Source organism: Tamandua tetradactyla, chromosome 7 (genome assembly GCF_023851605.1).
Source record: "Tamandua tetradactyla isolate mTamTet1 chromosome 7, mTamTet1.pri, whole genome shotgun sequence".
NCBI lineage: Eukaryota > Metazoa > Chordata > Mammalia > Pilosa > Myrmecophagidae > Tamandua > Tamandua tetradactyla.
In genome coordinates this window covers 116,728,560-116,800,648 of record NC_135333.1, presented here as the reverse complement: position 1 = coordinate 116,800,648, position 72,089 = coordinate 116,728,560, and the positions used below count along the sequence as shown (strand labels likewise).

At 38.9% G+C, this 72,089-nt stretch overlaps 1 protein-coding gene and 1 long non-coding RNA gene across 2 annotated transcripts; one reads left to right on the top strand and one right to left on the bottom strand.

The window, feature by feature from the left end:
- Positions 1-15,784: 15,784 nt before the first annotated feature.
- On the top strand, positions 15,785-25,109 carry LOC143689999 (uncharacterized). Its single transcript, XR_013178988.1, has 3 exons — positions 15,785-15,914; positions 16,823-17,007; positions 24,364-25,109. It is a non-coding gene; the product is annotated as an uncharacterized LOC143689999 (long non-coding RNA).
- A 34,049-nt stretch (positions 25,110-59,158) lies between these two features.
- NEUROD4 (neuronal differentiation 4) lies at positions 59,159-60,163 on the bottom strand. Its single transcript, XM_077168015.1, has one exon. The coding sequence runs from the start codon at positions 60,152-60,154 to the stop codon at positions 59,159-59,161; it is 996 nt and encodes a 331-aa protein (XP_077024130.1). The 5' UTR covers positions 60,155-60,163.
- Between the last annotated feature and the right edge of the window lie 11,926 nt (positions 60,164-72,089).

The window sequence follows — 72,089 nt, the reverse complement described above, 5'->3', positions numbered from 1 at the left end:
AATTGCTGCTTTTTAAAGCTCTGATGATAAATACACTCAGACTTTGAAATCTAATGGAGTTTGCCCCACAGGTTTTCAGAACTGTTTTGGTCTAGGGACCCGTTTACCTTTCGATTACAATGGAAACATGTATCCTATGACTGTCCCTCCTTTGTATATTGGAAGCAGATAATGTGTTCTGAGTTTCACACGTCCCCAGCCAGAGTATAATTTTTTGCCTTATAATTTTTTGACCATGTCTGTAACTGACTTTGATAAGATTTTATACTGTCTTTAACTTTGTATTTTATTTTTAGTGTTACTGAAATGGTTTAAGGATTTGTGATATTGTGATGGAATGAATGTATTTTGTATATGGAAAGAACATGTTTTTTGGGGGTCCAGAGGGTAGAATGTGCTAGCTTGAAGGTTTTGCATATCCCAGAAAAGCCATTTCCTTTCATCTTGATTCAATATGGTAGGGTGGAAATCCTTTTGATTAGAGTATCTCCACGGATGTGTGTTGCTCCTAATTGTGGGTGTGGCCTTTTGAATAAGTTATCTCCATGGAGATGTGGCATGCCCTATGCCCTACTGTGGGTGTAGACTTTTGATTAGATGGAGATGTGACTCCGCCCATTCAAGGAGTGTCCTGATTAGTTTCCTGGAGTCCTTTCAACGGGAAATATTTCGGATGTTTGGTGTGCCAACAGAGAAAGCAAATGCACATGAGATCTAGACAGATGGGGATGCAGAAAGAAAACACCCCATGGGAACTGTTTAAACCCAGAAGCCAAAGACCTCAGCAGATGCCAACCACATGCCTTCTCAGCTGTAAAGGGGTGCTCTGGATTTATTGGCCTTTCCTGAGTTAAGGTATCTTTATCTGATTGCCCTAGTTTATACATTTTTATAGCCTTAGGACTGTTAAGCTTGCAACTTAATAAATTCTCTTTTTAAAAGCCGTTCCACTTCTGGTATATAGTATTCTGGCAGCTTTAGCAAACCAATATGAATAATTAAAAAAAACATAATATAAATTTACCCATTTCCAATGCTTTTTCATTCTTTTATGTAGATCCATCAGGTATCATTTTTCTTTTGTTCAAAGGACATCCTTTGACATTTCTTTAGTGTGGTTCTACTGCTGATGAATCATTCAGCTATTCATTGTATGAAAAAGTCTTTATTTCACCTTTGTTTAGAAAATATATATTCTCTGGATATAGAATTTGGAGTTGACAGTTGCTTTCCTTTAGACACTTTAAGGACTTTGACCCATTATCTTTTCATTTGCATTGTTCTTATGAGACGTATGCTGTCATCTTTATCTTTGTTACTCTATACGTAATATGTCTTTTTTCTCTGTCTGCTCTAAAGAGTTTATCTTTGTCACTACTGTTGATCAATTTGACTATGATGTATCTCAGTATAAACTTCATGTTCCTTGTGCTTGGGGTTTTTTGGGAATCATAGATGTGTGAGAGTCTAGTTTTTATCAAATTTGTAAAATTTTTAGTCCTTAATTCTGACCTTTTTTTTTTTTTCTGCCACCTTCCTCCAATTACACATATATAAGGCGACTTAAAGTTGTCCTACAGTTCACTGGTGCTCTTTTACTCTGTGTTTTTCATTTTGTATTGTTTCTTTTGCCATGTCTTTTAAGCACACTATTCTTTTGTTCTAGTGTGTTTTATGTTGTTAATTTCACCCAGAATATTTTTATCACAGATAATGTAGTATTCATCTATGGAAGTTTGACGTAGGTTTTTTAAAAATCTTCCATGTTTTTTCATAGGTTTTTGGACATATGAAATTCAATTATGGTAGATGATTTAATGTGCTTGTCTAAAATTTGTGTTGGTTCTGGATAGGTTTTGATTGATTGTTTATTCTTATTATGAATCATGTTTTCCTGCTTCTTTACAATTTCTTATCAGATGCAAGTTAGTTTTGTACTCCTATAATTCTTGAGCTTTTATCTAAGAAACAGTTAGGCTGGGACCTACTTTAATGATTTGATAGATGCATCCAGAGTAATACTTAGTCTAGGGCTAATTGTTCTCCACTAATAAAACAAGACCTTCCTGAGTACACCATGCAATGTCCCATTAATTGTGAGTTTTTCCAGTTTAATGAGAACAGGCACTATTTCAGACACTGTGTAAAATGAGTATTGTTTCCAATATTCTTTTTTTTTTTTTGATGTTTTCTTCTTTGCATGCAGACATTAATCAATTCTTTGCTGAATATTTAAGGGATGCCCTCTGCAGATATATGGGAATCTCTCTTTATTGCACTCTCTTCTCTCCATTAATCTCCCTCCAAACTCCTGGTGCCTTGATCTGCCTAAACTCTCAGAGAAAAGCTCTGCTCTTTCTCTTCAACTCAGTGAACCCACTAGGCTCTGCCTGCATTCACTCTCCCTGCACCTTGGGCTAGAAACTCTCTCAAGGCAGTAACCTGGGACAATCTTGTAAAGCTCTCCTTGTTTGTTTCCCCTCCCTCGGGGATCACTTTTCTTTGTTGCCTGATGCCTTGAGAAATATTATTTTAAATATTTTGTCTTTTTTCCATTTTTTATTCAGGTGGAAGGGTAGATCCAGTCTTGTTACTCTGTCTTGGTTTTAAACAGAAGTTAACTAATAGGTTTTCAGAGGAAGGGAGGGAGAGAAAGAGAGAGAGAGAAAGAGAGAGAGACTATTTCATGTTCATTAATTAGATATTAATCATGTTCATTAATTGAAGGTATGGAAGATAGCTGAAGATATCATTACTGAGAAAAACATTTATTGAAGATTTTGGGCCACAAATCAGAGCATTGCCTATGTAGTTTAACAGAAGTAATCCATGCTATCAAATGGACCTTCCCAACGCAGGTAGTCCCAACCAACAAGACAAAGGTCTTCCCATTGGGACTTATTATACTCGAGTTATTTGGGGTTAGTAGTTATTTTGGAATGAAATTTTAATTTGGGGGGATATTTTTAAAATTATTTTGTCCTGCTGCTTTGCAAACATATCCAAGTTCAGTGACTTTTTGATATCATGGTTGTCATTTTATCTTAAATTTCATTATGAAACCAGTAACCAAATGGAGAGAAGCACGGTTATTCAACCATGAGCTATACAAGAGTCTTTTGGCTGTCAATATATGGCTAGGAGCCCCAAAAAAGTTTGTTTCTAGAGTTAACCCCTTTACCATTTCAGCATTTTAAAGACATTTCATATATGAATACAAACCATTTCTAGAATAGCAGGAGTGTAGATAAGAATTAGGGGGTAGGGGAACATTAAATCCTTTCTCTACTCCCCAGGCCTAAGAGTAGTGAGCAAGATTAAATGTCTAATAGAATGTCATTCAGCAACTACCAAACCAAAATTGACTTCTTTGACCTTTACAGAAAAGTATCCATTGTTAAACAATCCTCACAGGCCAAATTACAACCACAACAAGGATTTTATTTTACCTCTACCAATCCTATCATTGAGACCTCAAAAATATATTCACTAGTTAGATGCAGAGTATAAGCAAAATTTAGAAAGAGGATGTAAATATTTAGGAATATGTAATCATCTTAATAGAAAGTCCTCTCAAAACGAGAAGAAATGAATTTTTACTTCTTGAACACATAAGTTCGTAAATGATTAGCTTGGAAATGTAAACAAATTAAAATGATTGTCCCATCCCTGGCTCTGCAACAACTATTCGGCACACTACTGTTGCTTGCCTACTTGCCAGCTATTTTTCTCTTTCTTCCTTTCTATTATAAGCTATTGAATAGCCATGTGCCTCAAGGACCCTTCCATGGTACCCTCAACTTCCCAGAGGTAGTGGAGTTGAGATTTTATTATTTTAGGCAAATTGTGATCATTTATTTTCACTTGCTAGTGACTAGTTTATGTAAGAGCATCTGATGCAACTCTGTCCAACAAGACATAGGAAAAAAAATTTATACTTCACTGTTGCATAGAAAACTTTGAACTAGTATTTAAGGAAATAAACCTTTAGCATTCGTCCTATCTTTCCAGTAGGAACTCTATTTCAGAACAACAAATCTGCCCTTAGAAAGATGTCACTAAAAATCATAGAATACACTAGAGAAATAATTTTCTTAAAAAGACTCATCAATGAAAGCTAAAGCCTCAGAATGATGGGAAGTTAGGTATTCCTTTAGTATCAAAGAGCCACACATATATTATTTGCTGTTGCAAAAGAAAAAAAATATTTCACAATAGCAAGATCAGCTGACATCATCTTTATCCAATAATAAAATTATGAATCACTAGTGGGGTGCAGCGAATATCATAGATCTCTAATGTGATATAACATGAACATAACTCTGAAATAGTCATGCAGAAAAGTTTAAATTGAATTAAATATTTAAATATAACTTCCAGTTTGCAAGAAATAAAAATAGATAAAGTAAAAGGTATTCTACCACCACAATGAAACAATTAGATAAATCCAAAATATGTCATTTAACACAACAATCGGCCTGGCTTCCTCAACAAATTAATATCATGAAAGCAAAACAGAACTGGAAAACTAGTCTAAATTAAGAGACAGAAAGAGGACTGAAAGCAGTAATTTCCTCAATTGAATTGTTATCTGAACAAACCAGTCAAAGTGGGAATGAGACGGGAAGAATTTTATTCTGAAAGGCACATGTGCCGGTTTGAACCTGTTGTGGACCCCAGAAAAGCCATGTCCTTTAATCCTCATTCAGTATTGCTGGATGGGATCTTTTTTATTGTTTCCATGAAGAATTGTGGGTGGATGAGACTCAGGTTCGATTCCCGGCCCATGCACTTCGCAAAAAAAAAAAAAAAAAAAAAAAAAACCAAACAAATAAACAAAAAAAAATCAAACAAAAATTCAACAAATGGTGCTGTAATAATAGGACACTCACATGGAAAAAGAATGAAATGTGACCCCACCATACAGCATACAAAAAGAGAAAGCTGTTCTGTTACTGGTATATTGCATTCCGGCAGCTAGCAAATAGTACAAGTGTTTACCACCTGTAAGGAATTATGCTAGAGAAACTCTCTATATAATGGATAAGTCTTAGTGATATTGAACAAAGTATTTCCTGAAAACCACTTACGACAAAATTCATTTTTTGTGTGCTAGAAATACTCTGTATCTACTATGTAAGAATTAATAAGCTTTAAATCTCATAAGTTCATAAAATGGATTAAACTTTCTTATTAAATAAAATATTTTCATATATGTAGGTGTAGTATGTGATCACATATAGGGTCAAACTGTAAAAACAAACACAAGGATAGGGTATTGCTGAGCAAACATCTGTATTCCTCTGGAAGAAAATAGCAACATGAAGTATTAAAAGTATGAGAAATTTCCCAGATAAACTAGTGCGTGAAGATAATGAAAACTTCCACCAGGTGGCAGCACACCCCCATAATAGCACTGTGAGTCCTTGGATGAGATGTTCCTGTCATATCCTAAGATTAGATTTAGAAAGAACTTCAGGATCAATTTGGCCTAAGTTTGCTTTCATATTCAAAGAGCTTCTAGATGATTGTTACTTCTAGGACAAATGATCATATGGAATAAAACATGTACACTGAGCAGTGAGACAAGTTTTTCCTTAGTCCCTCTACTCTTTTTCTAGCCTAGCTCCCCATTTTCTAATGTCCTCCTGCAACAAATAGGATTGATTCAGATATGAATAGCTTTTTCATATTTTGTCTAAAGCTCATTTGTTTCCTTTAACTATAAAGTTATTGCTTATGTTAAAGTAATATTAGGCTATAGAAGTAGATAAGCCTTTTACTTCACTTTAAAATCCTATCTCCATTAGACAGAACCCGGCAAAGTGACCAGTCATCTTGGTTTTCAGGAAACTGGAGTGTTTTGTGGAACACGGGACCTTTATTGCTGAAACAGGAAAGGCATTCCTTTATTGTTAAAACAGGGCATTCAGTGGTCTAATGAAAAGGCGATGGATTAGAAGGAACAGGACACATCTGACCTTTTCTCTCTTCTGCCATCTCTCACTTTAATGAGCCAGCATAACATATGTAGGAAGCTATATGTGAGGTACTGTACTATGTACGTCACAGGAATTCAAGAATGAAACATATTCTTTCTATTCTGGATGTGGTAATAAATGTGCACTATTAAGACTCCTGGATAAGATTTTTACTGTGCCTGCTTCAAGTAAATTCCCATATCAATCCAGTTTATTTTATCACTACAGTAACTCAAGTATGCAGCATTTTCATGCTTATTCCTAATAAAACCTAACCATTTTCTTCAATTTGTACACAACCTGAAATAGCCATCTTTTGCCAAGTGTTTACCAATTTTTTGGAATATTATTTTATTCTGAAAATAACCCTTTAAGGGAAAAATTGTTGTAATCCTCATGCTTTACACCAGCAACTTGAGTTTTAAAGAAGATAAGTAACTTACCCAAGATCACCTATTTCATAGTGAAAAAGACAGATTTCAAGCCCAAAACTGTTGGCTCTAGAGCCCCTGCCTTCACCCACTTCATTGTACTATTTCTCCTCTTATTCCAGCTGGAACCTTCTACAATAATGGAAATATCCAGCTTAGACAACCACTAACCATATATGACTATTGAGTACTTAAAATAAGGCTTGTGTGACTAAGAAGCTGAATTTTAAAGTTTTACTTCATTTCAGTTGCATGTGGGTAATGATTTCCATACTGTACAGTACAGGTTTAGGCCAAATCTACCCTAGAAAAAGAATGGAGGTGGAAAAGTCATACTACTATATCCTGTGACAGTAGCATAATATAAAGAAAAGAGAATGGACATTGGAGTCCAGCTGGTCTGTCTTAAAATACCTACATTTGCCACTGAATCAGTTGTGTGAACCAGACTAACATTTTTTCTTTGAGATTCAATTGCCTCGTCTATAAAATGAAGATAATTACAATTATGCCAAGTAGTTCCTGTGTGTTTTACTTAGATACATTTGTCACTGCTGAGTCAATAAACATTTTTTTATTTGCCCCTTGAAAATCTAAACAGGTCAGGAAGAAAATTGCATATGGACCTCTTTCAATATTTGACAACCCATGTCAGAAAATACTTCTGACTCTCACACATTGTAATATAATTCTGATTCTTTCATTACATCCTCTTTTCAAATTGTTGTTGGGATTAAAATCAGAATAACTAAATGGAAAAGCACCCCACAGTTAACTCAGTGCACAAAACATGGTACTGTTCATTAAATATTTCTTTCCCCCCTCACCTCCCTCGACTAGAAATTAGAATGGTTTATCTTTAAAAACAAAGAAAGAAAACCACAGAACACTCTTAAAGGGTGTGAATAAAATCTACCTTTATTTCTATGAGCTCCAAAATTAATTGAATTCTCACTTTTGGATCAAGTATGTCCAAGAAACAAGTAGTATGCTTTAATTTGATGTAAGTACGTGTTAGACCAGTTGAAAAGCAGTATGATCTGGTAAGAAGTGTCTGGAGAGTAAAGGGGAGGAACCAGGCTTTAATTTTATTTTGATGCTGACTTGATCTGTAGTAAGTCACTTTCTTATTTTGTGCCTCAAATTGCCCAACAGGAAATGAGTAGAATCACCTCAAATCTCCTTCAGAATGATGTTAGGATCCTTAATTATATGCATTCTCCCTACTACTATAATTTATATTTCCATAAGAAGGACCCATCTTAATCACCCACCAATATATAAATACATCCACGTGAAATAAATTGTATTTAATTAACGGTAAGGCACTAAGCTTTGATCATAATTATTATGTAAGGCAGAAAATGTTCTCTTCATTTTGCTAGCCTGGAAATGGATTTTCAACAAATTAAGTGGCTAACCAAAACCACACTCAAGTTCAATATCCTCTGCCACACGATCACACGAAGACTTTATCACTGTCTTTCAGAGAAAGATGCTAAAACCAAACCACAGCATGTGGAAGGAAATTAATAGGTCACAAGAGTGAAATGATTGGCACGCCAAAAGAACTTCCCTGAACCAAAAACGTCATAAGATGTTGGACTCTCAGTTAACTGGGTGCCGATCTGGGAACGAGGAGGTGGACCACCGGCCTCTTTGGTGCCCCCCTTGCCTGTTCTCTCCCCCATATACTACCAAAGAGGTTGCGCAAGGAGCCAGGCCTTTGCTGGCTGCTGTTCTCCTCTGCGCCACTAGGGGGCACTCGGCCTAATCCTGACGCGCGGATTTAAACTGTTTAGCGGTCTGAGGATTTCCAGAGTTCAGAGCACCACCCGGAAGCGCCAGTTCACCCACCCTCCGAGACTCCTGCTGCTGCAGCACGTGAGTGAGCAGACTATCTGCAGCCTGACGCTTAAGCTCAGCGATTTAGCCGCGTGGCCAGGAGTAGACTTGGAAACAAAATCGTAGCAGTACCTTGTCCTGCCCACACCATGGCCATGCCTCCCACTCCCTCAGTTGCCACGGTTTTGACTCTCACACACATTCTCAGAGACCCCCCACCTCCCACCCCATCCCCGCCCCCGGCATCCTTCCCTCCCTGGACATCCAACATTTAAATATTTAAATCTCAGAGCTCAGGTATCAGATCAGCCCGGAGCCTGAGAAAGATGTTGATGCCTTCCCCGAATTTATGGGATCAGAAAAGAACCCATCCGTCACAAGTTACAAAAGGGAGCGAACCAGGAGCAGACCGCGCCGAGAAAGTACCTGTGCAGAGGCTTCCGAGGATGATGGGGAAAGTGAAAATTCAGTTTTTGCTCTAGGAAATGGCTTTTTATTTTGTGTTTGTTTCCTTAGTTCAAACTTACAAATGCATATAGTAAAACAACCCCAGGTATTTATCAGTCCCCACCCCACCGCCACTTTGGGTCTTTTCTTCTACCTCTTAGGAAGGCCTGACACAAGCCCCTCTCGGATTCCCCTCAGTAACTCCTTCCTCAAACTGTTGCTGCTGCTGCTGAACCATCTGTCACCCTCCCAGCCCGCAGCCCTCACTGGAAAACTGAGCTCCCAGCAAGCTGTGGCCGAGGCCCAGGTACAAGAGGCTGCAGTTAGAGCAGGAACACTGTTCCCTGGCCGGGCAGCAGAGGAAAAGAGAAGCACATTTCGAGCATCACAGAAGAAAGGAAGACTCTAGAAGTTTGTTTTCAATTCAAATAAACAACTATTTATGGAACAGATTCCATGAGTAAGACACTATTTTTGAAAGCTTGTCCTTGCCCTGAGCAAGCATAAATTATGCCTGGAATGAGGGAACTAGAAAGGACTGTAGAATCTGTACTCTTTACCGATCAATCAATACATGTTAAAGATTATTCAATAAAACCTCTTTAACTTTACATAGGAATAAATGGAGATCCAAATTGGAAGGTGCAAAGGTTAAGGTCACAAAAAATGCCTCTAAGTGGGGGAGATACAATACCTTTCAGGTCAAAGATAGGGATAGTGGGGGGAGGCCACCCGATGCTCTAATGGGGGTGTAGGCTGCAGTAGGGAACTTGATGTAGTTTAAAAAAAAAAAAGTTACAATAAAAAGCAACAAATAACAGACGAGGTAAGAATTGCCATGAAGACACCAAATTTCATCTGGCTGATTTCAAGAAATAAGGCCCAAGTGAGATGGATTTGTGGAGGGAAGAACGGGAGAGGAAAGATTTCAAGGAATTCCAAGCAAAGGGATATATATAGAAGCAAAAACATTGAGCTCAGAAAGTCCTAAAGTGTGGTCTGAATTAGTGGTGAAAACAATGTGATCTAGTCTGGCAGGCATATAAAATACAGTATCAGGAAATCTTTAGGTAAATGATTAGAGAAGAAGACTCTTTTGCGGATGCTTTGAATGTCAGTCTATTTTCAACATCACTAATTAATTCAATAAGAAATGGGGAGGCCCTCAAAAATAAAAAGTGAAATGTTCTATAAGACACAGTCAAAGAATAAGCACTATGCAAATTAAAGGAAAGGAAAGGGTTTTTCTGTGTCTGGGACTCCAGTCCCTCAAATGAAATAAAATCATCAAATCAAAGACTCAAAACCTCACAAGTCCATTCACTCACCGTCACATCCAGCCCCCAAACCCTATCATCTACCCATATCACCTGGTGGTGAGAACACCTGGAGCCTATGGGCCCTGGGTTTGTCTCAGCCTCACATTTGCACAAATGTCTCAGATTAACAGGGATAACCCTGATTTGATATTATCAGATTTTTCCTCAAAAATTCATCAAATTTGCATTTAAACCTCATGTTTGCTTTCTTTGCAAGAACCTAGGGTGGGGAGGTGAAATGTAAAGGCTACGGATCAGGCACATCTAGTAAATTTTGAAAGTATAGCAAGATGTCCAAGAAGCAAATAAATTAGAGCTAATTGCAAGGTAATTGTAGTGAAGTTTGAAGGCAATATGAGGGTATTGGAGGCAAATGACCAGATGAAGCCCAAAAAAATTGTTCACACCGCAGATATTTTAACTATCCAACACCCAACATTATGCCTCTTTGAACTTTACTGGGTAGCTAACTGATTTTTAAAAATTTCATCCAGCTGTGTCAGGGTCTAACCGAACAAAGATAAACAAATGACCTGGAAGCTTCGCATCATCAAAACCTCATATTCCACTAGGCTGTCAAATTCTTGGTGTAAAATGGGTGAAGGGTCTCTTAATCCCAGTTTTATGCAGGCATCCTCGGCTAGCTAGATAGGAGGTCGCCTTTCTGTTTTCAGAGCCCTAGAAATCTCAAGTTCTCTCCAAACAGAATTGTGTGAGAGCTAGACAAGCAATTCTGTTACTACCCCCATACCCCTTTTCACCCTAAACCAGTCATGTCCCTCTTGATCTCCCCAGTTTTCTTGTCCTGTTCTCGCTCAGGCATATGTGAAGGACTAGAAACTGCCCTCCCCAATCCCTTTCCACAGTGGAAGAAAATGAATACAGGAGGGCAGAGCTATTCCCCCTGGGGCTCCACATGGCTGATTTCCATAGGAAACAATCAACGTGACTGTGGGCCAATTGTTCGAGTGGAGAGGCTGGGCGAGAGGGCGGTGGAGGTAGCCCTGGAAGGGGCGGCCCTGTCCATCCCTCTAATGAGAGTGGGATCTTGACAGATGGGGTATGAATGCCAGACTGGCACCTTGAAAAAAGTTTCTCATAGGCCTGCGGAGGGATAGGACAGAGTCCTGGCCTGGGGACCAAACACTGATGAGCCATTCCTGGCCCCCACCCGTTTATCAAAGAGGCCCTGAGACACTCCCTAGATCCTGAGCAGACTGAACAAGTATTCCTTCAGTACACATTGGTTTGTTTATAGCATCTTTGCCAAAATGGAGCAGTCCTAGAGCCAGCATCCTAACGACTGGCACTGAATCCCATTGCTTCTCTGTGTAAAAACTCCACTGTTTCCCTATCCCCACCAAGATAAAGGTCAAACGCCTTAGGGTGGCACTGCTTAGTCACAGTTTCTTGACCTCATCTTAAACCAAACTTCCACCCAACAATCCTATATGCTGACTCCACAGAGCATTCCTTATTCCTGGGATACCTCAATTATTTTCAAGCTTGTCTTTTGCCTTGCATTCCCACTGTCTGGAAAGCTTCTCTCTACCTTTACCCTTTCAGGTACAGCTTACATGTCTTTATAGCACTCTCTGTCTTCTCTCTGTACAAACTTTCTTTCTCTCTGTCCTACAGTACTGGATTGGCCCTTTAATATTAGCAAAACCACATTTTTCTGATAATGTAATCATCTGTAATGCATCTTGATAAATACAAATCACCTTAGAAGACTGAACAGGGTCTTATGCTTTTTATTCTTTTTATAGATACTGGTAATACTTGAAAGATAATGCTTGTTGAATTGAATTTTGGGATTCTTGCCATTTCTCAAGATTATAGATGTCTTTGGAGCATAGGCTGTACTATGTTCTTCTTTTATATTCCCTCTGCCTCCATGCAGGTCCACAAAATAAAAGGCAGCTTATACAGAGGATGAATCATAAATATGTTTACTTACAGACTACCATTTGGTAGGTGCCTTCTGAGTGCCAAGCATTTAACGTATATAACTTTCTTCATTCTCAAAACAATCCTATGAGGGTCAGGCTTTCTCACAATTTACCAATGAGGAAAACTGAAGCTTAGATATGAATCTTGCCCACTGCCACACAAGTAATGAATATCAGAAGTGGTTTTGACTCCCTGGTCTGATACTAAAGCTTATTCTATAAACCTCCATGAATCTCACTAAGCTTGAAGATTTACTATGAAATTTGCTGGACATTTTCTACTATTGTGTTTTTCCTATTCTTCAGAGAAACAGGCAGGATATGTGAGTCTTTCACATAAATTTCTGACTGCCTTGAATAATGTGTAATGCAAATTTGGGGGAAAAATAAACAAGGACAAAATGTTCCACTGGCAGATCAAACTGCAGAAGACACAGATAAGCTGTTAGTATTGCAACTTCATGAGGCATTTAAAAGAAAATAGTAGTGGGGGAAACAGAAAAATGAAATAATTATAGTCAAGGAAGTTTAGTGCAAAAAACTGTGTTCTGGGAATCATCAGTCCTGGGTTATAACTCTGTCAGCCAATCACTAGACCTTGGATCATGAATACTTTGCTAAATATTCCATAAATTCACCTCTCATTGGTAAAATTGAAGGAATTGAATAAGATGGTTTCATAGAGTCAGTCAATGTGACTGCATTAAATTCTAGTCTATTTTATTCCAGTCTTATGCATTATGTTTGTACTGATTTAGACATAGGATCTCAGAAGTGACTAACCATATTGTTTAAACAACCAGAGTGAAGGTAGCAGCTGTAACAACTGCACCAAGTAAATCGAGGGTGCTAGAATGTAGGATTTGTTTTGCTGTTTCCTTTCAGAATTTAACAAGAGTGAAGGTCCCGGTTACAATAAAAGAAAAAATATTTGGTGTCAGGCATCTAGGAGAAGTGGGAAATGGGGAAATTCAGCAGAAAGAACAAAAGCCCAAAAGGAAGAGAAGTGTGGATAGAAGGAAAATAATTTCTCTTTCAGAGCTACCGAATCACCTGTAGATCCAACATCCCTTACCCCACCCTGGCTTCTCAGGATGGAAAGGACTTCACTCTACAAAAAGAAAAAAAAAAAATCTCCTCACTCTTAGAGCTATTGAAAAACAAAGATGAATAGAGGTTAGATCCTCATCTGCAAAGCTGGCTGCATTAGATGCTAATCCCTTAGGCCTTAGGGGGCTGCTGCACTCAGTCTATGACCCCTAATCCCCTCTTACAGGTCCCCTAGAGTAAGTGATACTGTGCTAACTGCCCGGATGGGACGCTGGCCACATCTGGTCCCAGAGCCCTCTGCTCAGCTTTGAAACAGAAGGATGGATAAACAATTTGGACTTTCTCTCATTTTCCCTTTGAAGGGTGCAACCCTATTACCCAAAGTGCTGAGCTCCTGACTCAATTAGTCTGCTAATGTGATTATATGCTAATCTGGGTTTTATTTTGCATCTGATTTTCATGTTATTTACTTGATTTTAAAATAAGCAGAAGCTTATTGTCCCCATTACCTAAAAGAGTGCACCGATTAAACTCCTTACCTGATCCCTTGCTCTTCACTTCACATTAAATCAGTCCCTTGTGGGAAACTAAGGATACAGACCTGGTTCTCTTTTTCATTATTTTATAAATCTTCAAAACATTTTTAGCTCAGTCCCTGACACAGATGAAACAACTAAAATTTGAATGAAAACTTTTAGTCATTTAAAGAAAACGTTTCTCCAAAAAAGACCTAGGCACATGATAATGGATTATGAGTGACTTTCCTAGTTTTGGGGGTTTTTTCTTGCTTCTGCTTTTAATCATTTTTGACAGTAATAGTAACAACAACAGCAAATACCTATATAGCACTTGCTGTGAAGCACATGTTTTTATAACAAAGATGAGGTAGATAAAATTGCTATCCCTATTATAACATAAGAAAACAAGATCATATTGGTAGTAAGAAGTAAAAATAGGAGGAAAGGGGCCTTTTATTACTTGTTTAATGAAAGTTAAATATAAAAACCATGCAAAGAATGTTACCACATTTTCACATAGATGGGTGAATATTAAGACCATCTAGGCTAACTAAGATCATACAGAACTTCAGTTAAGCCAATTATTGCCCTGGGACTCTCCAAACTTATTAGGGGAAAGGGTAGGGGAAGGGAAAATGGCATGGGAAAAAACTGGAAATTCTCATTTATTTTGAATTCACCTCCTTTTTATCAGTTTGCTAAATGTCCCCTCAGAAAGAGAAATTAGGCAAAGAAGCAAGAAATAAGAGTAGCAACGAGATAAAAGAGAACAAAAAGGAGAATCTATCTCAACTATGTATTTACCCTTCTCAGTAAACCTGTATTTAGTGATTGCTATATACTAATTAAAAATGGACCTGGAATAGAGGATATAGAGATTAGTGAAAAATAATCCTTGAAATCAAAGAGTTTATAGGAATAACAAAAAAGGTAAGAAAAATGAGTAAATATAAGTATTTAAATACCTCTAATGTGAGACAGAGTATGATTGATTTAATCAGTAGAGTTCCAATGTATAATGGAGGCTTAGGAGAGAAAAGATCACAAACTTATTCTGAGAGACCAAGGGTGGTAATCTGGTTTGAAGCTGTTTTATACCCCAGAACAGCCATGTTCTTTATCCTAATCCAATCTTGTGGGGGCACACTTGTTGTTTGGGTGGAATCTTCTTTATTAAGTTGTTTCCTTGGAGATGTTGCCCACCCAATTGTAGGTAGAACCTTTTGATTAGGTGGCTTCCATGGAGATGTCTTTGCCCCCTTTTAATCTGTTTACTGAAGTCCTTTAAGAGAGAACCATTTCAGAGAAAGCTCAGAGCCAATACAGACAGAGATGTTTGAAGATGCAAAAAGAAAATGCCCCTGGGGAAGTTATTTGAAACCAGAAGCCAAAGGACATGTAGATGCCAACTATGAGCCTTCCCAGCTGACAGAGGTGTTCCAGATGCCATTGGCTTTTCTTAATTCAGGGTATCTTTCCCTGGATGCCCTAACGTGGACATTTTTATGGCCTTGGAACTATAAGCTTGTAAGTTAATAAATCTTTATAGAAGCCAACCATTTCTGGTATATAGCAAACTAAAACAGAGTTTGGTACCAGAGAAGTGTGATGCTGTGGTTTGCAAATACCAAACATGTTGGAATGGCTTCCAGATCCTGGAAGAATTGTGGGGAGTTTAATAAGAAAGACCTAGAATGTTTTACATATACTGTCATTAGAAATGTGGACTCTAAAGATATTTCTAATAAGGCTTAGACAGAAATGAGGAATGTGCCATTGCACACTGGAAGGAAGGTGATCCTTATTTTAAAGTGGTAGAGAATTTGGCAAAATTAAGTACTGATGTTAGATGGAAGGGAGTATTTAAAAGCCAGGAGCTGGGATATTTAGCTGAAGAGATTTCCAAATTAACATGGAAAGTACAGCATGGTTTCTCCTTGCAGCTTATAGTGAAATGCAACAGGAAAGGGGGAAGCTGAGAGCTGAGCAGTTGGGTACAAAGAAACCAGAAATTGATGTTCTGGAAAATTCTGGGCTTCCAGGAAGGGAGACTGCAGAGAATAGTGCCCCATGTGTGTATTTAACCAAACATAGAGCCAGTCAGCCATTTCAGAAAAATACAGATTGGAAGTGGAGTTATCCAAAAAGGAATTATGGATGGTTCTATTATCTGAAGGGTATGAAACATGTATACTGCACGGAAACCTCACAAGTTTCTTGTGGGACCCGTGTTAGCAGAACCACTGCCAGTCTGGATGAAAAAGGGACAAATGGAAGGAAAATTACCTCAAAGGCAGAACCATGGAAGCTAAAGTCTGAAGCCAAGAAATCTCAGTCCTGGAAAGCAGACCCACCCATCCATGTGGAAAGAGTAAGTTTGCCTTGGAGGCAGAGGGGGGCCTCCTACTTCAATGTTCAGGTAGACTTTTCATGCCCCAGGCCTCAGACAGGGTGGAGCACAGCCCCTGGGGATTGAGGGAGCCTTGCTGCCACCCTACAGTCCTGAGGGGTTGAGCATGTGCCCTGGAGATGACAGTGAGCCCAGGTGCTGCCCTGATGCTTAGAGAGGATGGAGCTGAGAAAAAGGTGGTCTCCCCAAAGTTGCCCAAGGTTGCAACCCTCATTCCAGAGTTTGGGGATAACAGGGCCACTGTATAAACCCTTAGAGAGGGTGGAATTGGTGCTCTCCCAAGCCCCAAGGATGATAAATGACTCTCAGATTTTGAAATCTAATAGAGTTTGCCCTGAAGATTTTTGGAGCTGTTTGTGTCCAGTGAGCCCTGTTGTCCTTCTATGACTTTTCCTCCTTTATATATTGCAGCAGATAACTTGTTCTGAGTTTTCACAGGGCCTTGGCCAGAGGAGACTTCTGCATTAAACAGACCATGCCTATACCTGAATTTAATGACATTTTATACTGGTTTTGACTTTATATTTTATTTTATTGTATTATACTACTGAAATGGTTTAAGGCTTTGTGATATTGTAATGGAATGAATGTATTTTGTATCCGGAAAGAACATGGCTTTCTGGGGTCCAGAGGGTAGAATGTGCTGGTTTGATGCTGTTGTTTACCCCAGAAAAACCATGCTCTTTATCTTAATCCAATCTTGAAGGGGCAGACTTACTGTTTGGGTGGAATCCTTTTGATTAAGTTGTTTCTATGGAGATGTGACCCATCCAATTGTGGGTGGAATCTTTTGATTAAGTGGTTTCCATGGAGATGTATATCTTACCCATTCAAGGTGGGTCTTAATCTGCTTACTGTACTCTTTTAAGAAGGAACTATTTTGGAAAATGCTCAGAGCCAACACAGACAGAGATGTTTGGAGATGCAGAAAGAAAATGTTCCTAGGGAGGCTGTTTGAAACCAGAAGCCAAAGGACCAGCAGATGCCAGCCATGTGCCCTCCCAGCTGACAGAGGTGTTTCAGACGCCACTGGCCTTTCTTGAATCTTCTTGAGGTATCATTATCTGTATATCTTAGTATGGACACTTTTACGGTCTTAGAACTGTAAACTTGTAACTTAATAAATCCCCTCTGTCAAAATCAACCCATTTCTGATATTAGCAAACTAAAACAAGAGAAATGTCAATTAGCCAGACCATACAAGATGGTACAATTTAGACTGCAGTATTACAGTAGGGGCAAATGCACACAAAGCTCTTTGGCAGAATTTTTGTGGTTCCAACAGAGAGAGATTTTTCTCAAAATCCAGAGGACAGGCCACTCCATTGCCTAAATCAGTACCACTTAAGAAGGAAAAGAAGTTGGGTGAGAGACTGAGGGGCCAGGAACTTTACAGAGAGAAGGAAAAAGTCAGATTCATGAAAGCTCTGGGTATATTTAGGTTCTACCAGGGGAATCCAAGTAAGAAATTGAAAGAAAATGTCCTTTCCTCTGGCTCTATGCTGAGAAAAGACAAAACCCAAAGGAATCTTTAGGATTTTTCCCCTAAAAAAAAAAATCATTGATATGGGTGCTCTTCTTTCCTTTTATTGTGCTCAGTAAGGTTTTGTCCAGCTCCTAGCAGCAGACCTTGCTAGCACAGATGGGGCCTTTTCAGCCTGACTTTCTATTCTCTGGCTAGCGCCAGACTCCAGCCAACACAAAACTCCTCTCTAATTGTAATTGAATCCACACTTTTATAGTTCATTACCTCTCTGATAGATTAGATTAGATTAGGCTGAAGCTGTGGCCAGCCCAACTATCAGCCCAGGTTGGAACACCAGAAGAGAAAAGGGGGAGGGCAGAGAAAGAAAGAAGTCACCTGACAGAATAATCTGTCTTCCTTTCAGCCATTAACTCATTTCTCTGCACACAACCCCTTCCTCACCACCCTGCCAACACACACGCACATACACACACAGCCTTTTGGGATCCAAAGTTGATGTTCTTTATAAAATTAGAGAATGAAAGAGGTGTACAGGACCTAAAGATCATCTAGCCACAGTCACTTTATTTTATAGATGAGGAAATGGAAGCCCAGATAGGAAAGGAAGCTCCCCAAGATCAAACAGCAGAGAACTCAGATACTGTGGCCATGAGACCATGCTTTCAGCTCTGCAAAAATCTGCTACAGGGAACTTTGGTTCCTCTTCATCCACCTCTGTGTATGCAGGTAGTGCCACAGTATTGCAGTCTTCCTCCTGGCTAATGACTAAGCATGGTGTGAATTTTGCAAAGAATTTTATTTGTTCCTCTAGCAAGCACTTTCGGCTCAGGACACACCATTGACATGGCTGGAACTTTCTTAGACCTATGCTATACTCTGTGTCTCATATGGCCCAGTCCTCCTTCTTTCCCCTCTCTTTTCATATGTATCAGACTTGCATCAAGGTCTGAGGGCTTTCCCTGCCTACTCATGTTCCCTTTCCTTTATCCTTCATAGGCGTTTCTCAAGAAAAATCTCTTGCTTGTCTAATCATATCTTTGCATCTGTTTCTCAAAGGAATCAACTCAATACACCTTAAGAAGTCCTCTCTTTATACCTGTATAAAATAATTTTTGTTCCTTTTATATGCTCTTAGAATAAAAATTTTTAAAGTCATTATGGTCTTTATTTTTGGTTATTATTTTCCAGTGTCACATGTCGAATAATTTCAAAGAAGTCTTCCCTAGAAAAATGGAGGAGGATGGTCTTTCAGCCATGGGAGCCTTAAGTCATTTAAGAGCCTTGTACAGAACTCTTGTTGAGTGAAATTTCTTTTATGGGACTATTTCTGTCTGTCTATTTCATCCTTTTAAATTCCATATTAACACACTGTCTTCCAAAGAGCACTGCCCTGATTGCAATTATTGAAGGGATTGGACCAGAATTTAAAGAAAGGATTATTCCTGTACAAATTCTGATTAAAATGGGCTTCCCAACCTCAGCTGAAAAGATTAACAACTGTCCAATCTCCTACAGCCAGCAAGTCTCCGTAAATAACTCACAATCTCTCTACTGTTAGTTTATCTGCCAAGGATTAAACTGAGAGTCTGCTCCCCAAACCTGCATTAAAATAACAACCAAGAGTAGACTTCTGGTTCCTGGCAGCTGCCAAGCTCAAAGCAAGGAATCTAGAAATCTCTCTCCAACCAGGTCTGGAAAGATGGGAATATGGAGTATAGGGGAAAGAGTGAAAGGTGTTTCCTTAAATTTGAAGGTCCCTGGAGGAATATGAGCTGTATTTAGTTATTGGTTAAAATCAGGCAGGTCAAGAGAGTGCTGCTTTCTCATTGCTTTAATGCACTACATCTCAGTATGGTGGAAAGAAAAAGAAACTTGTAATCAAAAGACCTGAGTCATAGCCAAGCTTTGCCACTTGTCACTTGCACTCCTAGTTTTCTCATGTGGAAATGGAAATAATATTGACCATATTATTAGTCTCACACTGATAATAATACATGATTTGTGTGTTAAATTTCAGAAAGTGTTTGTGGCAGAAACCACTGAAATTTCCAATATGTCTTCCTAGTCTTCCTTAGAATAGAAGGTATAGCTGGTCACGTGGTTGCTCGATATTGCTTACAGCTATTTATGGCCATGTGACTATGTTCAGGTCAGTGGTATATGCATAACTTTACAGGTCATGTTCTTTAAAAGCAAGCTTGTGCCCACCTTTTCCTTCTTCTCTGCCTCCCTTTCACCCCCATGCTCCTGCCACACACAATTCCTGTCCTTCCTTCTGGCTGTAATGTCACTCTGCTACAGGGAGCTAGTGCAACCATCCTGGCTATGAACAAAAGCTACAGTTTGGGGGATGGCAGAAAACAAGACAGAAGGACCCTGGGTCTCTGGTTACCATGCAGTCACTGTACTATTCCTGGTCATACTCTCCAGACTTATTATAAGGAAGAAATAACCTATCTCGTTTAAGCCACAATTTTTTTTTAATAAAGTAATCAAATTGGTGCCCTAACTGATATACCAGTCTACAAATTATTACTATTGTTGTTGTTATTATTATCACTATTATTACTGTAGCTGCATACGATTAGGGTTATCTCAAGGCCCTACAACCCACATTGTCTCACAGAGGGATTCTGAGTTCCAGACTTTAAGCTCAACAGTTGTCATAAACCAGAGGATTCTGCTTTATTTTTGACTCTAGCTTAATCCAAAGAAAATTTTAATAAAAATAGTTTGAAGTGGCTCTGCTTCCTAGGTACTTTCACAATGGATAGGACCACCAAATTCCTCCTACTCATTCTTCATTCTTAAGTCTCCTGGACCTCCTTTTGCATAAATGGTAGGGCTTTCTAATTCCCAGCATCTCCCCTTCTCTTCTCTCATCTCCCTATAGGTCTCTTCCCTCTTTTCCACCCTCCATTCACAATGAACCTTCCAAACTTTTCTTCATGTTCTTCTCTCCCCAAAATACATTTTAAATTTCTTAAGTGAGTAATCTCTGTCTAAAAACCCAATAAAAGTTTCAAAGTTTATTATCATTGAGGTTCTTACCACAATGCAGATTCCAGGGTAGCCATATCTTCTACATAAGAATCTGCTCATATAACTCTCAAATCTGCATTCTAGCAAGATGTCCCACCCTTCCCATACCCACAGGCACATGCCACGCAAGCCTAATGCATACTAACATGTGAACAACACTGAACTGTAGGAAAGCCATCATAAAGTATTTTTCTATTTCTTATTTCCAAAAGTAGGGTGGCTACTGAACAATCTTAGGGAAAAATATCAGAGTATTGGGGCAGAGGAAAAGTATATGTGAAAGGAGAGTCATGTAGTAGGTAAGCAGATTTAGATTTAGATTATCGCTCTAAATTTCAATTTTGGAGATCACTAAGTCATATCTAATAATTTTTATGTAAAAAATACTCTTCCTCATGTCTAACTTTAGTGACTCCTTCAGTGTTCCTTTGCTACGGTCCTTAGAGCAGACTGAGAAAAAGTGGTTCCTCATTGGGCCTTAAAGGAGCACAGGGTTGTTTACAGATCGAAGGATGTGATGGGAGAGGGTAGGGATGCCTTCTGGAACTGTCCTCAGAGGCAGATGCCATTTCCTCTGGAAGTATAGCACGTTTGCTGGCAAAGGAAATCTCCCTCCAGGGCAGGCAAGGAAGGACAATAGAGCCACGTCACCACCCACCATCTGTCCTGAAAACAGACACCAGCTGACAGGGAGGGAAGCTCAAAATCCTGCTCCCACCCCCACACCAACGTCAGCAACCTTACTGCCTGACCTCCTGAGATGGGAGAGGGGAAAGACGAGTCAGGGATTAGTTTGAGGGGCCTGCAGGGATCAAGTTTGGGGTCACCCTGCCCAGATTGCTGCAGATCACTCATCAGGGCCACGGGATCATCAAATCTTCACTCTCACCTGTGAGTTGAAGAGACAAAACCCGCAGATAAGCAGAAAATGAGTGCCCAGAAAAGCAATCCCATTTCTGTGTGACCAGCTTGTCCACTCTGTCTCTGGATGCCCAAGTCCCCAGAGAGACATGGAAAAGGCAACCTTGGATAACTGGCAACTGAACATTAATAATTAAGAACACTGTCCAGACAACAATCAGACTTTAAGAGTGGAGTGTAATAAAAATGGGAGTCCCAGAGTAGAGGTGGTTTCCTAGAGAGTGTAATTAGAGCTGTACTAGAGGGAAAGAACTTGGCTTTTCAAGAGTCAGAAATCCTAGGTTCTGCCACTACTTATATATGGCTAAGGGCAAGTTCCTTTTTGTTCTGGAGCTCAGTCTTCTCTTTTGTAAAGTTTTGAGGTTGGACAAGGCGGGCCCAGAGGTATGACTCAGACTCCTAAGTGCCCCAGGCAAATAATCAGGTAAAATCTCTCAGGATGCAGAAAATAAGTTTAACGGACCTGAGATAGGCCAAGGAATTCCCAGTCTTAAGAAAATGGAATGATTTCAGCACCCCCTCCCCAGAACAACAGTGCAACACCTTTAATTAGCAAAGCACTATCTAGTCTGATTAGATAGATCCTCACATCAGACCTGTGAAGGAGCTGGGACAGTTACTGCTATTCTCATCCATCCTGAAGGATGCTTAGAGAGGTTAATTGGCAGAACCAGGCTACAAAATGATTACAAAGGAGCTATAACTAGAAGCCACTAACACTGAATCTCAAACCAGGGCAAGTTCCACCAGTCATGGGTGATCTGAGACCCCTTACCATATTTGCTACAAATAACTACATTTCCCCAGGAGTTACTTTGGATTCGTACCCTGCTATGCAAATCGGTCTTAAAGCAGAAGCTCTGGTCTTTTCATTCATTCCACAAATATTAAGTACTTTCCTACTATGCCTCAGGCATTGGCTTGGCTCTTTTCCACTGTGATGTGGTATTGCTTAAACTAATGGTGGGTATAATATGTGACAGATTCTTTAGAAATTAGGCCAAGATTTTCTCCACTTAGTTTACAGGGATAATGCCTGAGAGGCAACCTAACCAATCATCAATTGAATTTAGAAATCATATATTGCTTCTTTTCTGCCCCAGCCTCTGTGCTAAATACAGAGAGATACAGAGATACTTGAAATAATAATTAAAGTTACCTCTGCTTTCTAGATGCTCATGATCCAGAAGAGGAAACCAATATAGGCACACATTACTTTAATTCAAGCAGAACGAATAAATGCAACAGTATGGGTAACCAAACCTCTCCATTAACAGCTGTCAGAATTAACCTGACCCTGAATGTGGAAGGCTCCGGGTATACAAAGAGCTGTTTCAAACTCTGACCCTGCTCACTAAGGGTTAAGTGGGTGCAGAATGTACACACAGAAAAATAAAAACATTGAAATCATTATTGAATAGATATCAAGTTGTTTGTCCCACAGAGCATTCAGGTGCTAGTCTAAGGTTCAGAAATAAGCTGAAGGAGTCCTGGGTATAGACTGGGCATGGTGGGGGCTGCTTTATGACTTTGCAGATCCTCGTGAAACACGTGATGATGTCTGATCTGCCACCTCTTGGCTGAAACTGGGCTAATGACAGCTGAGATGACAGAGCTTAAAAGCAATGCAAGGAGATAGCCTACTGCTTTAATTGCCCTAATCCAGTTTCTTTGGAAAATCCAAATTCCCTCTCCCTTTGGGATTTCCAGGTGACTGGGAGGACATTAGCTTTAGGGGAATGTAGGAAGAGTACTTTATAGCACTTGGATTTCTTGTGTGTTGAAAGGTTTTGTTCATCTATTAAACTTTCTTCAAACTATCAGAAAGGGAGAACACATATATCCAAATGGCTCAGCGGATGGAGTTCTTGCCTGCTGTGCTGGAGATCCGGGTTCAATTCCCGGTGCCTGCCCATGCAAAAAAAAAAAAGAGAGAATAGCGAATATTATGAAAGCGAAAAAGAAACAAGCAGATAGAAAAAAAAAGAAGAAAAAAAGAAGCCAGGGACCAGACAGTTCTGAAAGATACACTGCTGTATAATCCATAGTGAGAAAAGGAAATCTGGAACCCAAAGTTATCCCCAGAATTTACACTGATGCCCTAGGTTTCTGCCTCCTATGTACAAGACACAGAAAGAGCATAAGATTTTATAATTTGAGAATAAGAAGCCAGAGGAAGTATCAGATTAATGGGGAAAATGGCTAAGAATCTATAAAGACCTATAGAGCTAAGTGAAGAGCTCAGTGTGGGGCATGGAAGACATACAGAAGTGATCATTTAGGGACTAGTAAATGGGGATATGAGTGCAACCATAGGGTAGACCTCAAAGCATCATTCATTTTACAATAGAAAAAGCAAGCAAGATGCGTGTATACATCCATACACTGACCAAGTTCCAAACTGAATCCAATTCCCAGAGTACATATACAAGCAGCGGCAGGCAGATAACACATGGACATCCAGTTTTCCCAGAGTAGTCTGGATATCCTTAGAAGAGTCTGGCAACAGTTTCTGGAGATATAGTGAAAACTGGAGGAATGTAGTCCTAAGCAAGAAACTTGGTCACTGAAGAACAGAGCAGAAAGCCTATATTACTAGGAAACTGGGTGCAAAATGAGATATTTGAAAACTGGGGTCAAGCGAGGAAGTTAGTTACAAGTGTTAAATCAGACTCCCCCAAACACAAAAGCTCAGCAACAAGATTGGCTCAATGGAAAACACATGCATACGGTTCTTTTCCTGTTCCTGACTGCTCTCAGGCCTAATTCTAGTCTTGGGACTGGTAAGCCTGCATGTGGGTATTAGGTAAACTCAGGTGCTCAGGATAGAGAGGGAGAGAAGCCCTTTACATGAATTAGAAGCCAGGGAATTTGGTTTTAAACCCGACTGTGACTTTGTGTGACAACTGCCCCATTTTTTGTGTCTCCAAACTGATGTATCCTCTTTCTACTCTATTACAGGATTGCATCAAAAGTCTGTAAGGGATGATATTAACAAGCAGTCTAGGACTGAGATGACCTGCATATCTCATTCAAATCTCTCTTATTCTTTGAAGGAAAAGCCTTAAGAAAAATATGCATCATCTAATCTCAAGTCAAAAAAATTATGAGAAACTCGGAGTACAGGTGAGAGGTTTACTGTCCACTTGAACTCAGAGGGAGCTCTTAGGCCTAATACAGAAGTCCCCAATTTGATAGGTCCCACTCCAAAGGTAGTACTCTGGAAGTTAATAAAGAAGTTTCCTGTGCTGGTTTGAAACTGTGTGTACCCCAGAGAAGCCATGTTCTTTAATCCTGTTTCAATATTGCTGAATGGGATCTTTTTGATTAAGTTGTTTTCATGGAGATGTGACCCACACAATTGTGAATGGGATCACTTACTGGGGAGAACCATTCTGGAAAAAGCTTCAGAGCCAAAAGAAGACCCAGATATTTGGAGACATAGAAGTAAAACACCCCCAGGGGAAGCTGATTGCAACAATAAGCCAAAGACCCATCAACCTAGCCACATGCCTTCCCAACTCACAGAGGTGTTCTGGACCCATTGGCCTTTCTTTGGAGTTAAGGTATCTTTCTTTGGATGCCTTAGTTTGGGCATTTCTATGGCCTTAGAACTGTAAACTTGCAACTTAATAAATTCCCTTTTAAAAGCCATTCCGTTTCTGGTATATTGTGTTCTGGCAGCTTTAGCAAACCAAAACACTTCCCAAAGAATCCTCTCCTAGAGTAGGCTGATTTTAATTTATATAAAAGAAGGAACTAGGGCACAATCAAAAAGCCTTGAACTAATAATGCTGTTAGTACCACCAAAATGAATTTGGAATAATTATATTTCCTTTCTAGGCTAAGAGGCTGAGCTGGCTTTAGCTCTATCATCTATAAAATAATGGAATTTACAGTTAGTTTCTAAGACTCCATTGATTCAGGAGATATTCTCCTTTATTTTGCTCACTTGCGCTGTAAGCTGTGGCAATGATAGATTGCCAACTATCCATTGCACGCATTCATTTATTTAATCATCATAAAGCCCTTTGAGGGGGTGCTATTATTATACCTATATTACAGATGAGAAAGCTGAGTCCTATAAATGTTAAATAAGTTGCTTAAGGTCCTTTAACTATTAAAGGGCAGATTTTAAGATTCAAATGTAGGAGACCTAAAGCTAGATCCCCTGATGCTGCTTCAAAGTTGATCCCCTGATGCTGCTTCAAAGGTGGCTTCAAAATTGCCACCTTCTTCCCCAATTTTCTGATTCTAATAGGTTGTTTGCCTGGATAAAATTGTTTGGCAGAAAATATCCATACCAACAAGTCTGGGACAGTCTACTTTGGCATATGGAACATAGGATGCGAGTCACGACTTCAAAATAACAGCAGTCACACTGAGGTTACTTCCTCTAGTTTCCAGTCAGTCTTATGTCTTGTGTAATCTTATGTCTTTATTTGTCCGAAGTCTTAGCTTACCTGATTTATTATTTTATTCTAGCTCTTGCCACATGTAATATACATGTTTCCTAGAAGAGAAGCATATCGGAATTTCCTAACTAAAATATTCTAATCAAAGTATGAGGACAAAAGAGACAAAGGCAAATGTGAGCAAAGATGCCTAGCTAACAGATTCCCCTTAGTTACTACAGTGCAACCCCTTCCACTGCTTTTACCTTTTCATCTTGCTGCCATTAGATACTCAGGCTAGCAGAGCCTACATAGGAAGAATCTGGAACCATCAGCCTAGACCAAGCTCTCCTAGGTGGCAGGTCTATGTCCTTTGAAAAAATACCCTGAACTCTGTGTTAGTTTCTTCACCCCTTAGCATGCTCCCTGATCCTAAACAACTTGAGAAGATGTTCAATATGTTTCCCCATTTGGAAAATCCGTGAGGGAGGTAGGAGGTGGAGAGTTTTTTTGTTTTATTTCGTTCTTCTGGGAAAAATCATTGTCAAATGAGAGCTATAAGTCAGTAGCTTATCAACAGAATTGTAGAAATACAGAATTGAGATCCTATGCATGACCAAGAAAACTAGTAGCCAAGCTGAGCTTATCATGGCATGGGATCAGAGAGGCCAGACTCTCCAGCCAAGAATGAGTGAGAACCAGAAGGAAAGATAGGGAAAGACTGGGACCATGGAGTTGAGTGGTGCTTAGAATGAACAATGATGGCACAATCAATGTTTTTGCGAAAATGATTGCTGAATCATTATATCAATATTTCTTTTAGTCTCCAGTAACTTAGAGTAGCTAGAAGTAAAAACCTAAAATTGTGGAATTATGACCCATACCAAATTTTTAAATCGGTTCTACAACTAATTGTTATGATGTGCTTTGAAATTTATTATGTTTCTGCATATTATTTTTCACAAAAAAGAAAAAAAGTCGACTGTGGTGATAAATGCACTATTGATTGTACACTTTAGATGATTACATGGTATGGAAATATAGAATACATATCAATTAAATGTGAATAATGTAAAAATGAATGTTTTTGCATGAGGGAGAACAATGAATGTCAACATGCAAGGTGTTGAAAATGGGATGGTATATGGAGAGGGTGGAAAATCCAATCAATACAAACTAGCATCTACAGTTAACAGTAACATTGTAATATGCTTCCATTGAATGTAACAAAGGCAATATACCAAAACTAAATGTCAATAAGTGTGTGGGGGGTGGAATATGATGGAGGCTTTTGGGATTCTTTGTGGAAGAAATGGAAATGTCTTCTTATGGATTGTGGTGGTGATGGCATTGCTGGGAACCATTGATTTTTACTTAGGTTGGATTATGTGATGTGTGAATAAAAATGCTTAAGAATGAACAGAGAGATACAAGTGTTGGAGAAAATAGGGACAGAGAGATGTACCTAGTAACTATTGGTAGAGAAGAAGAGGGATGCAGCCCCTTTGGAGGACAGTGTTGTGACTCCGCAGGAGGCCAGCAGCGATGTTGCTGTATGATCCTGCAACTCTGTAGTTAGGTGTATACTCAAAGGAACTGAAGGTGGGGACATGAATGGACAGTTGCAGCTGGTTTTATGGTGGCAGTGTTCATGATTTGCAATGGATGGAGGCCTAAAGGTACATTGATTGAGGAATGGAAGGGGCAGCTGTGGTGTACGCATAAAGTAGACTATTGAGCAGCTGCAAGAAAGCAATGAAGGTGAGTGAAACTTAAAGACAGTATCTTGAGTAAAGCAAGTCAGAAATGAAAGGACAAATATTATAACGCCTCACTTATATGGACTAACTATAAAGTACAAACTCTGAGTGCTGAATTCAAGAGCATAGGCTATCAGGTGAAGGCCTTTTCTAAAAGTTCCTAGTTTGTAATCTCTTAACAGCAGTCACATCTATTCTGGAGTTGTAACTGTGATTACTAAATTTTAAGATGCTGAGCTCTTCCCAGAACTTCAGGTAGTTGTGTGACACCTGAGGTTCAGAATTAGAGTTCTAAAGTCAGTATTTTCCCATACAGCAACTGTTTAAAAAGTTGAAAAAATGATCGGGTTTCAATTACAGATATGAGTGAAGCTGTTCTGGGTAGGACTAAGGTAAATCAGATTAAAAGGGTAAAGGATGATATTGACTGCATTTTAAAACTTCATCTTCTGTAGGAGACCAAAAGAAGAGATGCTTATTTGGTGCAAAATTTATATTTTCAGTAGCACACTACATAATTTAACTTGAATCATTAACTTATTCGAATACCATAATTACATGGACCTTGAATAGGGAGTGAGATCTTGTTGGTTTGTACAGAATGATGTGATGCCCAGATACATCCCAAAGTAAACTGGGCAGAAGATTAAAGGTATTTATAAAGTCCCCTTGAGGAACTGAGGAAGAAGGTGGCAATATTAAACTTCCCCAGCTGGGAAGACCTAATATTTCCACAAGCATTGGGACTGCCAGTTTGATGAGCCAGATCCTCAATCTTGGGCCGTGCCCTTATGCAACATATTCCTGCAGAGGAAAAACTAAGCCAGCTTATGATTACGCCAAGGGTCACCCCCAGAGAACATCTTTTGTTGCTCAGATGTGGCACCTCTGTCTAAGCCAACTCCACAGATGAACCCACTGCCCTCCGTGCTGGTAATGTTAACTCAATATTGCGGATATAATTAACAGCACTGAAATACATATTTGAATGTGGTTAAAAGAGAAAATGTTAAATTGTATATATGGTAATGGGATAAAATTTTTTTTTAAGTTCATAAAACTGCACTGAATAAACAGTGAACCCTAAATTAAACTCTAGACTATAGTTAATTGCACAATTGTAAAAATGTGCTTTCAGGGGTGCACTGGTGGTTCAGTGGTAGAATGCTTGCTTTTCATGCAGGAGACCTGGGTTCAATTTCCAGATCTTGCACCCCAAAAAAGAAAAAAAAATTAATAAGGTGCTTTTGTAACAAATGTACCACACCAATGCAAGGTGTCAATAATAGGGTGGTATACGGGAAGCCTATATTTTATGCATGATTTTTCTATAATCCCTCACTTTCCCTAATACAAATTAAAAAAAAAAAGACTAAGTCAGATCCTAAGCTAAGTGAATGGTAAGAAATTAAGAAAAGATAATTACTGTCAGTGAAGGATAGGGAAGAAGGGGTGTTGGCTGTAACTATGCATAAGAGAAAATGACACCACTACTACTACAACCCTCGCATAAGCAAACGAAAGAAATCTTGAAGCCATCACTTGAAATAGAGAAGAAATTCAAAGTTCCATTGAATACCCAGTTATTATATATAGTCTGGTTCTGCTTTAGTCTAAAACACACACGCACATATACACAGACACACACATACCTCGCATAGTAGTTATTTCCAATAGAGATTAAATTGTAAGGAACTTTCTTTTTACAGTACACACATCTATATTTGGATTGAATAAACATATATAATATCCTAGGCTCTAGAAAGGCACTGAGTTTAAAGAGCTCTTTTAAAGCTGAAATCCTTATAGTGCCAATGAGAAAACAAATACTAAAGCTTGAGCTAATACTCAAAGAGGAGTCAAACAAGATTATAGACCCAGTGTGTACCTGAACCAGGGTGTAATTCTAAAGGTATAAATCCCAATTCCTTATTTCCAGATTTACAAAGAAAGAATATGACGGGACAAGAATCCTTTGAGAAACCTCAAATTTTAAGAAACATGTATGACAATTGAAATAACGTGCCCAGAGTGAAGCTGTTCCCAAAGGAATATTATGGTGTATAAATATAAATCTGGAAAGAGAAGGCTGATAATGAGCCAAAGTTTATGAAAGAAGTTGAATGAGGAAGGATAGGTGCTGATTGGTGAAAGTATAATTATGTTAACCAGTGGCAGAAAGCAGAATGTTCCACTCCTGACTGCTCCATCAAAGGTAGCTGTCTTGAAATTAAAGTAATATAAATATTTTGAAGTTGAAAATAAAGCTCTTAATAGGACAAAGTATTATCAGAGAGCACTGAGTTGTCTTAAATGAACTCAAGTCTCTAGGCCCAGATAAACTGCACAAAAAAATGTTAAAATCCAGACTTAGATAAACTGCCAAAAAAGTTAAAATCTGAGTGAAAATTACATCTTTGTGATATTTAAAGAAATTCAGAGATGAGGAAATATTACCACAATTTTCAAAGAAGAAAAAATTCTGTAATCTATACACATGAGCTTGACTCTATTTGTCAACAAAGTTGAAAAATGGATGGCACAGCTTACAGTTCTCTCTTTTTTTTTTTAACCCTGTCTTAATTAAATGTATTTCTCAGTGCAACTGTTGGAGAAATTGATTACGTTTGGACTTAATCTGCAACAGCCAGTCTTTATTTTACATGCCCAGAGTTCAAAGAGAGAATAAAAATATATATATATATAGTAAGAGCCTGAGGATTTTTTTTTTCCTAATAGAGAAGTCTACATAATTTAAACATGAATAGGTCATATTAACACAGTCCAGTAAAAACTTAACTGGAAAAAAAATTCCCAAGTGAAAAAAGAATTATTCTGCATATAAAATAAACAGCTTGCAATAATTCATTACTGTTGATGTCCTTACAAGCTTTTGTTACTGACTACCTAGGCAGATATTATTGGTTGCCTATCTCAGTTGCCATTCTAATTCCTTTTACTCCTTAACACATGAGCTTGCGTCTCATAATGCCACATAAAAAATACAAGGGGCTTGTATTCTTCTCCTCTCTCCCAGTTAGGGGTGGGCAGATCATCTAATTCTAGCCAATGCAAGACAAAACGAATTATTCTAAGTAGCTTCCCTGATTCCAAGAGAGAAAGAAAACAGAGGAACTCAAGAACACACTTTCCCACCCAGACCCTCTTTCCCTGATTTTGGGTGTGACTGCGGAGAACATAGTACTTAGATCCATGCCAACCACCTTGTGATTGTCCTAACAACAAAGATTTGATGAAAAAATACTATGTGCAGGAACTTTGATTATCAGGAATGAGAGTATAAGGAGTAAGCCAGGTAAGAGATTATGGCTCAGTGGTATCAGGAACCTGGTAATTATTTTGTACGCCTAAACCCTATGGCACTCTAATAAATGGTTGAACATATAAACAAAAAATATTGGCAAATGCCGCAGGGAAAAGAAAAGCACAGCTGTAGAGTCAATATTTTTCGGATCTGTCTGGAGGATAGAATCTATCCGTGATTGTTCAAGCAGCCAGGGAAGGAGGATTTTCTCATCCTTACTTAAGTGCTTCCCCATAAATTTCTGTGGGTTTTTCCCCATAAATGTGGATGGGGGGAATATGTGTTATTTGTAATAAATTCTATGAATGCTCTGCAAATTTCAATGGCAAGTTTTTTCAGAGAGCAGTTCCAGGCAACTGACAGTTGAAGGAAGATGGTTCATGTCTAAGTGCTTAATTGAGCCATTACGAGCTGTAAGTCTTTTTTTCTGAACCTAAAAGAGCATCCATTAATAGATGTATGGTCCAGACTCGGGCCTGTTTCTTATTCTTGGTAGACCTGAAGGGAGCAAATTTCAAAAATGTGTTTTGTCTGTCTGGGGAGGGAGATAATGATAATCTAAACAGAAGGTATCACTCAAAAGAGTTCTAGAAAGAAGTATTTTTTCTTCCTTGTGATATTAGCCTACTTTTTCTGAGAATTATTGCTTGCCTTAGGAAATGTGTGTGTGCATGTTTGTATACATGTATAATTTACATGAGAAGGGTCCAATAGTTACTGCTGACAATAAGAATAAATAAAATGTGTTATATAATACATACTCCTGAAAATAGTTTTTAAGGGTTTGCTCTGGAGTGTTTGTGCCCACCCTGCATAGTCTCAAAAACCTCTATGCATTTATTGCTGGGGACCCTAGGGTCCCCAGAATTGAATTCAAGATTCAATAAAATAGCCTTGCAAAAGTGAGCTCTTAAGTGAAGGAGATGGATCCTAGATTGATCCCAGCCCATGTTATAAGATGTAGACATGCATGAGGTAGAGCAGTGCAGGGAATGTTTTTAGGAACAGAAACATTCAGCAGTCCTTTGGGGAAGTACCTAGGAGATTCTCCCCATACTCTGTGAGAACAGTCTTTTACAGAGGATAATTTAATTTTTTTTCCTCCTCTAATGTCACAACTCTCTGAGTTCAAGTTTTCAGGAGAAGGTTTTAGGAGAAAGGTACACAAAATAGAGGAGGATGTGGTCTGTGGCACATCTCCATGCTCTGCTATCAAGCTAAAGGAGCAGCCTCAGACAGTTTCTATTAGTCTCAAGCAATGTGTTATTAACTGAGAGATTCTGCTCTGCAAAATTGGGATGAGCTGGAAAAAGAACTAATCCTGAGGAATAATCACCAAGAGGATAATTCCAGAGGAATATGAGTTGATCCCCTGTCCCTCTCATTTCCTATCTGTTCTGGCAAAAAGAGTCCCTTTAGAGGGAAGGAAAAAACAGGCTCTTTAGTGATGGGTATAATGCATATTGATTTGGACCATCTCACACACTAACCTCTGCCATCCGGGAAGAATGGCACTAGAGAATCCTAAACCATGCAGTTTGCAGGGCTGATAGTCTGAGGTCTCACTGTTCTCAGCCATTGCCTAGCTTTCTCAGCTGTTATTAGGATCAAAGACAGAAAAAGGGACCATGTTGCATTCAGTGAAGAAAATTGTCTGAATGGAACTAAAAATTTACCCTAAAGTCTATTCATTTATTCAACAATTATTCATTGAACACCTACTATGTGCCAGACACTATACAGATGAGTGTTGATGCCAAAAACTGCTCTTAGTTATTCCTACAGACTAATTAAATGAATAATTAAAGCCATCTGTTGCATGTGAGAGGTCAAAATGTAATACTGATAGTATTAACACAGGAGTATACAAGTTGTTTGGAAACAGAAAGACAGCTGGAAACAATGCCGCAATCATTTTTTTTTTTTTTTTGAGCCTCAGACATTTTCCCTAAGTAGCTTTCCATCCCTAGAATAAGGATCACCCCTAACTGCCTAGAAAAGCAGTCCTTGAGGAGCATCCTTCCCCCTGGCCTCTTCAGAATGGAGATAGTGATCCTCCCCTTGGAGGGGAATTTTAAGGTCATTAAATTTAAAGTCTGTCAGCTGGGAAGTGATTTTGTGACCCTGACTTCAATCCTTCTCCTTTCATTAAAGGTCATTCCCTCTTGCACTTTTCTCATGAAGATAGAGCACAGTGGGTCACCCTCCTCTAATAAGCCTTCAAAAGTTTGAAGCCTCATTTCCACTCTTCTTTTTTACTTTTTAAATAAACTTTTAATTTTAGAACAGTTTTAGATTTGCAGGAAAATTGTGATTATAGTATAGAAAGTCTCTATACCCTGTATGAATTTTCCCCTTAACATCACTGCTTGTTACAATTAATGAGCCAATATTGATAGACTATTATTAACTAAAGCCCATACTTTTTTTCAGGTTTCCTTAGTGGTTTTGTTTGTTTGTTTGTTTGTTTATAGGTTGAGTTAGATTACGTGCTACAGAAAATTTCGGTTCCAGACCAAATAAACATTTCTTCCTTTGGTCTCAAAGAGTATGTGTGGTTCTAAAATATAGACAATGTCTTCCTTACCCCTGTGTTCTGAATTACTTTAACCCCAACCTGATTGGCTACATTCTTATCTCCAAATATCAGGATTTATATACATATAAAACAGCCTCTCGAAATCCAGAAGTAAGAACTACCACTCCAGTTTGTATGTATACACCATCCCTCACCAATTAACTTCTCAGTCAGTGCAACCTTCAGCCACCTGCATTCATTAGGCATCATGGATAATGCCCAAAGCTCACAGTCCATCAACACTCTCAATTTCAGATAATTTCATTGGTCCCAAGAGAAAGCAAAGGTTTCCTTGGTTTTTACCTAAATTTTTTTTTCTGTTTAAGGACACCACATTATATTTAACTGTAATGACTCCGTAGGCTCTTCTTGGCTGTGACAGTTTCTCAGATTTCCTTGTTTTTGACGACCTTGACAGTTTTGCAAGGTATTGGTCAGGTGGTTGAAGAATGTGCCTCAATTGGAATTTGTCTGATTTTTTTCCTCATGATTATATTGGAATTAGATGTTTTTTGTAGGGATACTACAAAGGTACAGGGTTATTTTGATCACATAATATCAAGGGTACATATTATGAACGTGACTGATCACTGTTGCTGTTAACCTTGATCACCGGTCTGAGGTTGTGCTTCTCTGGTTCTTATGCTATAAAGCTACTTTTTTATTCCCTTTCCGTAATGCACTCTCTGAAAGGAAATCACTGTGTGCAATCCATATATAAATTATTTGAAATTTTCCTGCACTGGAATTTTTGCCTATTGTTCCCCATTTATTTATTTATGCAATCATTTATTTATATCAGTATAGACTTGTCTTGGTTTCCAGGCTGCTATGACAAATACTCCACAATGGATTAGCTTAAAAATGTGAAATTATTGGTTTGTGGTTTTGAGGCTAGCAGAAGTCCAAAATCAAGGCATCAGCAAGGTAACACTTTCTCCACAAAATCTGTAACATTCTATTCCACCTGCCAATGATCCTGGGGTTCGTTTCCTTGACCTGTATCCCTGAATCATATCACAAGGAGAAGTCCTCTCTTTTCTCTTCCAGGTTCCCCCTGACTTCTGGCTTCCGGCTCCTTCCATAGCTTTCTTTTACTGTATCTGAATTTCTTCTGCTTATAAAGAACTCAGTAGTATGGATTAAGATCCACCTTGATTTAGTGTCTACACCTTAACTAAAATTAACATCTTCAAAAGGTCCTATCAACAATGGGACCCACAGAAATGGGATTAAGAACATGCTATTTTTTTCCCCTGGGGGCATAACTCAATCTGCCACAGGACTCAAGGATTTTTATTTTATAATTGGAACCACTCTCCTTTTTAATCCACCTTCTTTTTTTAAATTAATTTCTTTTTTATTTTATTTTTGACTCAACATAACAATATATGAACACAAACATTCTTACCATATGATCATTCCATTCTTGATATGTTGGGGACCAGAGGCTAACCTAAGATGGTGATTAAGCCAACATGGCCACCCTGGCTGATGCAATAGCACCTACATATTACAACAAGGTTCTTCACGGAAATAGGTTCCCGCCAAGAGTCTGTTCTGCCCCTTTTGTCCCTGGCAACAAGTGCCACCAATCATCTAACCAACCTTTCCCGCCGGAGCGAACTCCCTCCTATCATAATGCTCCACATACCCTACTTCCCTCCCCAAGTCGGTGTATATACACCCGGCTTACTTAATAAAATTTGCAGCTTGATCAGAATCCTGTCTTGCTGTCCTTCTTGCGTCTCTCTGTCCCATAGCCATTCTTCCCTCAGCAGGTGGCGGACCCCGTTGACTGTCCTGTGGGTCGGGACACTGATATATAATCAATAACTCACAATATTATCACATAGATGTATATTCATCATCACGATCATTTCTTAGAACATTTGCATCAGTTCAGAAAAAAAAATAAAAATAAAACAGAAAGAAATTCATACATACCATAATCCTTACCTGTCCCTTTCATTGATCACTAGCATTTCAATCTACTAAATTTATTTTAACATTTGTTCCCCCTATTATTTACTTTTAATCCATATGTTTTACTCAGCTGTCAATAAGGTAGTTAAAAGGAGCATCAGACACAAGGCTTTCACAATCACAAAGTCATATTGGAAAGCTATATCATTATACAATCATCTTCAAGAAACATGGCTACTGGAACACAGCTCTACATTTTCAGGCACTTCCCTCCAGCCTCTCCATTACATCTTGACTAACAAGATGATATCTATTTAATGCATAAGAATAACCTCCAGGAGAGCCTCTCGACTGTTTGAAATCCCTCAGCCATTGGCACTTTATTTTGTCTCATTTGGCTCTCCCCCCTTTTGGTTGAGAAGGTTTTCTCAATCCCTTGATACTGAGTCCCAATCATTCTAGGATTTCTATCTCACGTTGCCAGGAAGGTTCGCATCCCTGGGAGTCATGTCCCACATAGAGAAGGGGAGGGCAGTGAGTTTGCTTGTCATGTTGGCTAAGAGAGAGAGGCCACATCTAAGCAAGAAAAGATAATCTGGGGGTGACTCTTATGCCTAATTTTAAGTAGGCTTGGTCTATCCTTGCAGGGTTAAGTTTCATATGAACAAACCCCCAGATGGAGGGCCTCACGTGTTGCTCTGGTTGTCCCCACTGCTTGTGAGAATATCAAGAATTCTCCACTTGGGGAAGTTAAATTTTCCCCCTTTCTCACTATTCCCCCAAGGGGGACCTGCAAATACTTTTTTGTTCACTGCTCAAATCACTCGGGGATTTATCAGGATATCACTCTGGACAAATCTACAAAATCTCACGTCCTACTCAAGGTTCCATGTACTTATGGTGTTCAATTAAGGTGACCATATAAGTTATATTAGGAAATGCACTAGTCAAAATATAAATTTTGTGCCAAATAAACATTTTTTGCTTTACTCTCACACATAAGTTAAAGTTTTAAAATATTAATTACCGTATATTTTCAGCACCCTGCAGTGTTGACATTCCTTTGTTCTTCCTCATGCAAAAACATTTTTAAATTTGTACAGTTAGTCACTATCATTATATATTCTAGGCATTCCTAGATTATACCATCTCAGTCTTTATCGTATATCTTTCCTTCTGATTTCATTTGTGCCCCCAGGCCTCCTCCCTCTATCATTCTCACATTCAGCTTCATTCAGTGTTTTGAAATTATTGTATTACGGTTAGGTAGTATTGTGCTATCCACTTCTGAATTTTTACAATCAGTCCCATTGTACAATCTGCCACAGGACCCAAGGATTTTTATTTTTATTTTTTTATTAATTAAAAAAAAAGAGATTAACACAACATTTAGAAATCATTCCATTCTACATATGCAATCAGTAATTCTTAATATCATCACATAGATGTATGATCATCATTCCTTAGTACATTTGCATCGATTTAGGAAAAGAACTAGCAAAACAACAGAAAGAGATATAGAATGTTAATATAGAGAAAAAAATAAAAATAATAATAATAATAAATAAAAATATATATATATATATATAAAGGAAAAAGAAAAAAACTAAAGACACAAACAAACAAACAAAAAAACTATAGCTCAGATGCAGCTTCATTCAGTGTTTTAACATAATTACATTACAATTAGGTATTATTGTGCTGTCCATTTTTGAGTTTTTGTATCTAGTCCTGTTGCACAGTCTGTATCCCTTCAGCTCCAATTGCCCATTATCTTACCCTGTTTCTAATTCCTGCTGGTCTCTGTTACCAATGACATATTCCAAGTTTATTCTCGAATGCCGGTTCGCATCAGTGGGACCATACAGTATTTGTCCTTTAGTTTTTGGCTAGACTCACTCAGCATAATGTTCTCTAGGTCCATCCATGTTATTACACGCTTCATAAGTTTATTCTGTCTTAAAGCTGCATAATATTCCATCGTATGTATATACCACAGTTTGTTTAGCCACTTGTCTGCTGATGGACATTTTGGCTGTTTCCATCTCTTTGCAATTGTAAATAATGCTGCTATAAGCATTGGTGTGCAAATGTCCGTTTGTGTCTTTGCCCTTAAGTCCTCTGAGTAGATGCCTAGCAATGGTATTGCTGGGTCGTATGGCAATTCTATACTCAGTTTTTTGAGGAAGAGCCAAACTGCCTTCCACAGTGGTTGCACCATTTGAAATTCCCACCAACAGTGGATAAGTGTGCCTCTTTCTCCGCATCTTCTCCAGCACTTGTCATTTTCTGTTTTGTTGATAATGGCCATTCTGGTGGGTGTGAGATGATATCTCATTGTGGTTTTGATTTGCATTTCTCTAATGGCCAGGGACATTGAGCATCTCTTCATGTGCGTTTTGGCCATTTGTATTTCCTCTTCTGAGAGGTGTCTGTTCAAGTCTTTTTCCCATTTTGTAATTGGGTTGGCTGTCTTTTTGTTGTTGAGTTGAACAATCTCTTTATAAATTATGGATACTAGACCTTTATCTGATATGTCATTTCCAAATATTGTCTCCCATTGTGTAGGCTGTCTTTCTATTTTCTTGATAAAGTTCTTTGATGCACAAAAGTGTTTAATTTTGAGGAGCTCCCATTTATTTATTTCTTTCTTCAGTGCTCTTGCTTTAGGTTTAAGGTCCATAAAACCGCCTCCAATTGTAAGTTTCATAAGATATGTCCCTATATTTTCCTCTAGCTGTTTTATGGTCTTAGACCTAATGTTTAGATCTTTGATCCATTTTGAGTTAACTTTTGTATAGGGTGTGAGATACGGGTCTTCTTTCATTCTTTTGCATATGGATATCCAGTTCTCTAGGCACCATTTATTGAAGAGACTGTTCTGTCCAAGGTGAGTTGGCGTGACTGCCTTATCAAAGATCAAATGTCCATAGATGAGAGGGTCTATATCTGAGCACTCTATTCGATTCCATTGGTCAATATATCTATCTTTATGCCAATTCCATGCTGTGGCTTCATAATATGCCTTAAAGTCCAGCAGCGTGAGACCTCCAGCTTCGTTTTTTTTCCTCAAGATACTTTTAGCAATTCGGGGCACCCTGCCCTTCCAGATAAATTTGCTTATTGGTTTTTTTATTTCCGAAAAATAAGTTATTGTTATTGGGATTTTGATTGGTATTGCATTGAATCTGTAAATCAATTTAGGTAGGATTGACATCTTAACTATATTTAGTCTACCAATCCATGAACACGGTATGCTCTTCCATCTATTTAGGTCTTCTGTGATTTCTTTTAACAGTTTTTTGTAGTTTTCTTTGTTTAGGTCTTTTGTCTCTTTAGTTAAATTTATTCCTAAGTATTTTATTCTTTTAGTTGCAATTGTAAATGGAATTCGTTTCTTGATTTCCCCCTCAGCTTGTTCATTGCTCATGTATAGAAATGTTACAGATTTTTGAATGTTGATCTTGTAACCTGCTACTTTGCTGTACTCATTTATTAGCTCTAGTAGTTTTGTTGTGGATTTTTCCGGGTTTTCGACGTATAGTATCATATCGTCTGCAAACAGTGATAGTTTTACTTCTTCCTTTCCAATTTTGATGCCTTGTATTTCTTTTTCTTGTCTAATTGCTCTGGCCAGAACCTCCAACACGACGTTGAATAATAGTGGTGATAATGGACATCCTTGTCTTGTTCCTGATCTTAGGGGGAAAGTTTTCAATTTTTCCCCATTGAGGATGATATTAGCTGTGGGTTTTTCATATATTCCCTCTATCATTTTAAGGAAGTTCCCTTTTTGAAGTGTTTTCAACAGGAAAGGATGTTGAATCTTGTCAAATGCCTTCTCTACATCAATTGAGATGATCATGTGATTTTTCTGCTTTGATTTGTTGATATGGTGTATTACATTAATTGATTTTCTTATGTTGAACCATCCTTGCATACCTGGGATGAATCCTACTTGGTCATGATGTATAATTCTTTAAATGTGTTGTTGGATTCGATTTGCTAGAATTTTGTTGAGGATTTTGGCTTCTGTATTCATTAGAGAGATTGGTCTGTAGTTTTCTTTTTTTGTAATATCTTTGCCTGGTTTTGGTATGAGGGTGATGTTGGCTTCATAGAATGAATTAGGTAGCTTTCCCTTCACTTCAATTTTTTTGAAGAGTTTGAGGAGAGTTGGTGCTAATTCTTTCTGGAATGTTTGGTACAATTCACATGTGAAGCCGTCTGGTCCTGGACTTTTCTTTTTGGGAAGCTTTTGAATGACTGATTCAACTTCTTTACTTGTGATTGGTTTGTTGAGGTCATCTATTTCTTCTTGAGTCAAAGTTGGTTGTTCATGCCTTTCCAGGAACCCGTCCATTTCATCTAAATTGTTGTATTTATTAGCATAAAGTTGTTCATAGTATCCTGTTATTACCTCCTTTATTTCTGTGAAGTCAGTGGTTATGTCTCCTCTTCCATTTCTGATCTTATTTATTTGCATCCCTCTCTTCTTCTTTTTGTCAATCTTGCTAAGGGCCCATCAATCTTGTTGATTTTCTCATAGAACCAACTTCTGGTCTTATTGATTTTCTCTATTGTTTTCATGTTTTCAATTTCATTTATTTCTGCTCTAATCTTTGTTATTTCTTTCCTTTTGCTTGCTTTGGGGTTAGTTTGCTGTTCTTTCTCCAGTTCTTCCAAGTGGACAGTTAATTTCTGCATTTTTGCCTTTTCTTCTTTTCTGATAAAGGCATTTAGGGCCATAAATTTCCCTCTTAGCACTGCCTTTACTGCGTCCCATAAGTTTTGATATGTTGTGTTTTCGTTTTCATTCGCCACGAGATATTTACTAATTTCTCTTGTAATTTCTTCCTTAACCCACTCGTTGTTTAAGAGTGTGTTGTTGAGCCTCCCCATATTTGTGAATTTTCTGACACTCCGCCTATTATTGATTTCCAACTTCAGTCCTTTATGATCCGAGAAAGTGTTGTGTATGATTTCAATCTTTTTAAATTTGTTAAGACTTGCTTTTTGACCCAGCATATGGTCTATCTTTGAGAATGATCCATGAGCACTTGAGAAAAAGGTGTATCCTGCTGTTGTGGGATGTAATGTCCTATAAATGTCTGTTAAGTCTAGCTCCTTTATAGTAATATTCAGATTCTCTATTTCTTTATTGATCCTCTGTCTAGATGTTCTGTCCATTGATGAGAGTGGTGAATTGAAGTCTCCAACTATTATGGTAGATGTGTCTATTTCCCTTTTCAGTGTTTGCAGTGTATTCCTCACGTATTTTGGGGCATTCTGGTTCGGTGCATAAATATTTATGATTGTTATGTCTTCTTGTTTAATTGTTCCTTTTATTAGTAGATAGTGTCCTTCTTTGTCTCTTTTAACTGTTTTACATTTGAAGTCTAATTTGTTGGATATTAGGATAGCTACTCCTGCTCTTTTCTGGTTGTTATTTGCATGAAATATCTTTTCCCAACCTTTCACTTTCAACCTATGTTTATCTTTGGGTCTAAGATGTGTTTCCTGTAGACAACATATAGAAGGATCCTGTTTTTTAATCCATTCTGCCAGTCTATGTCTTTTTATTGGGGAATTCAGTCCATTAACATTTAGTGTTATTCCTGTTTGGATAATATTTTCCTCTGCCATTTCGCCTTTTGTATTATATATATCATATCTGATTTTCCTTTTTTCTACACTCTTCTCCATACCTCTCTCTTCTGTCTTTTTGTATCTGACTCTAGTGCTCCCTTTAGTATTTCTTGCAGAGCTGGTCTCTTGGTCACAAATTCTCTCAGTGACTTTTTGTCTGAGAATGTTTTAATTTCTCCCTCATTTTTGGGAAGGACAATTTTGCTGGATATAGAATTCTTGCTTGGCAGTTTTTCTCTTTTAGTAATTTAAATATATCATCCCACTGTCTTCTAGCTTCCATGGTTTCTGCTGAGAAATCTACACATAGTCTTATTGGGTTTCCCTTGTATGTGATGGATTGTTTTTCTCTTGCTGCTTTCAAGATCCTCTCTTTCTCTTTGACCTCTGACATTCTAACTAGTAAGTGTCTTGGAGAACGCCTATTTGGGTTTATTCTCTTTGGGGTGCGCTGCACTTCTTGGATCTGTAATTTTAGGTCTTTCATAAGAGTTGGAAATTTTCAGTGATAATTTCTTCCATTAGTTTTTCTCCTCCTTTTCCCTTCTCTTCTCCTTTTGGGACACCCACAACATGTATATTTGTGCGCTTCATACTGTCATTCACTTCCCTGATCCCCTGTTCAAATTTTTCCATTCTTTTCCCTATAGTTTCTGTTTCTTTTTGGAATTCAGATGTTCAATCCTCCAGTTCACTAATTCTAGCTTCTGTCTCTTTAAATCTACCATTGTAAGTGTCCATTGTTTTTTCCATCTTTTCTACTTTGTCCTTCACTCCCATAAGTTCTGTGACTTGTTTTTTCAGATTTTCTATTTCTTCTTTTTGTTCAGCCCATGTCTTCTTCCTGTCCTCCTGCAATTTATTGATTTGGTTTTTGAAGAGGTTTTCCATTTCTGTTCATATATTCAGCATTAGTTGTCTCAGCTCCTGTATCTCATTTGAACTATTGGTTTGTTCCTTTGACTGGGCCATATCTTCAATTTTCTGAGCATGATCCATTATTTTCTGCTGGCGTCTGGGCATTTAATCAGATTTCCCTGGGTGTGGGACCCAGCAGGTTGAAAGATTTTTCTGTGAAATCTCTGGGCTCTGTTTTTCTTATTCTGCCCAGTAGGTGGCGCTCGCGGTGCTCGTCTGTCTGCGGGTCCCACCAGTAAAAGATGCTGTGGCTCCTTTAACTTTGTAAAACTCTCGCTGTGGGGGAGGGTCGCCAGCTGAAGCGGCTTGGGGGAGTGCCGATCAGAATCTCTCAGCTGGCCTGGGAATCCGCGCGTGGGGAGAGGGCGCCGTCTGCTGCGGCTTGGGGGAGTGCTGGTCCAAATCTCTCAGCTGGCCTGGGACGCCAAGCGTGGAGGGGGGCACCGGCCACTGTGGCTTGGGGGAGTACCGATCCGAATCTCCCAGCTGGCCCGGGAATCCGCGCGTGGGGAGGGTCGCCAGCCTCTGTGGCTTGGGGGAGTGCCGGTCCAAATCTCCCAGCCGGCCCAGGATGTCAAGTGTGGCGGGGGGGGGCGCTGGCCGCCGCAGCCTGGGGGAGTGCCTATCCAACATTCCCAGCCGACCGGGAAGCCACGTGTGCAGAAGGGACCCCGGTTGCCGGTGTCTGTGGCTTGGGGGACCTCCGATCCAATTCTCCCAGCCGGTCCAGGGGGCCGCGCGTGGGGGGGGTGCCAGCCGCCACGGCTTGGGGAGACCGCCTGTCTAATTCTCCCAGCCAGCCCAGGAAGGAGGGAGGGAGGGACTCTGGCCACCAGCCGCCCCAGCCCGGGGAAGCGCGCGCCCCTCGGTGATCTCACCGCAGCGGATTCTCTCTGCCGGTTCAGCCATTCCAGAATGGGGTACGCTGTCTTTTTGGTCTCTGTCGTGGCTCCTGGAGCTGTTCTGTACCGTTTCTATTTCTTTAGTAGCTGTTCTGGAGGAGGAACTAAGACCCGCGCTTACTAAGCTGCCATCTTCTCCGGAAGTCCCCAAGGATTTTTATTTTATAATTGGAAACACTCTCCTTTTTTATCCACCTTCTTAAAACCAAGAGTGCAACTTAAAGCACAAGAACCCTTTTGGATTCTCCAGCAGTGGTTTACAAAATGCTCTGCAGGGCTCTGTCGGCAAAAACAGTGGAATGGATAAAAGAATATAAATGCTGGTGGAAGGGATGCCAAACAAGCTAAATCTACTTCCTTCAACATGAGAAGATCCATTATCTTCCTCTTAAACTTTCATCTAACAAAAATTTATATGTCAAAAAAAATAAAATCAGTGGTTATGGTTTGTTTTCAGTGGATGCCATTTAATGCAATGTCTTATTTTCTAGAGGAGACCCCAGCAGAAAGTGACTAGCCCAATACCAGTCAAGTAGCAGAGCTGGAATTTGGTGGTCTTTGCTTCACACATGATGGTAAGAGGCTATAAACATGCTTTGACTTCATGGAATACTCTAAAGAGATCAAATTTAGTCCAACTGGTCTATTCTTACAGACCCATGCCCCCCAAAATTAGTTTCAATGACACCTTGTATTTCTCTAGAAATATTCAAAACTGCTATTGGTATAGTTTTCTTAGACATGGAGGAACAGTGATTCATTTACCCTTCTCCCATTTTCCAAATGTGAAAATGAGACACTGGAAAATGATGTACATACAGTCAGTACTACCAATTGTTGGTTATAGAATCAATAAAAATAGGAAAACCACATTAGGGAAATTACAGGGATTCAGATCTGATCCATTTTAAAAGAGCTGCAATATACAATCACTGAAAGAAACAAAAAGAGGAGAATAAGGGGGTTTTGCTTCTGAAGAGCCTGCATTTCAAATACCAAAGTCATTAAAATGATAAATTAACTTTATATTCCTTAAAAATATAGGTTAGTTTACAAAACCATGTTTATCAGCAATGTGCTGATGCAGGAATGGGAAGAATCTGGGAAGAAGACTATACTTTGGGACAAATGGCAGGGATGTGGCAAAAGCAGGGAAGCAGGTTGTAGCTGTGAAAAGGAATGCATTTCTTCCTGCCCAGAATCATTAGTTTGCAGGTATAGTCTAACTTTACAGATTACTATTCTCTTACCCAAGGGAATCAACAAGTTATCTATTTCTCACCTCTGGATACAATTCAAATATGAAAATAGAAGCTAAATGTTTGATTCCACAAGGCCCAAGTGAGGCATCAGCCTTCCCCAGAGAACAAATTATTGAGGAATTATCCAATTAGTTGCTTGGCTGCCTCCTTGAGCCAACATGAATATGCAGTAGGAACTAAGACCCCACAGTCCTCTTTGCTGGTGCCTGGGGGAAAATCATCACGTTCATTTCCCTATCTTCTTCACAGAATAAATAGAAAAGAGTAAAGTGATCACTGCACCTCTTTTTTCCACATTCCTAACCCCAATCACATGACTAAGAATCTGTGGTTTGAGGAGGAGTTAAGCAAGATGGCTAAGTCTCCAACTGTCCACAACCAACAGTTTAGAGTTAAATTCTGACTGGTGATTTCAGTAGACACATTCATGCCTTGAGGAGTCTTGCAATGGAGAGCCTAAAATTGGACCTATCTCAGGGATTAAATCTCCTTTGATGAATACCACTTGTGAGCCAAATAAGAACAGTGTGTGAAGGGCAGGGTGATGGTAAGATATAATAAACTTCACACCTAATGGACTAGTTCTTTCCCTAAGAATGAGTCTTACTTATTACTATTTGGCATTGGTGTCACAGGAGATAAGGGTAGGGCATGGTCTTATGAGGAGGTGAGGGAATAAAAGCCTGGTCTGTCCATCAGGTCCTCTACCTTCTTAGATCTTTACTTAATCTATACCTTATAAATAGAGATTTTCTTTTTCTTTCTTGGTAGACATTAGAGAGAGAGTTTTCCCTCTTATAATTGAAAAGTTCTTCCTAATATCTCTACTACTCTCTTCTCCTGTTCAGTCTGTGTTCCTGACTTCTGTATTACCTTCATACCTTACCAATTCCATTAATGAAATTCAATTAACTATTATATGAGCTTTAGTAGAATGATCATAAAATGTGCAGTCACAAAAATCAAGTCTTAGCTGTGTGACTCTAGTCAAATAACAAACTCACAGTCTCAGTTTTTAAATCTATAAAATGGGGATGGCAAGATCTCTATTAATGGGTTATTGTGAGGATCAAAATAAATGAAATTGTGAATGTAAACTTCCCAGAACATTAACTGGCACATAACTGATGTACAGTATTTAGGCCCTATGTGTCAAATACTGAACTAGATATTTTATGTACTATCCCATACACTGCTAATTACAATGAGGAAACAGTGGGGCCCATGTGGCAGAGTCACACTCAAGGTACTGGAGGGGTCACAGACGGGAAAGGAGGTTCTGGAACTGAGAAAGTCTGTCATGTGGAAGTAGCACTCAGTAGAGTTTTGAGTGATTGAATCAGCATTTGAAAGTCTCAGTGTGGTAGTGAGAGCTTTGCAGAGGGAGGTAATCATAAAGGTTCAGAGTTGGAATGTGGCATTTAGCGATGCTGCTGGGCACTCGTGGGATGTCTGACCAAGAAAAGATGTGCATAAGAGTGCAAATAGCCCAGAGCAAAGACCTGAGCTTTGTTCAGAGAAAAGATCAACTGGTTTTCTCCAGTTAAGCCTGTACTCAGCTATGCTGATCATATAGGTCCTAACAGCCCCTGAGAAAAGGGGTTGGAGCCTGTGGGAGGAACCAGGAAACCTATGGATGGGAGGATGGGGGTGGGGGGAGGATATCAGTTCCTACTGTTGAGTATTCCAGCACCTGCCAGGGATACCCTGGGGAGGCCAGACCTGGCCTGCTGGGGCCCAGCTGCCAACCAGGCCCTCCTGGCATCCAACAATGGGCAGTTGAGAGGTCAGGAGGGAATTGGGCAGGGAGGACAATGAGATTCCGATGCTATAGAAAGGGGAACAATTGGGACAGAAGGAGAGAGCAGCCAAGTGTTTTTGAACTGTGCATGGTTGGGGTGGGGAGGAAAATGTGAGGATAAAATTAGAATGACTGGACTTTATGGGAGTGTCAGGGAATGAGAAGGAGAAAGGCTGTCCTTGATTATTCTGTTCAGAACAGAAAAAGGTCAGGTTGGCCAGGGAACAGGCTCTCTTGTTCCTGACCTTGGGTTTGGTCTGTCAGTAACAGTGATCTCCTCTGCCACGCGGCTCTGATCTTGTCTGCAACTCAGTTACTTATTCTTCTGTCCTCTCAATGAATATTTATTAAACTCCTTCCAAATATCAAGCTCTTTGCAAGGGACTTGGGACAGAAATCTGTACTTTATCTCCCTACTATTGATGAGTTAACAGTCTTCAGAGAAACAGACTTAGAAACACAGTTTTGCAGCAGAATGAATTTTAAATGCCCTGGTAGATATGTGTGTAAGATGCTTTAGGGGGTGAGCAAAGGAGCTATTAGGTCACAGCACAGGGGCCCCGCACCCAACCCGAGGAAGCTGTGTGTGTTGGAAGAAGGATTGAGAGAGGCTTCCCAGGGCAAGTAACATTTGAGCAGAAATCTTGAAATCTAAATAGGACTTTGGCAGACAAAAAAAAAAAAAAATAGAAAAGGGAAGACCGGGGAGTTGGGAAGTCATTCCAGGGAGAGAGATTAAAGTTAATTGGGAATCGACTAGGAAAATTCTTGTCAAGTCAGGCCCCAGAATTTCAAAAGGCTTAGGCTGATGTCAAGTACAAGTTATTCAGATGACTGCAAAGCTTGAATTAAAAATTCTAGGTAGAGAGTTGTTCTTTTCCTTGTGCTTACAGTGTCTAGCATTGCTCTGGTTTCTGATGTGCCTCTGACCCCATCTTGTGTAGAGAGAAACGTGGTAGGTCTTGATTCACTAATACATTTAGAAGGGGGAAAATGTGGCTTTGTCTCCATTTATATCTGCTGAAAAGGGAATACACATCTAGTACAGCAAAAGTGAGTTGGATCAGGACTTAAGAGAAAAAGCATTCTCATAGCTTTTAGTTACAAATTGAAGTACACTGTATACAATACACTTTAACAAGTATACTTGTCAAAGACGGATCCTCCCAGATTTAGACCTGCAGGATCTAGGAGTATTAGGTAGGGGACGAGTGAATTGACCATGGTGCAGCTGGTTGTTGGGAAAGAAAATCAGTGCTGCTTGAACCTGAGGCACTAGAAGAGATGGATTCTGTAACGTTATTCCTTTCCCTCTGATCCTCACACCTGATAATTCCCTTAAATAATGTCTAGACCCAGAGGTGGATAAAGCCTTCCTCTCAAAGTTTTTGACAGAGTCTACCTAGAATCCTCTGCTGTTTCAGAGGGATGTCCAGATTCAGTAGCAAATAGAGTCATGTTTGATTAATGATGTTTGTATGGGTAGGCAATGGAGGAAGTGGTGGTAAAAAGCCACATATTTCCCATGCCTGGGAAGTTTTCAGATGGGAAGAAAGTAACTGAGGTCTGCAGAGGTTAAGAGATCTCTCTCTTTAGAGAACAGTATAGTGCTACACTATCAATTGCGTAGCCCTTAGCCATATGATGCTATTTAAATTTTTTCTTATTAATTATTATTGATTTATTTATTCTTCTGCATGGGCAGGCACTGGGAATCAAATCTGGGTCTCCAGCATGGCAGGCAAGAATTCTGCCATTGACCCACCATCACACTGCCTTTTTTATTTATTTATTTTTGATGCTCTTTAAATTTAAATGAACTATTATCATAAAAACAAAAGAATTAAACTCAAGTACTCAATTATCAAAGAACATCATTACAGAAAGTTCTTTTGTATAGCACTGGTAGAGATCAGTGGATTAAAATGTAGCTCAGGAGCCAAACTATCTAGGTTAAATCTCAGCTCAGTTACTTGTGGGTTATATGACCTGGTAGAGCTGCTTTGTCCCTCTGTGCCTCAGAAATCCTCATGTAAAATGCAAATACTAACAGTACTGATCTCATTGTGTTGTTTTAAGAATTATATTGTCTAACTTACATAACGAAGTGAGAACATCCTCTGGCACCTGGTTAGCCCTCAATTAGTGTTAGCTAGTATGATTATTATCTGGCCAGGTTCATACAGCAATCTAAGAGAAGAAATGGCTAGAAAGTGTCCCAACCCCAATCTAGCTCTCTCTACTGATTCATCACCCTGCTCTCAATACTGAGCGTCATTTGACATTCAGAATGCCCTCTCATTGGCACCCCACCTGTCTCCCTTCTTGCCCTGGTCCCTTATTCCTGGGCAATGGAATCTCCTATCCTAAACCCAGGGCATTGTCCCATGCTTGCCTTTTCCTCCTTTTTTTCTCTGCCTGATGCCCACTTTCCCTGGGAATCCTGGCTTCTGAGAACAGCTGCAGCTGCTATCTTTGTTTGCAGCTGCTGCTCAGAGACAGGGCACCATGGTTCAATGGTACTTCCTCTCAGGACTAATTTTGTTTTCATTTCTCCTTGAGAATCTTGTTGGACTGTGCCAACTGTGGACACTGTATCAGCTGCCCCCTGCCTCTCTCTGTCTGTTCCTGATGCTTCTGCTTTGGGACTCTTTATACTCAGGCCCCCACTGGGTCCTACACTCCAAATTATAGCCCAGTCATTCCTTCTCCTGGTTTTAGGCAAGATCCAATACTGTTATACCCCAATGAACACCTTTTCTCATTGTTCTGCCTCTGCATTGGTCTCTTTCCACCAGTCCGAAGTGATGGACAGCTCACCTGCATAGCAGATCATGATGGTGATGAAGATGATGATGATGACCAATTCTTGAACACAAAGAATGTGTCATGCCTTATGCTGCATGTTTTATGTCTATCATATTTAATGTCACAAAAATCCTTCAAGATATTATTGTCATCATTTTGCAGATAAAGATTCTGAAGTCCTAGGAGTTAATGAAATTTGCCCAAAGCCAATGATAGTACATGGCAAACTTAGCAATTTACTCAGGGTTTGTCTAATTCACAAACCCCAAACCAAAATCATGGAACCTCAATGTGCGAGCAAGATGATGGTCATACACATTATACGCAAAGAATTTTTTTGTATACTCTCCCTTGTCATGGAAGGAGATATATCCAGTGCCCAAATGAAAACTTTCATGTTGCAAAACAAGGGTCTTCTGGTGAATGAGAAGCTTTAGAATCAATGTGGTCTTGATCCTTCTCCAAAGGGGGTTATCTTGGTTATGTTTGGTACTCTAGAGAGAGGTAATCAGTTACCTCAAAGAGGCTTAGTGGAGAGTATGGAGGAGCCCAGTGGTTTGGGCAGCAAAAATCAAAACAGTTGTCACCCACATGAGACACAGCAGGGCAGCATCTGCCTATTTCCTGATGTGACCCTCACCTTCCTCCCTCTGCCAGGAGGCTCCTGGCCTTCCAGATGTCCCATTCAAAAAGGTTGCATCCACAATCCTTTTATCTTGCCTTTATTCTGTCCTCCTTTTAAACTTCCTTTTGTGTCTTCCTGCTCTTTCCTCTCTCCCTCTCAGCTCTACTCATTTTTACATTGGCTTCTTTCATTTCTCTGGTTTTGTTTGTTTCCAAAGCTTTGCTTCTGGAACAGGGAAAGGCACTTCCAGGAGCAAAGATAAGGGGGTAATTTTATCTTATATTGATTAGAGGATCAGCAAGTAGCTCAGAGATGGAAAGGAGTGGTGAGAAAGGGTGGGAGGAACAGGATGGAGAACTGCTTATAAAACTGAAGGGAAAGTTAGTGGGATATATACCTGGAAAAGTAGAAGAAGGCCAGCTGTAGGGGAGGGGGAGCTTAAATGTTAGTTTGGACTTTTTCATTCTGTAGTAGTCAGAGAACTAATACAGGTTTTTGGTCAATGAAACAAAATGACCATGGCTTCATTTTAAGACAGTCAGTCGGGATGGATTTGTGGAACGAAGGGGTCATGGATGCAAAACAATTGGAAGTTTGAGAGAATGCTATTCCATGAGTCCAGATGGATAGATAACGAGGGCCTGATGTCTATTCTCGGGGCTGAGAATGCCTAAGTGAAGAGTGAGGAATAGTGAAGGTAACATATGGTAAAGTCTTGCTTATGCTGTTTTGATCTCTTTATCTCTGGCTCTGTGTTGCCTTCTCCGCATGCACTTTTTTGGAGCTCTGACTCTCCTTGATTCTGTTTCTCTTGCTATCTACATGCGACTTTGTCTCCCAGTAGAAGCCAAGACTCTGTGGGTCAGTGCCCCTTTCTCAAGATGTTTGTCAAAATCTAGGTGAAGGTCCAAGTCCTTTCTTCCCCTTTCTTCCAGAGCATTTATTAAGGTGAGAAAAAAAAAACTTGGCTTGCAACTTCTTGTGAAAAAAATCCTTCAGGACCTTCTTTCAATTCTAGCCCATCAGCCAAACTTCTCCCAGGCTTGTCTCCTGTGCTCCTCCAATACTAAACAGTTCTCAATCCCCCTGGTCCTCCATCTGTCTGCATGTGTCCTAGATCTCCCCAGGCAGGGATTAGGTAATTATGCCATTCCCATCAGCATGCCTAGGGGTCTGGCAGGAGGGAAGCTGCTGGCTGGCAGCAGTGGCCTGAGTGGGAGCCAGGGGAACGTCTGCTCCAGGAGTCCCTAAGCAGCTTGAGGCTGTGCCTGGCCCTCAGTGGGGCAGCCACGTGCCTGCCTGCCTGCCCTGGATCTGCCTCAGCTCAGAGCCCAGCTCTCAGAGGAGGAAATCATACAGGCTCAGACCAAAGAGGAGCATTTACTATTTTCAGACTGTCACTCCAGTTCCAACCCAGTGGGAAAAACTAGACACACAGCCCCCACCTCCTTCCTGCTCTCTGCTCCAACTCCTTTCCTCTCCTCCTCTCCATGCCTAACTTTCTAACTTTTATGTTAATGTTGAGTTAATGAAGAAAAAATTCAGGCTATAGATTTGCCAAAAATTAAATGATCCAAAAAGTGTTTCCATTTGATTTTGGAGTGCATTCAAATATATATATGTTCAATATGTAAAACATGTGTTTTCCAATACACATACCTGCAGATATTGATATATAGATATGAGCACAAATACACATGTATGTATATAGCTTCATAAATGTTCAAATATACATACATTCATGTGTGTATAATACATGCATACACATACAAGGAAAATGAAGAACATAGCTGGCATGGAGAAGCAAGCTTCAGATTAAATATTTTTCATCAATAATCTACAACACAGATTATTAATATGGATTACTGAAAATTTACTGTATTTATATTAAAGTAAACAATATAATCAACATCATCCTAATCTTTTCTACTTAGCAGGAAGAAGGGAAATTGCACAATTCTAGGAATAATACAATTCCTCAATTTAGCCTTTGATAAATTTATTTTAACTTCAGTGTAGATTATGAGCCTTTTAGTTGCCAAGCATGTTGAAGTAGTTCCTTCTAGAGAATAAGTCCATTGCTTAGAAAAGCACCTTCTAAATTGATACTAAATTGAAAGCACGACAGTTCCTTAAGAGAGCTGACTAGCAATTGTGAAACCACACAAGGCACCCAAAGACTGCCTTGATTTTAGTGTTTTGTAGTCCATTTTTATTCACCCATTAGCTTTTATTCAATCATTCATTCACTCATTCATTTCAACAATTGTGCAATTGCTGCTGTGTCAGAGAGTACATGGACATTTACTACTCATGGAACCAGAAAAAATTTAAGATGAGAGAAACTTCAGATGTCTGATGACATAACCTTCTCATTTTATAGATGAGAAAACTGAAGCTCAGATTATTTATGTAACTTGCCTGTGTTCATACTTATTCACAATCATTTTATAAATTTCTACAGTGTCTAGACCTATTTCAATGGCTAATTTTAATGACTGGCTCAATACAGAGAATTTAATATGGCAATTTATATATGGTGCAGATGCCCAATATAAAGCATTTCCTGTTCCTTTCCTTGCGTTTTTAGCCATTATTTTCTAAAAGTTCTTTAGTTCACACTTGGTAAGTGAACCCATTTGCTTACAGGCATACGAGGTATTGATCAAACATGCTTATCGTCATTTCAATCATGACAGTCACAGCGGGTTTCCTTTGATTTTATGATCAACTGTTTCCCTGTTTACTACCTTGGCCACAATTTCCTTTGTTCTGCTTATTAGGAGAATAATCTACTAAGCTCATCACATAAAATGTGTTTTACATTATCACAAATAAATCAGGATTTTGCTATCTAAATTAAAAAAAAAAAGCAATGAAATCAGACAGCCTCAGACTTACTCTTGCTAACTATTTGACTTTGGGCAAGTCTGTAAGTGTCTCTGAGTATCAGTTTCCTCCTCAGTCAAATGGTATTTGTGATATTCAAACTACTGGCCTCACAGTTCTGACATTATTGAATGAGAAGTGTGCAAGTGCTTAGTTAAGTTGCAGTCTGGCCGAGTATAAGTAACATAAACTATGCTCATATATTCATTTCTATATTCCCAGCACTTGGCTTAGTTTTGACCATAGAAGATGCTCAATGACTATTTATAGAATTTAATTGAAATGAACTACTTAGTCTATATATTTGTGAGGTGATAGTTTTCTTTTTCTACATAGTCCTAGGCCAGATGAGGCAAAATCTACCATAAATCCCCTGTCAGCTCTATTCCAGTTTTCTAGAAAAGAAAGCGAAATTTCCTATTTCCCAAATTCAACAAATTTACCTCTGAAGATTGCTATCTAAAGCGTCCTTGTCATGAACTGGGAAAACATATTCCAGTGAACGTATTTGTGAAAGGATTTGGGTTTTGGTATTGGTTCTAGCCACTGGTTTACAGCATCAATTCAAAGGGTCTGCTGTGCTTTCTGGTTCTCAATTTCCTCATCTGACCTCATCCTCCTCTCAGTAATATAATAAAAATAATAGTAAAATGCTTCCCACATGCCAGAGTGGGAGATAAACACCTCCGCAACATTATCATCACCTTTAGTCCTCTTATCAACTCTCTGGATTTGGTGATAGTGTTGTACCCTTTTGATAGAGAAGGAAACTGAGACAGAAATGTCAAATAAATTACCAAGGGTCACACAGCCAGTTGGCTTCAAAATTAAGTCTGTTTGATTCAGCCTTCTTAACCAAAAACCTCTATGGGCCCCTTAAACCTGCCGCAGTCATCATCAGCACTACCCCTGCCATTTATTGGAGGCAAAGAGAAAAGTTAACCTAAATGTAATCAAAGAATAATGAGTGGTAACAAAGATCATAATAATTATTATTTATTGAATACTTGCTATGTGCTTTGGCTGTATTATCTTAATTAATCTATCACCAAAACCTTGCAAGGAAAGCATTATCATTATTGCCATTTGAAGTTGACGAGCTGAAGCTTTGCAGGGTTAATCAATTAAATCTAGGTTATTCAACCAATAAGTTGCATGGCCAAAATATAGTTTGTTTGATTCCAAAGCTAGCTTGTAATTACTACACCAAATTATACTGCAAAGTTCTATCAATGTTTTTAAAATCATGGAAATAGTTTACCCCTGTCTTGGTAAAAAAGACTGTAATATTTTCAAATCTATAATTCCCTGTTAAATTTACAGAGAAAATACTCTAAAGATACATGAGATGATAGCAATGAAAAGGGTTTGAGCCTTTTGGAAGATGGATTAAGTAACAAAGAGTCATTGATCTGGGATCTAGCCCATGTCTGCATAATCTCCAGAGACAAAATCCAATAAAGATTTCAGCATTTGTCAAAAGAGATTGGGTCATCTCTCAGACTGAATTATGGTGCTTACGGCATGGGGCAGGGCCAGCTTTGGATCACAGGTGCTGAAGGGTGTCATGTGCAGAGGACAACTTGAAGAATGTCAAAAATTTCTCTACTTCTCTACTTAGGCAGATGTGACACTCACATGTATCTACCAGGCAAACAATAGTTGAGACTCATTTCAAAACATTTGGAAGAACTAACTAATTCAAATCTTGATTCCAGCACTTACTAGGAATGTGAGCTTGAATAGTTACTCTCTATACTTTAGCCTCCAAATCTGTTAAATGGTAATAATAATAATGTCTACATCACAGGGATGTTTCTAAGATTGAATGAATTACTACATGCAAATCACTAAGAAAAGTGTCATAGTAAGCATTCATAAAGTACTAGATGCAATTTTTGTTGTTACCCATCAATTTATCTTTGTTCTCCCAGAATGTTCTTTTCCAAATAAAGTTTATCTAAGTGTCAAATGGCATGTGTACAAGATTATTCATTCAGTATTACAAAAGACTGGAGAAAAGCTAAATGTTCATTAATCGTGACTGTGGTAGTAAGGTTCATGTGTCAACTTGGCCAGGTGATGGTGTCCAGTTGTCTGGTCAAGCAAGCATTGTCCTATCTGTTGCTGTGAGGACATTTTAGGGACTTAAATCATCAGTATGTTGTGGTCTCAGTCTCTCTAAGCTCAACTCTGCAAGTGAAATCATGGTCTTCCCCCTACATGGGACATGATATCCAGGGGTGAAAGTCTCCCTGGCGAAGTGGGAGAGGACTCCCAGGGATGAATCCAGACCCGGCACCATGGGATCAACAATTACAACCTAACCAAATGGGGGAAAAGAAGTGTAATTAATAAAGTATCAGTGGTAGAGAGAGTCTAAATAGAGTCGAGAGGCTATTCTGGAAGTTGCTCTTATATCAGCTTCAGGTAGACCTTGCTACCTATCATAACCTGTCAACCCCCAACAAGGATCATTCCAGCCAATCTTAAAGAACACCTAGGGCAATATATAAGATTCCACAAGGGTTTCAGGCACTAGAGTAACTGGCCAGAAACCTACAACCTCCAGATGGGTCCCTGGTCCAGATAAGCCTTGAAACCTAGCCCAGTCTCTCCAGAACATTAAATAGTTCCATCTCCTTACTCCATATTAGTGACAGACCCTTCCAATATAAAAAATTTAAAATCGCCATAGTCCAAACAACCCCAAAGAGAGGTATGGAAAGATCAAAGATGATGGTAGAATTATGCATAGAAAATAGGACCTAACAAATGGATATGAATGTTGAATCATTAAATTGATATCTCTGTTAGTCTCCAGTATTCTAGAGCAGCTAGAAGTAAAAACCTAAAATTGTGAAATTGTAACCCATGTCCAAGTCTAAAATATGTTCTACAACTAATTGTGGTGCTGCACTTGGAAATTCATAGATTTTTTTGTATATATGTTATTGTTCACAAAAAAAGAAGGAAAAAAATCGATTGTGATGATAAAAATGTATTTAGGCCTTCTAGCCTCCTATATTCTGGAGCAGCTAGAAGGAAAAATAAAAAGATCTATGGTAGCCCATGACAAAGTCTGGGATTTATCCTGTAACCATTTTTTGAAGAGCTTTTTTAAAACTATTGCTTTTTTATTTCTTTGCTTTGTATATATGTTATACTATACAATAAAAAAAGTTTTAAAAAAATCATCGGCATGTTGACTGCACCTATTGCTGATTACATCTGCAGTTGGCTAAGGGGAACATCTGCAAAGAGTGACATCTAACCTGATCAATTGAAGGCTTTAAAGGAGAAGTTAGAAGAAAATCTCTCCACTTCGGCTAGTCAACTTCTCCTGGAGAATTCTTCAAAGACCTTCATCAGAGTTGCCAGCTCATGACCTGCCCTATGGAATTTGGACTCATGCATCCCCACAGTTGTGTGAGACACATTCATAAAATCTCATATTTACAGATATCTCTTATTGGTTCTCTTTCTCTAGAGAACCCTAACTAATACATGTGACTATAAAAAGTATGGTATTTTTACATGGAATATTAGTCAGCTATTATGAAGACTTAAGAAATTTTTTTGAGTGATATGAAAATTCTACAAGATACATATTTAAGTTTAAAAAGGCAATATGAGAATTGTGTTATGTTACCATTTGTAGGAATAAAGGATAGAGAATATCCATTTATATTTATTTATATATTCAGAAAAGATATTTGAAATGATAACTAGCAAACTAAAAATGTGGTTTTTTAATGCAAAGTAGACACTGGGTAAGAGGAAAGTAGGGGTAGGAGAATGACTTTCATTTTATGTTTTTTTCCTTAAATATTTTAAACCAAATTCTTCCCTTAATTAATCAATTCTGTTTTAGAAAACTTTCTTCTTGTTATTATTATCTTCAATTATTATAATTCATCATCATTTTATGCATGTTGGAAGTGGTCCTGATAAGTTTTAAATGGAGAAATTCAAGAGGAAAAATCAAGAGAAGAGGTGTTAAGAGGCAGTTGTCAACCCATACGTCATACTGTCTTGAAAAGTTGGCACGCCTACCTAAGTTGTAGATAATAGTCCATCTTCACGTCTCTCCTCTCAATGGTTTGATAGTTCAGACTATCCATATCACTAAAGACTGTTACAGACTAGAAGATAGTTTTTTTCTCAACTGCTGATTGCAGAATTTGTTGTCTGAGTGGCAGGCACGAGGGCTTCTGGCCTTCTAACTACTTAGCTTAAACCATTCAGCTCTTCTGGCAAGATCAGTTGAGATATGAGATGTGTAAATCCTCCTGACATGCCAGCCTTGTGCTCTGCAGGTTCTCATAGGACTTACAGTCCAAGAAAATGGATAGACAAAGTGAAGAAAAGCTTTCATAAGACTGACAATACAACACAATGTCTAATAAGACTCACAACTTTATTTCTGCTAGAAAAAAAGGAGAAAAACAGTCAATTTTCTTTTACAAAAGGTTTATCAGATAGACCCCAGAAAAATAAGACTGCACTGGGTTGAAAAGCAGACTCTTTCAAGCATACTATATTCCACAAATTTATTTCAATTATAAAATCCCTCTGCACAATCCCAGGGAGGCCTTTTTCATGGGTCCTGTACTCTCTAAAAGCATAAACAGATTTAAAAAAATAGCTCTGGTTCATCTTAGAGTGGAGGGAAAAAATCTAAAAATATTAACTTGCATAGCCATTCAAATTATTGCTGCTTTTTATAAAATCCTTAGTAACTTGACACCACCTTCCTCCTCTCCCCCTACTCCAAAACACAAGACTTCCTAGAAAAACTATGATTTACTTTCCAAGTGAGCCTTAAAGGAGGGCTTACAAGTACAACTATTTGATCCAAAGAATTTGCATGAAAGATTGGGAGAAATAAATTAAATAAATAATATCTAATAAATAATTCAAACAACATTCATTACCTACAAACTTAAATGCCAGAAAATACTGGCCTCAAGGACAAATCCACAGCCCCTCACCAAAGTAAGTGCCAATGTATACCCAGAAAGCATAAAGGATGGCTTTATAAAGCATATAAGAAACCTATTCACTCTAGGCAGACTGTGCTCAGGTGAACCACTTTGGTGGCTCATGGAGCCTCTGCAAGGCTACTTTCAGGTGGATTCACAAACCAAAGGTGCAAAACACAGCAGGGTAAGTGCTATAAGCAAAATAGAAAGAAAATCACTTTGACTGCAAGGGTATAAGAATAAACAAGAGCAATAAGAGATAAAATTCTCAGAAGTTTGTCAGGATATTTTGGGGATAACTGAGCTGAAGAAAATTAAATACTAATTTGTCATGAATTATATTCATTGGCCCTGTGTGTGTACCCTGCAGCCCGAAATTTCTTCTCTGGCGGAAGCAGAATGTGATCCACTATCATGCAAGCTGTTCAGTCTCTTGGTTTTGCGTTAAATAACTTGTCCCAGCAGCTTGAATAGGACAGTGAAATTTCTTAGATCTTATTTCTCTGAAGAAAATTGGTGCTGATATTGATGAAAGAAGAGTTATATGAAGAAATATAAACATTCTACAGACTGGGATAAACCGATGATGAAGAATACATTAGTAAAAGCATTTGCCAAGTTTTGATTTCATTTCTGAATCTCCAAGTCTGGTTACTTGAAAGTTATCTACAACATGTAATATCACATTGTATCTTAAAAGTAAGGAAGAAATAACAATTAGCAGTGGGGGAGATAGGGAATTTCTTATATATACATATATATATATATATACACACACACACATATGTGTATATATATATATATGAAAAACTCAAGCTTGGTCAGTAAATTGATTTATGTTTGTGCTTTTAGAAAATATACTTCTGTGAACAGAGTTCACTGGTATCAATCATGCTTACTTTAACCAAATGAAAATCAGTTTGCCAAAGAAAATCCAGTGGTTTTCCCATGGACAAGTTTGAGCTGGAAAGAGTCCCCGAACTATGGTGAATTAAGATAGCCAATAGTCATTTTATTGCTGTTGAATATGGGTCTAGGTTGTTTGCTGAGTCTAAGAGCGGCTTCTGAGCTTCATCAGAATTTCCAGAGCTGCCTGGTGATGGAGGCCATAAAATGATCTAGATGGCTTGTCTAGATCCCAATGGTCATAAGGATTTGAGGTTTCAGTGACTCGTTGACTTGCTTACTCCACTTGAAGTATTAAGAAAAGAGCTTTTGAAAAATTGTCAAAAATCAAGTAGGTATGACACCTCTATTATGGTTCTCAAATCACTAAGGAAGATATTTTCAGCTTTCAGACCAACAAGAAATAGAGCTAATCTCTTAAAGGATGTGCTTTCCTATTCACAGTGACAGCCAAGTTAGAATTATAGCATCAGTAGTTTACTTTTAAATAGATGCAGTGAAGTTCTGTCATGAAGTTCAGACAAATTTTGCATTCTATAAGCCAAGAGACATGCACTTTGTGCTCCCTTTTGCAGCTCCATTTGACCATTTCATACATAGTGCCTGTTTCCTATTGTTCAGCTCATTCAGTTTGGAGTGCTCCTCAAAGTCATATTATGGATCTGTAGAAATCATCTAGATTTAGAAGAGCTGCCTCATTTTACCAGTAAGTGAACAGAGGCCAGATTTGGAAAATTAATTGGCATAGATAATGAGGTTTTTTGGCATCACTGGAAGAGGACCCAGGTCTCCAGTTCTATTTCCACATGGCTATAAATCATCAAATAATTTCACATGAGGATCCTGAATAAAGGGATAGATACTAGAGAAGGGGATGAGATAATAAAGTTAATGGGATAGGAGGGCCCAAATGGACTAAGACATTTGTTATCTATAGTGTTCCTTTAAGGTCATTAAATCTTCAGCTCAACTACTTGAATTATGGGAAATGCCTTCACATCATTCTCTGAAATGCTCTTCCTACTGTGCTAATCAGTGAAGATGGTGTTGAGTTGGGCCCCAATGCCATGATTAGGGTAAGAATCATAGGACATATCTATTGGAACATCATAGCGGGAGGTGGCAGCCTGAAAGGGAGTTGAGTGCACATGCCCTGAGCTTAGACTTGCAGAGGGATAGTGTGGCATGAAGCTGTAGGATTTTTCCAGGTCAGGAGAGCCATCCTGCTTCAAGGAGAAGTTTCCACTGATGCTCAAGGGTGGAGTAAGTGGACCCTCATAAGGAGGTGTGCTGCAGTCAGGTGGATGATTCCCAAAGGACGATGCTCCCAAACTTTTAAATACTGGCGTCTTGAGATGAAGGAGATGTGTTTCCATATGGCCATAAGGAGGGCTGGGGAGCCCTGGAGATTGATAGTTGAAGTTAGGGACAGAGATGGCAGAATCACAAAGAGGAGATTTCTCTTCATGCTTCTCTAGGAGGACAGACTGAGGGCCCAGCTGGAGGCATCCAGCCACCAGGTTGCTTGTGGGCTGAGAGAGCCCTTTACAGAGCATATCCACAAAGCCCTTCCCTTCAGGTATCTGGCCAGTTTCCAGGACTTCAGACAAAGCCCAAATATAGTTCCTGGCCAGCCTGAGAGTCTCTATTTTGGAAAGCTTTTGGGTTTTAGAGTAGCATGGCATGACTCTTCTCAGATTATCCAGAGCATCATTCAGGCCATGCATCCGGGTCCGTTCCCTGGCATTGGCCTTGACTCTTCGAGCCCTGAATCTCTCAAGTCGAGCTTTAGTCATCTTCTTTTTCTTGGGACCCCTTCTCTTAGGCTTCTCCCCATCCTCTTCGTCTTCTTCTTCCTCCTCAATACTGTCATGCTCTTCGACTAAGCTACTAAGTACCCCATAAGCAGCTGATCTTCTTTCCTCTTCCTTCATCTCATTCTGAGGGCCCAAACCTTTGTCCACCCAGGATGGCGTGTTGACAATCTCCACCAGCTCCTTGGGTTTCATGTAAGTTTTCGCCATGTCCAGGTCCTGGAAAAGGGGAACGACAGCAGTTAGTACCTGTGGATACCTGATTTGATTTAGAACTAAGCATTCTTTTTATACTTTGAATATAGAGTACAGAATGTGCATTAGAAATCAATTTATAATTATGTAATCTAAGTCCTTCAATCTAAATGGTAAATCCAAGACCCACAGAAATGCTCAGGGCACTCATCTAACTACAGCATATTATAAGAAACAAACCATAGAAAAAAAGTTGACTTGATTATTAATTTAAATGCCAGTGCCTAATTCTTTTTACTCTAGGTTCTTTAGCTCATGGATATTGAAATAAACATAACTAGCATGCTAATCCAAACTACATTTTCTTTCTTCCCAGAATTCAGAACCTAAAGGAAAATAGATATGACAGTCATATAAATTATTGTTCATATAGGGAAACTGCTGAAAATGAGAGGGCTAAAATAATTATAATTATATATTTGCATAATTAAAATTATTTTACAGACAAAAAGCATGTCAGACAATAAAATAAGTAGACAGTTGTGTATTTATACTACAAGATAAATGAAAAACTGTAACAAGAGCATTTAGACTAGCTTGTATGTGTTCTACAAAAGACTGCTCAGCCTCTGTTTAGAAGCATTTCATACACATATAACCCATAATATCTCACGTTTTCCATGGACCCTGCCAATTGGTGACTTCAAGTATCTCCTAGATGATGACAAAGGCTGTGATATAACTGACTGACATACCATATAACTATCAAATATTTCTCTCACCATCACCAGGAGAACATTTTGATTTATCAGCAAATACCCTGTGTGTTGTTTATGAAAGGGAGATGTCAGTGACACTATACCTGGTAAGGATCAGGAAAAGAGGAGGGTTATCACTGATTGTCTTTCATATTCACTCATGATAAAGTGAGAACTCTGTTCATTGCACATGCCTCTCACATCATCAGACAAGGTCGCTGGCAGCAGCTAAGACCACAAGCCAGAGGTCTACTAAACCCACAGAGTTTCTTTTAGTGTAACTATTATAATTATATTTCATTAAAACTGAAAAATCTAGAACAAATGCTAAATTGAACAGAATATAGTGACAGCAAACATGACCTAGCACTATTTTGGGCAAACAGGGAAATCTAACTACTTTAATTCACTTGCCTAGCAGATAGTTTTTAATCAGAATTTTCTGTGTAAAATTTGCTATTTCAAAATCACCTGAAAACCAGAAGAGACTGGTGATTTAATAAGCATTTTGCATTCAATTTTGGAAGAGTATGAATTGTTTTGAGATTTCTTGAGAGATTTTTAGGTATATAATTTACAAAATAAAAGTGTATGATAAACCCCATTGGAGCATTTCAATTTCCAGCTACACTTTGAAATGTTAAACCCTCCATCACCTTTGTAAGTCAGAAGGGGGAGAGCATGATAAATGTTAGTTAATCCTTGACGCTTGAGCCTCTAATCAATGAATGCAGGGCTTAGTACATAGCCTTTAAAATATATAAATATATGTTTGATTTCTTTCTGGTAATCAGAGCTTGTTTTCTTTGTGACCTCATTTACCTCCTATAAATAATTAATGTTTCTGAATTGTGAAAACAGCCTAGGTTTCGTGTTAATCAACACAGAAATAATGTCAGCTTGACTTACTCACTTAATAAGGCTTCCTGGGTAAGCAGCTTTATTGAAAACACACGTTGGAAACTATTGGTCAACTGGCTGTCCAGGCCAAGTCAGAAAATCCCACGTTTAATATGGATGATGGAGCTTGTGTGCTGAGCTGCACTTCTAACTCAGGCAGATATCCAGAGGGAGGATGAAGAACCTAATTAACTTTCTGTTAAAGAAACACAGACCTTTCAGAAGCAGGTGCTCTCTGAGGCCAAAGAGGATATAGTGGACTTGGGAAACCTAATGCTTCCGATGTAATTATAATAACATTTGTGCAGCACTTTATAGCTTTCAGAGTACTTTTACATCCATTAACTCATGTGTTCCTTATAGAAAACCTTTGAGGGAGTTAGGGATTGCCATGTTCATTTTATAGTTGAAATCAGTGTGGGTCCGGGACGGTAAGTAATGAACATGCAGAGCTTGTAGAGTAAGACATAAACCCAGGCCTTCTGATTCCAAATCCTAGTGGGTTCTTTTCTCCTTTTCTTTTTCCCTTTCATTTTAGCTACAAGAAGAAGGAAAGGCACCTTGACTTCAGCAGATGTGGGCCAAGTCACCAGGAAGTGACCATCATCCAAAAGGGCCCAGTTTAGATGTTCTCTGAAGTCCCTTTTAGTTTTCATATCCCAGGATTCCTTTCTCTCCCTAGTTTTGCTTTGCTATTTTCACCCATGTCCTCTCCTCCTCTTCTGAAACTTTTTTCTCCTCTTCTTCCTTCTCCTTTCTCTCCTCCTCCTCTTCCCCTCATCTCCTCTTTTTCACCATCATCATTATCATCAGGTCAGACTTACATCCATGAAGAGGAGAGAAGGAAGCTGTAAGAGAGGGTCAGGAAAGGCTTCTAAACTGCCCTGAATCTAAATATGAACATAGCCTGGATATTTAGTCTACCTTTCTATCTCCCCTTTTGTGCCTCTGGCCTCTGCCAAGTCTCACCTCTATCAAGAAGTAGGATTGGGAGAACAGAATACACCCACCCTTTGCCTTTAGCATAATTTGATGGTCTCTGAAAGAGTCTATGAGCTGCAGGTATGAAACAAAAGAACCAAGTGACTTTGGCCATAACAATGAAAAGTCCACTCAATTTTCATCTTTATTCTTTTACTTACTTTGGGAAGGACATAGATGGCCCTGGTCTAACTTTCTGTTTCATAGACTTTAGTACATTAGCTGTAGAGAATACCATGGGCCTATAGTTTCAAAAGTATGGATGTTGAACTAAAATAGGTGTTGGCTATAGTCCCAAATCCTCAATCTGTTTGTTGACCTCAACCACATTATGTAAACTCTGATTTTCCATTTCTCCTTTGATAAAATAGTGGTAAGATTTTGTGCTAATTTTGTGCTTATTCTTGGGTTTTCTTATCTAATCTATTTGCAAGCGTTTTTTCTTATTCAATGATAGAAATTGTTTCTCACCAGTGAATAGTAAAAATAGACTTTATTATCTAATATCTAACTTAGTATCCAGATTGCACCTCCTCTGCTTTGTTCAAAAGATTATCAGACAATTGCCAGTAGCTGGTCCTTGTTCCCAAAGTGAGGAAGATAGCATAGATTCTAGGGTTAGATTACCTGGGTTCAAATTTCTGTCCCACTACTTACTAACTGTAACTTGGAAAAGTTTCGTAGCCTCTCTGTTTCAGTCTCCTCCTCTTTAAAATGGGAATAACAGTAACTACCTCATAGGGCTATTGTAAGGATAAAATTAATTCACATATGTAAAGCACTGCAAATAATACCAAACATCATAAATGCCATCTAAGTGAGAGTTGCTGTTATCCTAAAATTCATCATGGGTTTTTCTGACCACTTGTCCAAGAGTAAATATGATAATAATCTGTATTTAGTATTGATTTTATGCCAACAAAAACTAATGGCTCCATCTCGACACCCACTTCTAAAATTCCCCAATCCATCCTTCCCTCAACCTCCAAATAAAACTAAATGTCAAGTTCCCATTCTATGTTCTACCCACTGTTCCCACTGGGTTGACTGGAACTCTTCCATCATATTCAAGGTGTAAGTTAGTCTCTTTCATTCTGTTTTCTTATCGGAAGAAAGCTCTTGACTGAACACCCCTACTAAGTCACTTAAATTTTCAATTTCATGAAGCTTCGGAACATACAGACTATTCTTGGCACTGACACTTTCCCTTTCACCTTCAATTAATCAATATTGGGAATATGACTTTCCAACCTAAACCAAGCAGAAGAACTCTGAGAAGGAAAATGAAGTGTCCCTTAAATAGAAGTTAAACCCAAGACTCCTCAAAGATAAAGAAAATAAACTTTCCTCTGACTATTTTTTCATATCTTCAAGGCACCAGAAATGGTAGCAGAAATAAAGACAAACATCCTATTTTAGATTTAAGAGTCAAAAATGTGCATAGCCCACATTCAAGTTTTGATCAAGAAAACCAACTGGTTCACTTCAGGACAGACACCTAATTCTAATGTAATTTTTACCTATTAATGATCCAACATAGAGGTGTACTGAAAAAAGCATGGACTGGGACTCTATTCCATCACTCACTTATTAAATGAACACAGAAAAATTATTTTAATTGTTTTATACTTAGGGAAAATGGAAATAATGCTTTATCTTTCCTACCTCATTTAGAAAGTTTTATGAAAACAAGGAGGTAATGCAAACACAAGTGCTTTGCTAAGTCGTTATGGGTTGACAATGTAAGGGTTGGGTCATCCTATAGAAGCTGAATAGAATAGTCTACAGCATTATCTCGCAAAGTACGTTGATACACCATCTTGAGATTTTCCAAAATCTGAGAAAATAAATTGACTTTCAAAACATACATGAAGCAGATTTTAATATGATGAAAATCAATGATTACTGGCTCTAGGGGGCAGAATTCCCCCCACCCGCATATACACAAACAAATTCTGGCCCTTTAAAGTTCATTTTATCCTTTGATTTTTCTATTTGGATTTCCTTAAACATCAGCTCAGTGTAAGAGACTTTCCTTATTTCTCCCATTTTTTTTCAATTGTTCTAGCAAACTATTTGCTTAGGCAATGATCATGCATATGCCAAAATTTTAGAATTGGGATTGAGGTCATTGGGTATTACTACAATGTGGGTTGTCTTGGAATTCTTCCTACACTTTTACTAGTTTTTGACTTATTATGGAGAAGTTTCTATTGAAGAAGAGGTGAGTAAGGGACACTTGCCTGTTGTTGGTGTTGGTTGATCAGTGTCTTTCCTTTTAAAAGATGATTGCACTCTTTCCTGATCATGTGTCTCTAAACCTTAAATACAACAGGAAGGAGACATTTCACCCTAGTTTCTAGGTAATCTAGGACCAAACAGACCAAATGCTTTACTCAGGGTTGCACAGTCTTTATACTGAAAAGACAGAACACAGACCAGGATGCTTACAAGTTGCATGGCATGGAAACAACCAGGAGGCTGTCCCGTGCTCTTCCTATCTAACCTCACATACGCTACTAGTTTTCCCTTGATTTTTCCTTGATTAATGTGTGCACACATTTTTTTCAGCATAGTTATGTCATATTTTGTTAGAATCTGAGGCTGTGAACATTCTAAGGGTGAATCTTACAAATAGAAGTAACTCATCTCTTTCAATTTTCCTTTCATGTTTTTCAGCATCTCATCTCTAGACCTCTTTAAAAAATATGGGAGAATTTTACATTTGTTAGTGTTTTCTGCATACACTTTTTGGTGGGAGAAGAGTGAGTGCAGAAGAGAGAAAAATATACATGGACAAGCTTTCTCCTCTGAGTTCCCTCTGAAAGAAATGAGGAAAATAAAATTTTCCCCACCCCATTCTCACTGTCTAAGGATTTTTAGTATGCCAAATGAGGCAATGCTGGAAATCTATCCCATGGCTTTCCAAAAATCTTCTCCCTTTCCTTACTGTTTTTCAGTGTTTTTTTCTCAACCTCCACTACTTGCATAACCTAAAATGCTGTGAGAAGTTGGTTATTTGGATCAATTCGTCCAATCTATTTGCTGAGTCTCCTTGGAAAAGCAGTTAAACATTTTGGACTTTTTTTTATTCTTGCATTAATAGAAAGAGAAGTTTGAAAGTACTGAGGGATACTCTGTAATCTCCACTTTATAAAAATGATTCAAAATATCTGTGAGTTTCTGACCATCTCTGCTTCTCTGTGTAAACTAAATCCTATTCCCTCCTCTCTTAGCCCAGAGGAGACTTTCCATGCCCCAATCGCTCCCCTAAGTCTGTGGGAACTACATGGAAACTTTAGTAACCCCCCCCACCACCACCACCCCATCCGCTGTCTTACCTCTGTCTGTGACAGTCCCTGGAGTGAACGCTATGAATCTGCGTCCTGGAGGAAAGTCAGAGAAGCCAAGTCTCTCTGACCATCGAGACCATGAGAGAAGCAGGTGTCTTCAGTGGTCCATGTCAAGCCCGTCGCCTCCTTTCAGAGATATCGCAGTGTCTGGTTCCTCTAACTGCTGCTTATTCTACTCCTTCCTTAGAGTTCCGTATGCTCCGCCAGGACGCCGGGCTGACGCTTAACGCTGCAGCTGCTCCAAGCAGGCTTCAGTACCTTCTGTCCTCTGGTTAGCTCCCCGGAATGCAGCTTTCAGGACCACAGCCTCTGGGCAGCTCCTGCGCTCCGACCAGAGCCTCAGAGTTGAGGCAGTTTTGATTGCTCTCAAAGCTGACCAGGGAGGGCTGATACTGCCCACAACCTAACTCCTCCCCTTCCCCGGCCGAAAGACACGCCTACTTCAAAGGCCATCTCCGACCAGGTCCAGCTCTGCCATCTACTTATTTAAGCGCGGATTGGAGTTGGTGGAAGAGAAATTTGGGAGGAGGATTGCTGAAGTTCAGAGGTAAAGAAAAAAAGAGAACTGGAAACCTTACTGTGAAAAAGGAAAAATATGGAGATGGAACAGGTTGGGCAGTATTGGGGAAAGAAATCAGGAGGTACTTGGAGAGTGAGCTAATAAGGGTGAATGAAACTGCTGGTCCACGTCTGAAAAGAGTCAGTAGATGAGGCTACATGCAGGTCCAGGACAGAGCATCAGTGACTGTTACCTTCGGCAACATAGATTGGTGTCTTTGGCTTTGGAATATTAAAAAGAAAAAGTATTTTCCTCTCCTTTCTTTTCAACCATCAATCTTATTCCTTTTTTAAAACTTTTGGTTTGAACTGGTGAACATAGATAAAGCAACATCCATGTTTGTTGTACTATTCTTTCAACTTTTCTATTTGTTTGAAATGTATAAAAAAACAAAAGGCAAATGAATGAATCCCTTCATCTTAAAGACATTTAGTTCCTTGAATTACAAACTGACATTCACTATGGCTTAAATTTACCATTAAGCTCAGATAGAAAAGGTCACCCAGAGTGCTAATGAACTTGGAAGTAAAGAAGGGTCATATAGTTCCTAAAATGCCTGTTATGTTATGAAGTGGGATTAAGTTGCTAGAAAAGAAAAAGAAAACTACATCTGGAAAGATTTAAAGTAGAGTGATACCCTTTGACAGAGAGCTGTGAACCAGGTGAAAGTTTTTAATCTTCATTTTAAAGATTGTCAAATTTGGAATATTACCTTTATATAAAACTTTGCCGAAGTCAAATGAGTAATTGTGAATTCATTTTAAGATGTCGAGGATTTTATAAACTGATTATTCCAAGGAGGATTAGGTAGGGTGCTCAGATAAAGGTATTGGCTGAATGATCTTGAGTAAGTCATTTTAATTTGGGCATCACCTTTCACATCTGTAAAATGAGCTGATCACTTAAGTTTGCTTTGTTTTTTTTTTTCTATCAATATCCTGATAAAATTCTGAGTCCAAGCTCAGTCTCTTTTTGAAATTTACTTGAAGGAAATTCTCCAGACTTTCTGGAATCATTTGTCCTACCAATGTAACTGGTACATGTGTCTGACAGATGAAAAACTTTAAACACTCCTTGGATGTGAGCGAAGGTACAGAGGGATAAAACACAAAGATATTTTTACTGCCAACAAAGTAGGAAAGAATATCTTAGATTGGAAATTATTTTTGCTTTTTTTGATCTTGATGTAGGTGTCATGAGACTCTTGTTCTTTCCAGAAAATCAGAGAATAAAAAGTAATCACACACACACACATACACACACCATCTTTTTTAGCATTTGTTGGAAGTCATTTATCTTCAGCAAATCTTTAAGCTCTTACTAAATATTTTTGTTTCCCTACTCAGGAAATACCTGGTTAGGAAAGTACCTTTTAAATAACACATGACAGAAATGCCAGATTTCTGAAAACCAAATCAGAATCCATTCCTTAGCCAAAGGAAATTTACTTATGGTGTAGTTTGTGGCTCGGATAAAGCAGAGTGCTTACCAGTTGTTCAATGAGCACTTACAGAATGGATTGAGTCCCTGCTGTGTATCTTCAAATCTATGTTCACAGATATTTGAGAGCTGGTGATATTGGCATTGCTGCAGTCCTGCCTCTGAAATTTTCAGAGGGAAAAGAGGAGGAGAGAATTAGCAGGAAGGTGAACCTATCGAGACAGAGATGAAGATGGGGACAAAACATTCTGCAGCGTCCCTTGCTTTCTCTGACAGATGTAAGGGACCGGACACAATAGGATTAACCTCAAAACAAGTTCAATTGTGTTTATGTGGTGGGGGGTCAGTGTGTGCAAGTGCACGCGGATGCTTTGGGCAGAAGTTGGGGAGGATACAGAACTTGCTCTAAGAGCTGCCTTATGCAGAGGGAAAGGTGGAATCTCTCTCTTTGAGGACGTCCTCATCACAACTCCCCAATGGATATACGGTTAGCTGTTCAACTCTGAGTGGCAGGAAGGGGCAGTAGGAGTATGTGTTGTCAGTAAATGATACCAGGTGGAGGTAACTGCCCTAGGAAGAGAGGATGCAGGACATTTCCATTCATTTTTCTTAACCCCACATGGTTCCTGAGCCAGAGGGCCGATCCCTAGCCTTCCATCTTTCTCTGCTGCTTTTTTGTAAAGCTCTGAGCTAACCTGTTAGAACCATCTGCTAGGTGGGGGGAAAGTGAGTAGCACTTAGTTGCCAGCCCACAGGCCTGACGCCGCAAGCCACTGAAGCAGAGAGGAAGCAGGCAACAGGCAGATTTATGGGCAGCAATCTGTTCCCCCTCCAAGGCCTCTCTGCCAGGAGACAGCCTGATAATCCATCAAACCCACTAATGAATTAATTAGTATTCCCAGTAATCCCGACCCCCTAAGGAGACCGGCCTGTGGGCCCCTAACAGGGGTAGAAACTGCCTTCTTCCAGCAGGCATTGAAGACGTGGGACCAATGGCTGATAGTGAGCCCCAGGGTGCTAAGCTTCAAGCCACAGCTCCTTGCTAATGTCCCCCAGATGTTCTTTCTCACCTTCCTTGGGATATTGCTGGCTTTAGCTAAATTAAAACCAAAACCTCCAAGAAATGGAGTCCAGAGATGAAAATCAGAGATTACAGAGAGTGAGAGGGTAAAATTCCAAGAAAGGGATCATCCAAGCTGCCCTGATCAGAATAAAACTTGCACAAAACCTAAAGCTTCTCTCCAAGGAGTGGGCATGGTCAGGATTGGGATGGAAGGAAAGATAAAGGAAACACAGGCTGTGAGTGAGGAAATAATACAGGTTCAAAAATAATCTTGAAACAGGTTGGAACAAAGTGATTTCTAACATGAATTTCTCCTAAATAAAAAACTGTAGTGAAAACAGAAAAGCATCAGTCAAGTTCCTCAACAGTAGAGTTTCTGTCATTTGGGAGATTCAATACTCCTCCCTCACAACTTTTCAAAAACTCTGCAATGCAGTGGAGCTAAGAAAGTTTCTGAGTAGGGAACCTTTGTCTGTCTTCTAATTATGTGACCCCAAAGAATGATCTAACCTCTCTGGGCCTGTTTTCTTGTCAGTCAATAATCAGGTTGTATTATGATTTCTCAGTTTCCTTCCAGCCCTAACATTCAGTGATGTTCACATAGTTGAATGTCACAATTCATAATAATGAATTATAATAATAATAATTCAAGCCCATTCAAAGGTAAGAAAACTGAGTTCCCAAGTTTGAGAAAGATAATAAGCTAAGTTAGTACTAAAGGGTGTGAAAGTTAGCCTAGAAATCATAATATTCTCTTTGTATCTAGATTTCGGGTCTCTTTTCTCCCACTCACTTCATTCAGGTATTTGGGCATTCACAGAAACATTTGGTGATTCATTCCAGCTACACAAAATTATCTGCATTTACTGAAATCTGGGAAGCTTCTGTACCTTGGAAAGTTCTGCACCATCTGTTTCCAGCATCTTTTTCCATGCTTGCTATTCTTAACTCCTAACTAGCAATGTCCTCTAGTATTCAATTGAATCCTAACATTGATCTATGCTAACCAAGTGACTTTAGACAAGTTATTTTTCTCCCTTCATCACGTTATTCTTCTGTGAATTGTAGGTAATAATGTCTACTCTGAAAATTTGCCCTGAGAAGTACATTAAATGAGATAATATATGCAAAGTACCTTGTTTAGGGTCTGGCGCTCAGCAAGCGCTCAATAAGAAGTCACTGTTATTGATATTTTCTCCTCTCTAACATTTAAATCAGATTCCTCATCTTGTAGAAATCAAGGAAAATCTAACATGAGAATCTCCTTATAGAGATACAGTCTTTGCGCTTCTCTCTCAATCGAAGCATTCTTTTATTACGGTAATGACCACACCATGTTAATTTATCCAACAGATTTTTTTATACACATAATAAAGCCCAAGTCACTGCACAAGATGCTGAGGATGCAGAGTTGAATAAGGCAGAGTTCGCATTCCTAACCAACTTTCAGCATGGTGGCAGAAGATGAAAACTAAATGTGTAAATTTAATCCCCAAAAAGTCTCTGCTTGACTTTTTAACACACTTGTGTGTACAAGGAGCCATGTACAAAGCAAGGACGTTCCTCACAGCATTATTTTTAATAGTGGAAAAGTGGAAACTATTATCAATATGTTAAGTAAGCAATGATTTTGCCAACTGATAGAATACTATTTAATTGTATGAGTTGGTTTACATATAGTATGCATAATAAATGTACTATATGTACTAATATGCTGTTGGGGAAAAGAAAGAATAATTTGTAGAACTATAGGTTCCATATGATATACTTAATTTTTAAAATGAATATATGTACATAAAATAATATGTACATTTTAAAGATATTTTACAGATGGGTTTGTGTGTATATATATACATATATATCTGTAAATGTATATATATGCAAATGCATAACAAAAGCTTGGAATTATACAAACAAACTGATAACAGGTGGATTTTATCTCATGATTGAGATAGAATAGATTAAGATCGGGTGGTTATTAAAGGAAATTGTTTTCTTTTTGGACAAAGATATATTCGCATATAACTTGTGAAAATAAAATTAATTTTAAAATACAATTAAAGCATGTTATTTTAAAAATCCCATTTCTAACTATAGCGAAACTAGTGTTTAGTAAAGTGTCTGATAGTTTCCTCCACATCCCACCCCATGCCCCAGACACTGGGCTATGTGCGAAACTTCCATGAAGGTATCACTGTAATAGCTCCCACCAGTTCTACCTTCATACAGTCAGTTCTAGGAGCATTTAACTAGTCTTAGGAGTAAACTTTAGGACAAGTTTAGGAGGCTGCAGTCATGTGTTTTTAAGCTCAAAAGAGAATCCAGCCTTAATTTATATCATTGCAAGAAAATTAAGATAAAGAGTTGACTAAAAGCAAGTTCTGCTCTCAAGGAGCATCTGGTAGGATCAAACAGAGTGCTGCCCTTGGTGTTCTCAGATCTTGGTGTTCTCAGCCCATCCTTACCACTGTGGGGGCAGGTCCTCTAGTATCCTTGGTAGATTTCAATGTTCTACTCCATTAGGACAGTGCTCCAATCATGTAACCTGTCCTAAGACTCATCAGTTGGGTGAAGTAGAAGCCAATGAGAAGAAACAAGTTGCTACTAATTACAATAATTATAGTGAATCCTTATAGAGCACTAACCATATGTCAGACTCCGTTTTAAGTGCTATGTATATATTAACTTCATCCTCACAGCAACCTTGTGAGATAGGTACTATGATTGTTACCCTGTTTTACAGAAAGGTTAAACCTTTTGCCCAAGGTCACACAGTAAGTGATGGTGGAGTAAATGATGGTGCGATTTACATACCAACAATCTGGTTCCACTGCCCTGTATTGACTTTCTAAAGCAGGTAACTGATAGTTAACTCTAAGTCCAGAATCCATTTCCT

Excerpts from the sequence above, each read along its gene's own strand:
- NEUROD4 (XM_077168015.1), bottom strand. The coding sequence starts at position 60,154 with ATGGCGAAAACTTACATGAAACCCAAGGAGCTGGTGGAGATTGTCAAC.